The sequence below is a fragment of the Salmo trutta genome, chromosome 37 (assembly GCF_901001165.1).
Source record: "Salmo trutta chromosome 37, fSalTru1.1, whole genome shotgun sequence".
Classification (NCBI taxonomy): domain Eukaryota; kingdom Metazoa; phylum Chordata; class Actinopteri; order Salmoniformes; family Salmonidae; genus Salmo; species Salmo trutta.
In genome coordinates this window covers 4,225,439-4,275,944 of record NC_042993.1, presented here as the reverse complement: position 1 = coordinate 4,275,944, position 50,506 = coordinate 4,225,439, and the positions used below count along the sequence as shown (strand labels likewise).

The 50,506-nt window shown below is 44.0% G+C and overlaps 1 pseudogene; it reads right to left on the bottom strand.

The window, feature by feature from the left end:
• Positions 1 to 2,231: 2,231 nt before the first annotated feature.
• Positions 2,232 to 25,918, bottom strand: LOC115176739 (diacylglycerol O-acyltransferase 1-like; annotated as a pseudogene).
• Positions 25,919 to 50,506: the final 24,588 nt, after the last annotated feature.

The following is a 50,506-nucleotide window of genomic DNA, read 5'->3' as shown; positions in this document are numbered from 1 at the left end:
TCTCTCTATACGTACCCAAGTAAAACACATATACATATCTCTCTATACGTACCCAAGTAAAACACATATACATATCTCACTATACGTACCCAAGTAAAACACATATACATATCTCTCTATACGTACCCAAGTAAAACACATATACATATCTCTCTATACGTACCCAAGTAAAACACATATACATATCTCTCTATACGTACCCAAGTAAAACACATATACATATCTCTCTATACGTACCCAAGTAAAACACATATACATATCTCTCTATACGTACCCAAGTAAAACACATATACATATCTCTCTATACGTACCCAAGTAAAACACATATACATATCTCTCTATACGTACCCAAGTAAAACACATATACATATCTCTCTATACGTACCCAAGTAAAACACATATACATATCTCTCTATACGTACCCAAAAACACATATACATATCTCTCTATACGTACCCAAAAACACATATACATATCTCTCTATACGTACCCAAAAACACATATACATATCTCTCTATACGTACCCAAAAACACATATACATATCTCTCTATACGTACCCAAAAACACATATACATATCTCTCTATACGTACCCAAAAACACATATACATATCTCTCTATACGTACCCAAGCAAAACACATATACATATCTCTCTATACGTACCCAAGCAAAACACATATACATATCTCTCTATACGTACCCAAGTAAAACACATATACATATCTCTCTATACGTACCCAAAAACACATATACATATCTCTCTATACGTACCCAAGTAAAACACATACACATCTCTCTATACGTACCCAAGTAAAACACATACACATCTCTCTATACGTACCCAAGTAAAACACATATACATATCTCTCTATACGTACCCAAGTAAAACAAGATGACAAAATATTGAGGCTTGAGTGGCATAAAAACACATATACATATCTCTCTATACGTACCCAAGTAAAACAAGATGACAAAATATTGAGGCTTGAGTGGCATAAAAACACATATACATATCTCTCTATACGTACCCAAGTAAAACAAGATGACAAAATATTGAGGCTTGAGTGGCATAAAAACACATATACATATCTCTCTATACATACCCAAGTAAAACAAGATGACAAAATATAGAGGCTTGAGTGGCATAAAAACACATACATATCTCTCTATACGTACCCAAGTAAAACAAGATGACAAAATATTGAGGCTTGAGTGGCATAAAAACACATACATATCTCTATACGTACCCAAGTAAAACAAGATGACAAAATATTGAGGCTTGAGTGGCATAAAAACACATATACATATCTCTCTATACGTACCCAAGTAAAACAAGATGACAAAATATAGAGGCTTGAGTGGCATAAAAACACATATACATATCTCTCTATACGTACCCAAGTAAAACAAGATGACAAAATATAGAGGCTTGAGTGGCATAAAAACACATATACATATCTCTCTATACGTACCCCAGTAAAACACATATACATATCTCTCTATACGTACCCAAGTAAAACACATATACATATCTCTCTATACGTACCCAAGTAAAACACATATACATATCTCTCTATACGTACCCAAAAACACATATACATATCTCTCTATACGTACCCAAAAACACATATACATATCTCTCTATACGTACCCAAGTAAAACACATATACATATCTCTCTATACGTACCCAAAAACACATATACATATCTCTCTATACGTACCCAAGTAAAACACATACACATCTCTCTATACGTACCCAAGTAAAACAAGATGACAAAATATTGAGGCTTGAGTGGCATAAAAACACATATACATATCTCTCTATACGTACCCAAGTAAAACAAGATGACAAAATATTGAGGCTTGAGTGGCATAAAAATACATAAATCTTACAAACACACATGTACTGGTTGTGCACATTTTCTGAAAAACTGACACTTTTTGAAAATTGCACTTGTCAGACATGTTTCAATAAGGCATATTGTAATATTCACTAACTAAATTGATTGTTTCTATAAGAAGTGTGTTATCTTTAAAGTGGCAATCAGCAGTTGAAACAATAACAAAGTGGCCTCCCCACCCCTGGTCCAGTAAAAAGCTGAGGGATGGGGCTGGAGAAATGTCATCACTTTCAAATTCATGGACAGAGCTATGGATGCAACGACTGACCATCCATGATAAAAAAGTATAGTTTTAACCATGTTTTGAGGCTATATAGTGTTTGATTACATTTTCTTTGTTTACAAATATTGGAGTAAAACAGTCTTATATTTTGGTTTGTGATGGGGAACGACAGTTGAACTAAGCTGGTGAGGCATTTATAAGTTATGTTCTTCAAGAATCGATGGATACATATCATTAATGTATGAGTCCAAAAATGGATGTAGCAAATGCTGATTGCCCCTTTAAGGTGTTTTCATAAAGTACCATACAGTACATTTCTAGCTCTATTTGTCTTTCCTATAAAAGTCTGGTCTGGTATATATTCCTCTGAGGAGGTCATTCAGGTCCACCCCCCGCTGACCCCTCTCGGTAGTGAAGTACATAGTAGTCGTGGACGTACATGAGCACGGCGATTGGCTGGCCAATGATGAGAGAGATCCATACGGCTGCGTTGCCATAGTTACCTCGGAGAAAACGCGCCACAAACCAGGCCAGCGGAAGCTGTAAGCCAAGGACTCCATTTAGTGAGTAAACAAACACAACACTCATTGTAATGAGTCAAAAACACCCCCAGTAAATCATTTCAGACTATAAACTTGTGGATTATAATTTCTCAGTTCTAAGATCTCACCTGAGCCATCATGCCCATAAAAGCCCATGGCCTCAACATCTTCAGTGGAACACTGACCAGGTACTGTGAAGACAACATCAGCAAAATTAAGTTTTAATTTTCAAGAACAGTTTTCCACACAGCCATCTCCTTTATCCACAGCGAACAGGAAAATAATGTTTCCACTCCAGACAGCTAACCTATGGAATGACACCTAGTTCGTACAGCTAGGAAAGGACATACAGGGAACTGAGGTAACAGACAGGTAGCTAACCTATGGAATGACACCTAGTTCGTACAGCTAGGAAAGGACATACAGGGAACTGAGGTAACAGACAGGTAGCTAACCTATGGAATGACACCTAGTTCGTACAGCTAGGAAAGGACATACAGGGAACTGAGGTAACAGACAGGTAGCTAACCTATGGAATGACACCTAGTTCATACAGGAAATAAATGAAATAAAGGTATCTGAGGTAACAGACAGATAGCTAACCTATGGAATGACTGCTGGATGACTATCAAGCCTCACCTCATTGCTCTGAGTGATGGGGAGCTGACAGAACCCTGCTGTGTGACCCTCTGATCTACAGATCCCAGTCTCCTGATCCCTCCTGGCATTACTCAGGGGATTGTGAGTGTGTGTGTGTGTGACACTAGGATCCCTCCTGTCATTACTCAGGGGAGAGGGGGAGACTGGTGTCCCGCAGGGCGCTGTGGTGCTCCGCTCCCCTCTGCTCCACTCGCTGTCCTCTGAAGGTCAGCATTTAAAACAGCAGCAGCAGCCCCGTTTGTCTGTCTGTCCGGGATGAGGATGAGGAGAGAGAGGGAGGGAGCCGTATCTCTGTGAACCTGCTGACTGAACAGGCTCCTCACCGTACACTGCTCTTATCTCCTCCTCCAGAAGCACAGCAGCCTGATATGGCCTTGTGTTACACTCCTTTCCTCCTCCTCTCATCCCAGCTACACTAACGTCCCTCCAACGCTGACCTTCGTCAATGATGAAGAGTGCTGGATATAAGCCAAGCGCACCCGTGTGTGTGTGTGTGTCTGGACAACGGAGAAATATCCCCAGAAAGGGCCCTACTTTATAGCCACAGTGCAGTATAGCCACAGTGCAGTATAGCCACTGTGCAGTATAGCCACTGTGCAGTATAGCCACTGTGCAGTATAGCCACTGTGCAGTATAGTCACTGTGCAGTATAGTCACTGTGCAGTATAGCCACTGTGCAGTATAGCCACTGTGCAGTATAGCCACTGTGCAGTATAGCCACTGTGCAGTATAGCCACTGTGAAGTATAGCCACTGTGAAGTATAGCCACTGTGAAGTATAGCCACTGTGAAGTATAGCCACTGTGTAGTATTGTCACTGTGTAGTATAGCCACTGTGTAGTATAGCCACTGTGTAGTATAGCCACTGTATAGTATAGCCACTGAATAGTATAGCCACTGTATAGTATAGTATAGTCACTTTGCAGTATAGTCACTGTGCAGTATAGTCACTGTGCAGTATAGTCACTGTGCAGTATAGTCACTTTGCAGTATAGTCACTGTGCAGTATAGTCACTGTGCAGTATTGCCACTGTGCAGTATCGCCACTGTGCAGTATCGCCACTGTGTAGTATAGCCACTGTGTAGTATAGCCACTGTGCAGTATAGCCACTGTGCAGTATAGCCACTGTGCAGTATAGCCACTGTGCAGTATAGCCACTGTGCATTATAGTCACTGTGCATTATAGTCACTGTGCATTATAGTCACTGTGCAGTATAGTCACTGTGTAGTATAGTCACTGTGTAGTATAGCCACTGTGCAGTATAGCCACTGCGCAGTATAGCCACTGCGTAGTATAGCCACTGTGTAGTATAGCCATTGTGTAGTATAGCCACTGTGTAGTATAGCCATTGTGTAGTATAGCCATTGTGCAGTATAGCCACTGTGTAGTATAGCCACTGTGTAGTATAGTGTAGTATAGCCACTGTGTAGTATAGCCACTGTGTAGTATTGTCTCTGTGTAGTATTGTCACTGTGTAGTATAGCCACTGTGTAGTATAGCCACTGTGTAGTATAGCCACTGTGTAGTATAGCCACTGTATAGTATAGCCACTGTATAGTATAGCCACTGTATAGTATAGCCACTGTATAGTATAGCCACTGTATAGTATAGTATAGTCACTTTGCAGTATAGTCACTGTGCAGTATAGTCACTGTGCAGTATAGTCACTGTGCAGTATAGTCACTGTGCAGTATAGTCACTTTGCAGTATAGTCACTTTGCAGTATAGTCACTGTGCAGTATCGCCACTGTGCAGTATCGCCACTGTGCAGTATCGCCACTGTGCAGTATAGCCACTGTGTAGTATAGTCACTGTGCAGTATAGCCACTGTGCAGTATAGCCACTGTGCAGTATAGCCACTGTGCAGTATAGCCACTGTGCAGTATAGCCACTGTGCAGTATAGCCACTGCGTAGTATAGCCACTGCGTAGTATAGCCACTGCGTAGTATAGCCACTGTGCAGTATAGCCACTGTGTAGTATAGCCACTGTGTAGTATAGCCACTGTGTAGTATAGCCATTGTGTAGTATAGCCATTGTGCAGTATAGCCACTGTGTAGTATAGCCACTGTGTAGTATAGTGTAGTATAGCCACTGTGTAGTATAGCCACTGTGTAGTATAGCCACTGTACTGTCATGCAAGAACTATATATGTGGCCTTTAAAATCTGACTAGCAATCTGAGCAATTATGAAACTGTAGTCTGATAAAATGCAGGATTTATTCACAAATGGTATACATACTGTATATCGTCATTGTCTGATGAAAACCTTGTAACTACATTTTTGCCATTTTAAATTGTTTTACATTTATTGAAAGTGGTATCTAACCTCAATGAACCAAGAACATGTATTCAAAATAGCTTCTAAATTGTCATAATTCTATTTCTTTGATGGAAAACATGTTTTTTCTTCTTTTTTCTCTTTGAAAAGTTGATTGGATGTTTTGGTCAGACAGTGACGATATGAGCTGTAGTAGCAGCAGAGTATCCTCGTTAAACACCAGCCTGATGAAGCTAACATTCTGTTTCACTTCACAAGGAATACTAAAGCTGAGCGCAGCGGTTAGTCTGGTTTCACCCAGCTAGGAGCAGAGCACCTTACCTCATGAAAGAAGGCTGAAGCCAGGAACACTGCTGATTGGCCGAGCCACTTACTGACTCCACTCTTCAGCAGGGGCTTGTAGAAGTGGCTTTGGGAGAGAGAGGGAGCAACACAAGAGGATGCATATCATCAAACACCTCCCAAATCCCCAATACATCCTCAATACATTTCTGCTCAGTATCAACCTCCATTCCACTGACTCCGTACCATTGAATCATTTATAGGATCTCAGTGTTACATACAGTACACTATGTATAGAATACATTGCATCTACTCACCGAAGGCACCACTTGTGTACTGGAATATTCCAGTTTTGCCAGAAGTATGTGATGGTCTCAGAGTTCCTGAAAGAAAGGGAAAAGTCTCCTAGTCATGTGAAGTGATGTATTTTATAGTGGTACATGCTATTGATATTTTACTTGTGTACATCTCAAATGATCACTTGTCCCTCTTAGTTACATACAGGCAATAAACAATGGAACGCAACAAAATAGACCGTATTGATTTCACCTACCACCAGTCTCTGTAAAACTCTCGGTCTCCAAATTGCAGGAGCTCAGCAATAAAGTTCAAGGACGAGTGGAAGAACCAGTAGAAGAATATCAACCAGAGAAGATGATTGGGCACCTGATGGGAGAGAGAAGACAGGGGAATAATACTGTATCCAGGACAACATAAAACACCTACAGAACAACGGAACGGCCCATTACAATGTATATGTCATATCTCTCAAGGCCCAAGGGTACTATGAACCATGTTACCATGACCGCATTACCCCTGTGTTCTCTTGTGTACTTACGGCTAGTCTGAGTAGACGCTCCATCATCATAGGGAGGTCCATATCCTACAGGATCAGGATCAATGAAGAAAGAGAGATTGTATTGATAGAGAAAAATAGTAAAAAATGCTTTAAATGTAAATCCTAAATGTACCAGTAATCCTACTTTACCTCCAATGGCTTCATAGAACTCTGAATAATGGGTATCATCCACTGGAGGAGAATAAGAGACAGATGAGGTGAATAAACAGCACAAATCATAAATAAAATGAGGTGCTTATTCTCAATAAATACATGTAGTCACTATACATAAGTCAATGTCAGTAGAAATCATACCTGCTGTGTTAATGCCACCAATAACTGGGTGAAGAACAGCTGGGAAGAGAGATGATTTGTTTACTTAGCATTTCTCCTCTAATCAAACAAAAGAGCAATACTTGAGTGTGTGTGTGTGTGTGTGTGTGTGTGTGTGCAGGAAAAACGCTGTCTGCCTTTTAGCGTTGGATAAGTCTTGGGACCAGAGTGCACATCTCCACAGTAGACCAATAAACCAAGCTAATCTTCTAATGGAGGTTCAGAGAAATTCACAATGGAAGTTGACATTGTTAAATAAGATACTTCTATCTGTTCTATCCATGTTTGCTGTAGATGATTGTGTCAGATTGTATTGAAGAGAATAGATCTGATGTATCTGTATTTCTATAATGTGCTCCTTCACATGGGGCTAAACAGGAAGTTGTACATCCTCTTTTATACCCATAGCACAACATTGGTAAATAACCAGTAGGACAAAGCCGTGATAACATATCTACTGTTCAGTCTAGTTTACAGAGTTTAAAGCAACGTATTAACAAACCAATGCAGAAAGGGTGATTGGGGACAGAACTCACCATCTCAAAAAGCCTCCTTAGCAGGAAGCTCATTCGAATCCGTGGAGACCGGGGGAAGTTTAATTCATAGCAGAGGGTTGGTGCAAAAACAAAATAATACAAATCTAAAAACACAAGAGAGATTAGAAAGAAATAGGGACGAGAGAGAGAGAGAGAGAGAGAGAGAGAGAGAGAGAGAAAGATGAGAAAGTGAGAGAAAGAGAGAGAGAGAGAGCGAGCGAGAAAGAGCGAGAGGAGAGAAAGAGAGAGAGAGTATTATTATAGTCTAATATAGCTCCAGTAGCAGGCTACAGCAGGATAGGTTGAGGCAGCAGTGATAAGAGTGGGGTCTGCTACAGCAGGATAGGTTGAGGCAGCAGTGATAAGAGTGGGGTCTGCTACAGCAGGATAGGTTGTGGCAGCAGTGATAAGAGTGGGGTTTGCTACAGCAGGATAGGTTGTGGCAGCAGTGATAAGAGTGGGGTCTGCTACAGCAGGATAGGTTGAGGCAGCAGTGATAAGAGTGGGGTTTGCTACAGCAGGATAGGTTGAGGCAGCAGTGATAAGAGTGGGGTCTGCTACAGCAGGATGGGTTGAGGCAGCAATGATAAGAGTGGGGTTTGCTACAGCAGGATAGGTTGAGGCAGCAGTGATAAGAGTGGGGTCTGCTACAGCAGGATAGGTTGTGGCAGCAGTGATAAGAGTGGGGTCTGCTACAGCAGGATAGGTTGAGACAGCAGTGATAAGAGTGGGGTCTGCTACAGCAGGATAGGTTGAGGCAGCAGTGATAAGAGTGGGGTCTACAGCAGGATAGGTTGAGGCAGCAGTGATAAGAGTGGGGTCTGCTACAGCAGGATAGGTTGAGGCAGCAGTGATAAGAGTGGGGTCTACAGCAGGATAGGTTGAGACAGCAGTGATAAGAGTGGGGTCTGCTACAGCAGGATAGGTTGAGGCAGCAGTGATAAGAGTGGGGTCTGCTACAGCAGGATAGGTTGAGACAGCAGTGATAAGAGTGGGGTCTGCTACAGCAGGATAGGTTGAGGCAGCAGTGATAAGAGTGGGGTCTGCTACAGCAGGATAGGTTGAGACAGCAGTGATAAGAGTGGGGTCTGCTACAGCAGGATAGGTTGAGGCAGCAGTGATAAGAGTGGGGTCTGCTACAGCAGGATAGGTTGAGACAGCAGTGATAAGAGTGGGGTCTGCTACAGCAGGATAGGTTGAGGCAGCAGTGATAAGAGTGGGGTCTGCTACAGCAGGATAGGTTGAGACAGCAGTGATAAGAGTGGGGTCTGCTACAGCAGGATAGGTTGAGACAGCAGTGATAAGAGTGGGGTCTGCTACAGCAGGATAGGTTGTGGCAGCAGTGATAAGAGTGGGGTCTACTACAGCAGGATAGGTTTAGGCAGCAGTGATAAGAGTGGGGTCTGCTACAGCAGGATAGGTTTAGGCAGCAGTGATAAGAGTGGGGTCTGCTACAGCAAGATAGGTTGAGACAACAGTGATAAGAGTGGGGTCTACAGCAGGATAGGTTGAGGCAGCAGTGATAAGAGTGGGGTCTGCTACAGCAGGATAGGTTTAGGCAGCAGTGATAAGAGTGGGGTCTGCTACAGCAGGATAGGTTGAGACAGCAGTGATAAGAGTGGGGTCTACAGCAGGATAGGTTGAGGCAGCAGTGATAAGAGTGGGGTCTGCTACAGCAGGATAGGTTGAGGCAGCAGTGATAAGAGTGGGGTCTGCTACAGCAGGATAGGTTGAGGCAGCAGTGATAAGAGTGGGGTCTACAGCAGGACCTGGGTTCAAATACATGCATTTGACTATTTGTTATTTAAATAGCTTCTATGTATTTGAGTATTTTCAAACACAGCCGAAAACATGAACAAATATTTTAATGGTTATTTGTAAAACCAAATAGTTCACCAAACTGTATTTTAAAGTATTTTCTAATACTTATTTCAAATACTATTTTCAAATACACTCCCATGCATTTAACCCATGTATTTGAGTCAGTGTATTTGAGTATCTCCAAATATATTCAAATATTCAACTACTTGTTTTTTCAAATAAAAGTGATCTGAATACTTGTTTTGAAACGTTATTGAAATACCTGAAATTGTATTTGAACCCAGGTCTTGGTCTACCTGGGATGGAATGTCCAACTCTACTGACCTCTGAGGGTGAGATTTCCAGGATAGGAGACCTGATAGTCCACTCCACTTCCCTTAGACCGTGGTATAGAGGAACCTGTACAGGAGAGTACTAGCCATGTTAAGGATAGGATAGGAGGATAGGACAGGATAGGAGACCTGATAGTCCACTCCACTTCCCTTAGACCGTGGTATAGAGGAACCTGTACAGGAGAGTACTAGCCATGTTAAGGATAGGATAGGAGGATAGGACAGGATAGGAGACCTGATAGTCCACTCCACTTCCCTTAGACCGTGGTATAGAGGAACCTGTACAGGAGAGTACTAGCCATGTTAAGTCAGCAATAAACATGTATGATTCTCACAGTCACAATCCCTCTACTTAGAGAACAGCTTCTTGTGTACAGTCAAACAGCAGGTGGCAGTGCAGCAGTTAAGGAGCGATGTGGATTGTAGTATTATGTGTGTGTGTGTGTGTTTGTGTGTATGTTAATGTTTATGTGTAGAGGGTAACATTTTCACCAACAGGAAAACGGTTTCCATTAAGGGTACATATACAAACACGCAGCATCGCCGCCTAGGAAAAATGAGGTCACAGTTGCCATTTCCGTGGAGGCGAGTCAGAAATCTCATTAAGCCCTTTATTACTAGTCAACGGTCAGTGTAAAACCCAGGTGACACAAACTCTCTAGACAAAGCAACTCTGGGAGTCAAAGGTCAACGTAGAACCCAGGTGACACAAACTCTCTAGGCAAAGCAACTCTGGGAGTCAAAGGTCAACGTAGAACCCAGGTGACACAAACTCTCTAGAAAAAGCAACTCTGGGAGTCAAAGGTCAACGTAGAACCCAGGTGAAACAAACTCTCTAGACAAAGCAACTCTGGGAGTCAAAGGTCAACGTAGAACCCAGGTGACACTAACTCTCTAGACAAAGCAACTCTGGGAGTCGTCACAGAAGAGCTTAGAGGACAAGGGTTGAAATCAAACCTGTTATAACAATATTAGTTATTTTTCAAATACTTGATTGCCTGGCGCAATGGATAAAAAGATATTGTCCCAAAAGTACATACTCCGCCCATCTGGCACTCCAGGCAGACTCAATCAAATATAAAGTATTTGAAAAATCTCCCTCACACCGCACAAACTTCAAGAACAGATGTATCAGTAAAATCCGAAGCAGTGAAGCCCAGAAAGCGTGAGCAGTATCGATAGCAAAAGCTGTACATCTGAAGTAATTAAAGTAGTAGCAGTGTTGTTGTTGGCCAGTTGCTGGTAGGGGGCATAGAGGACTGTGGAGACTGAGGATTTACATGAGAGGGAGCGGGCCAGGCTTCGGGCTTTAGCATGGGGCATAGAGGACTGTGGAGACTGAGGACTTACATGAGAGGGAGCGGGCCAGGCTACGGGCTTTAGCATGGGGCATAGAGGACTGTGGAGTCTGAGAACTTATATGAGAGGGAGCGGGCCAGGCTTCGGGCTTTAGCATGGGGCATAGAGGACTGTGGAGACTGAGGACTTACATGAGAGGGAGCGGGCCAGGCTACGGGCTTTAGCATGGGGCATAGAGGACTGTGGAGTCTGAGAACTTATATGAGAGGGAGCGGGCCAGGCTTCGGGCTTTAGCATGGGGCATAGAGGACTGTGGAGACTGAGGACTTACATGAGAGGGAGCGGGCCAGGCTACGGGCTTTTGCATGGGGCATAGAGGACTGTGGAGACTGAGGACTTACATGAGAGGGAGGGGGCCAGGCTACGGGCTTTAGCATGGGGCATAGAGGACTGTGGAGACTGAGGACTTACATGAGAGGGAGCGGGCCAGGCTACGGGCTTTAGCATGGCTCATCTCTCTTGTTCACATCTTTGTAGGAGTAGAGCTTCAGGAAGAGGACGGTGTACACTCCCAGAGCAGACGCTCCACCCACTGAGAACAAGGACAATGTGCAATGTTAAATATGAGCAATATTTATACAATATTTGCCATTAGAATTCACAGTCAATCATATTAAGTGTTGTATGCACAACAGTACAATACACATGATCCATTAAATTGAGTTAATGACGTGGGTGTGGGTGGTTGTAAATGATCTTGATGTGTAGTAGCACAGTGCGTTATGTAGTATATTTAAGCAATAAGGCCCGAGGTGGTGTGGTATATGAACCAATAAACCACGGCTAAGGGCTGTTCTTAGGCACAACACAAGGCGGAGTGCCTGGATACAGCCTTTAGCCGTGGTATATTGGCCATATATCACAAACCCCAGAGGTGCCTTGCTATTATAAACTGTTTACCAACGTAATTAGAACAGTAAAAATAAATGTTGTGTCATACCTGTGGTATACGGTCTGATATACCACGGCTGTCAGCCAATCAGAATTCAGGGCTCGAACCACAGTTTATAATATGGTACAGTCAACTTGAGGTATTCAACATGCATATCACACTGTAGAACAGAAAATAATGAAACCCTTTTATTCCCAGTTAGCGAAGACGTTGGCTTTGATGTGTAGCTAACAAACAGGCCACAACAAGAAGCTGAGGAATGCTGCCCACCTGGCTCTTACTGTCCTTATCTAGGGCTATCCATATATGTCAAGACTTACAACACTCACCATCCTCTCCTTGTCTATCACACAAGATGAACGACTGGGAACACAAAGTCCACTCACGTTCAACCAACTACCAGCACTACCGCCCGAGGTCCAGGGAAACCTGGCAAGGCCCCCAGGTCATTCTAACAGACTAGTACTGCTTTATCAACAGCGGCCATATGCTGCATGGAAATGGGCCGTGCTGGTTACCTAGTAGATGGCATGTGCACAGAGAGAAAGACAGAGACTGTCTCCCTCGCCAAGAGGAGCATCCGTGGCCCTCTCCCCTGACCTTGATGTATAAACAGTAGCTCTGCATGAGGTACAAGAGACAGATGGTACATCTTTGTCCGCTCCCGACTTTTAGGTAAGGAAGGATACTGTAGCTACGCAGTCAACGTCCAGGGAAAGATTATCTGATTTGTGAGAGGTAAAATGAAGATCTTAAAGACACTAAGACACAAGACCTTCCTATTCTCCTCTAAGAGGAATGATTACTAAAAACTCATGACTGTAGCTTCACCTTTGTCTTTATGCGTGTACAGATGTAGGATCTTAATTTGAGCCAGATTGCTACAGTAGGAAAATAATCCTGCAGCAAAAGGAAATTATTATTATTATGTGGACATTTGTGTAGGGGTTGATCCATTTTTCATAAGGGAAAATCAAGTCTGAAATGCCAAAGTGGAAATGACAAACTTCAGAAATACACAAGTTATACATGTCCTTTATTGCAGGAGAATTCTCAAGCAAAAGGGTGAACAAACAAAGATCCTACATTTGTAAATATGAAACTGTGGGTAAAGAACAACATCACAGACAGTTAATATCATCTTGTGGTTGTGGTCAGTTTCCTAAGTTCTGAGACATGTGTAGCCATGAGAGGCTCAGTTAGCTGTTGTATGTCACCAGATGCCATGCTGGCTAGCAACCAGCTTGATGAAGACAGGCAGAGCTGACCTGACATTGACCTGTCTCTCAGCCACTCCTCTTTTGGCCTCATATCCACCTCACTCCTTACTTCCTCTCCCTGTGAGCCAACTGGGACTGATCAAACACTGCCCAACTGATTCCATTCAGATAAAATCACACACTTGGATAATATAATACTACATTAACTACACATTAATGACCAACTAGATAATAGAATACTACACTACTGTAACTGATTCCATTAATATAAACTCTAACAGGGGTAGATCATAGAATACCACACTAAAGTAATTTCATTCAGATACAATTACATACTGACTAATAGTGAAGACACACTAACTAAACTAATAGTGAAGACACACTAACTAAACTAATAGTGAAGACACACTAACTAAACTAATAGTGAAGACACACTAACTAAACTAATAGTGAAGACACACTAACTAAACTAATAGTGAAGACACACTAACTAAACTAATAGTGAAGACACACAGAGACACACAAACTAAACTAATAGTGAAGACACAGAGACACACAAACTAAACTAATAGTAAAGACACACAGAGACACACAAACTAAACTAATAGTGAAGACACACAGAGACACACAAACTAAACTAATAGTGAAGACACACACTAACTAAACTAATAGTGAAGACACACACTAACTAAACTAATAGTGAAGACACAGAGACACACAAACTAAACTAATAGTGAAGACACACAGAGACACACAAACTAAACTAATAGTGAAGACACACAGAGACACACAAACTAAACTAATAGTGAAGACACACAGAGACACACAAACTAAACTAATAGTGAAGACACACAGAGACACACAAACTAAACTAATAGTGAAGACACACAGCGACACACAAACTAAACTAATAGTGAAGACACACAGCGACACACTAACTAAACTAATAGTGAAGACACACACTAACTAAACTAATAGTGAAGACACACACTAACTAAACTAATAGTGAAGACACACACTAACTAAACTAATAGTGAAGACACACAGCGACACACTAACTAAACTAATAGTGAAGACACACAAACTAAACTAATAGTGAAGACACACACTAACTAAACTAATAGTGAAGACACACAGCGACACACTAACTAAACTAATAGTGAAGACACACAGAGACACACAAACTAAACTAATAGTGAAGACACACAGCGACACACTAACTAAACTAATAGTGAAGACACACACTAACTAAACTAATAGTGAAGACACACAGCGACACACTAACTAAACTAATAGTGAAGACACACACTAACTAAACTAATAGTGAAGACACACACTAACTAAACTAATAGTGAAGACACACACTAACTAAACTAATAGTGAAGACACACACTAACTAAACTAATAGTGAAGACACACAGCGACACACTAACTAAACTAATAGTGAAGACACACACTAACTAAACTAATAGTGAAGACACACACTAACTAAACTAATAGTGAAGACACACAGCGACACACTAACTAAACTAATAGTGAAGACACACAGAGACACACAAACTAAACTAATAGTGAAGACACACAGCGACACACTAACTAAACTAATAGTGAAGACACACACTAACTAAACTAATAGTGAAGACACACACTAACTAAACTAATAGTGAAGACACACACTAACTAAACTAATAGTGAAGACACACAGCGACACACTAACTAAACTAATAGTGAAGACACACACTAACTAAACTAATAGTGAAGACACACACTAACTAAACTAATAGTGAAGACACACACTAACTAAACTAATAGTGAAGACACAGAGATACACTAACTAAACTAATAGTGAAGACACACAGCGACACACTAACTAAACTAATAGTGAAGACACAGAGACACACTAGATTCAGACACAGTTTTGTTTTTTTCTGAAAAGCAGGATTTGTAGGATCTTAATTTGAGCCAGTTTGCTACTGCAGGGAAAAACATACTGCAGGAACAGGACATGTAAATGATTATGTGGAATACAATTAAAGAAAAACTCCCCTCAGAAACTCTCCTTTGTTATTTTTTTCATTCATCCACAGTTGATACAGTCCCAAAATGTTTTGCATGTCAGCAGTCAAGTTTTCAAGATATTGGACTTTCAAGAAGCAACGTGTCACCGGCCACATCATCATGATGATGCAAAACGGAAAGTTCTCCTGCAACAGGGCGATCAAATTAAGATCCTACATCTGTAGGCTGATGAGAACACATACAGCAGTACCTGGAGTCATGGACTTCACCATTAGTACGATAGCCACCGGGAAGCACAGTGTGACTGATAGGTTAATGGAATGAACCAGCAGCCCAACACATTCACTGAAGCAGCCCTGGAGGGACAGAAGAACTGCGCGTTAAGGCATAGCCGCGGGAAGCAGGGGTGTGAGGGGGCTGCAGCACCCCCTGAAAAATCACAATATATTTATATACACTGCTCAAAAAAATAAAGGGAACACTTAAACAACACAATGTAACTCCAAGTCAATCACACTTCTGTGAAATCAAACTGTCCACTTAGGAAGTAACACTGATTGACAATAAATGTCACATGCTGTTGTGCAAATGGAATAGACAACAGGTGGAAATTATAGGCAATTAGCAAGACACCCCCAATAAAGGAGTGGTTCTGCAGGTGGGGACCACAGACCACTTCTCAGTTCCTATGCTTCCTGGCTGATGTTTTGGTCACTATTGAATGCTGGCGGTGCTTTCACTCTAGTGGTAGCATGAGACGGAGTCTACAACCCACACAAGTGGCTCAGGTAGTGCAGCTCATCCAGGATGGCACATCAATGCGAGCTGTGGCAAGAAGGTTTGCTGTGTCTGTCAGCGTAGTGTCCAGAGCATGGAGGCGCTACCAGGAGACAGGCCAGTACATCAGGAGACGTGGAGGAGGCCGTAGGAGGGCAACAACCCAGCAGCAGGACCGCTACCTCCGCCTTTGTGCAAGGAGGAGCAGGAGGAGCACTGCCAGAGCCCTGCAAAATGACCTCCAGCAGGCCACAAATGTGCATGTGTCTGCTCAAACGGTCAGAAACAGACTCCATGCGGGTGGTATGAGGGCCCGACGTCCACAGGTGTGCTTACAGCCCAACACCGTGCAGGACGTTTGGCATTTGCCAGAGAACACCAAGATTGGCAAATTCGCCACTGGCGCCCTGTGCTCTTCACAGATGAAAGCAGGTTCACACTGAGCACGTGACAGACGTGACAGAGTCTGGAGACGCCGTGGAGAATGTTCTGCTGCCTGCAACATCCTCCTGCATGACCGGTTTGGCGGTGGGTCAGTCATGGTGTGGGGTGGCATTTCTTTGGGGGGCCGCACAGACTTCCATGTGCTCGCCAGAGGTAGCCTGACTGCCATTAGGTACCGAGATGAGATCCTCAGACCCCTTGTGAGACCATATGCTGGTGCGGTTGGCCCTGGGTTCCTCCTAATGCAAGACAATGCTAGACCTCATGTGGCTGGAGTGTGTCAGCAGTTCCTGCAAGAGGAAGGCATTGATGCTATGGACTGCCCCGCCCGTTCCCCAGACCTGAATCCAATTGAGCACATCTGGGACATCATGTCTCGCTCCATCCACCAACGCCACGTTGCACCACAGACTGTCCAGGAGTTGGCGGATGCTTTAGTTCAGGTCTGGGAGGAGATCCCTCAGGAGATCCCTCCGCCACCTCATCAGGAGCATGCCCAGGCGTTGTAGGGAGGTCATACAGGCACGTGGAGGCCACACACACTACTGAGCCTCATTTTGACTTGTTTTAAGGACATTACATCAAAGTTGGATCAGCCTGTAGTGTGGTTTTCCACTTTAATTTTGAGTGTGACTCCAAATCCAGACCTCCATGGGTTGATAAATTGGATTTCTATTGATTATTTTTGTGCATTTTTGTTGTCAGCACATTCAACTATGTAAAGAGAAAAGTATTTAATAAGATTATTTATTTCATTCAGATCTAGGATGTGTTATTTTAGTGTTCCCTTTATTTTTTTGAGCAGTATATTTTAAATCATTAAATAAAAATCACAAAAGTAGTGCACTGGCCCTTTAATAGTTCTGTATTAGCCGTCTGATATAGCCGTCTGCAGCGCAGGAAAAACTTTTTTTATAACAATAATAGCAACAATGGTAAGTACATCAGAATGAAACTCACCACTGAGAGCCTTCGCTCTGTGTACAAAGCTGCCACAATAAACACGTTGGACACTGGAAGGAAAGACGAGACAAATGATGTCGGTGATCAAATAAATGTTACCAAACAAACACACGACAAGCATGGCGAGTTAACATATACAAGGGAGATGATACGATGATAAAATAAGACCTTATGTTGTTTCCTCCCTACAGTACTGAGGGGGTTGGGGGGGGTCCACCACTGGCCTGTTAAGATAAACCTGCTGTCACAGCATCAGCTTCTGGGACAAATGAGGCAGCACAAACACAGCATATGTGTTGCATAGACCACCTGCTACTACTGCACTGTTACTGTCCTACTGCAGGACTGGCAGGGGAGCTCTGCAGTGGAGAGGAAACACACACTTAAGCAAACACAAACACGCATGAGAACGGACACAAACACACATGCGTATGCATGAGCATGCACACACGAACATGCATGAAAGCACACACAGAAAGAAATGAAAGGCTGAACTATTTTGAATCATGGGATTATCTAACTAGCTGCAGGGCTGCCTCTCGCTCCATACCATATCATGTGACCTGGTCTTTGGAATAATGTTTTTCTGCTGCGTTTTTGAAGAATACATCATAGAATCAATTCTAAAGGCCTACAGTATTCAAAATGTCAAAGGCCTGATGGAATAGGTTGAGGTGGACTTTTATGGAAACCAAACCTCAATAAAACAGAATAAAATACAATAGTCTTCTGCCTCTAACGCCTTGGCAACTTCTGTGGAAACCAACCTTCAATAAAACAGAGAATAAAATACAGTAGGTGTCTGTCTCTAATGCCTTGGCACTATCTGTGCCTGGCTCACAATCAGAACAAGTGCTTGAGCTTAACTGATACTACAGCCAATAAAACAGACACTGGATCACGCGTCAATGACTACAAGTGTTAATAAAATAAATATGCTGCAATGCATATAAAACCAGTGCCTTCTGAGGGCGTCATTGTCTGCTATGCCCCAGTACTGTAATGTATAGGGTGTCCCATAGTCCTTCTCTCAGTACTGTACTGTATAGGGAGCCACTTGTCCCATAGTCCTTCTCTCAGTACTGTAATGTATAGGGAGTCACTTGTCCCATAGTCCTTCTCTCAGTACTGTACTGTATAGGGAGTCCCTTGTCCCATAGTCCTTCTCTCAGTACTGCACTGTATAGGGAGTCACTTGTCCCATAGTCCTTCTCTCAGTACTGTACTGTATAGGGAGTCCCTTGTCCCATAGTCCTTCTCTCAGTACTGTACTGTATAGGGAGTCCCTTGTCCCATAGTCCTTCTCTCAGTACTGTACTGTATAGGGAGTCCCATAGTCCTTCTCTCAGTACTGTACTGTATAGGGAGTCACTTGTCCCATAGTCCTTCTCTCAGTACTGCACTGTATAGGGAGTCACTTGTCCCATAGTCCTTCTCTCAGTACTGTACTGTATAGGGTGTCCCATAGTCCTTCTCTCAGTACTGTACTGTATAGGGAGTCACTTGTCCCATAGTCCTTCTCTCAGTACTGTACTGTATAGGGAGTCACTTGTCCCATAGTCCTTCTCTCAGTACTGTAATGTATAGGGAGTCACTTGTCCCATAGTCCTTCTCTCAGTACTGTACTGTATCGGGAGACACTTGTCCCATAGTCCTTCTCTCAGTACTGTACTGTATAGGGAGTCCCTTGTCCCATAGTCCTTCTCTCAGTACTGTAATGTATAGGGAGTCACTTGTCCCATAGTCCTTCTCTCAGTACTGTAGGTCCATAAAGTAGGCCAGGGGGATGGTCCTCAGGAGACGGCTGAGGCAGAACAGCCTGTAATGACCTGCATACAGATCTAGTGTGTAGGGGGAGTGATAGTGATAGTGATAGTGTGTGAGGGGGAGTGATCAAGTGTGTAGGGTCTGGGGGAATGATAGTGATAGTGTGTTGGGAGAGTGATGTAGTGTGTAGGGTCTGGGGGAATGATAGTGATAGTGTGTTGGGAGAGTGATGTAGGGTCTGGGGGAATGATAGTGATAGTGTGTTGGGAGAGTGATCTAGTGTGTAGGGTCTGGGGGAATGATAGTGATAGTGTGTTGGGAGAGTGATGTAGTGTGTAGGGGGAGTGAGGGGGAATATCCAGAAGGACCCTAAATGACATGCTAGAGCTGAGTAAAGTCCACGTACTGATAACAAGGCACGCTGCAGGCATGTTGTAGGGGTCCTTTATGAATAGAGAAACCACTTGTATTGGGTCCACTAGAATACCATACCTAGAACAACAGAACACTGTGGTTAGACACTCAGAGCTCAGCTGAATCAAACCACATTCTTATTTTATATCTCGTGTGTTTTTGTTCTACCTTGTTATTTTTAGTATTACATTGTTATTGATTACTGCATTGTTGGGATTAGAGCTTTCAAGAAAGACATTTCACTGTACTTGTTCGTGTGACATTAAAACTTAACTTGAAACATTTCAGCCTTTCAGTTTTCACAATGCTGCGAGTGTGAGTGATGCAGCATGTTTGAGTGAATCAGGCACAGAACCTCCTATCTTACTTTACAGTAATACATGACAATGTACCCTCCTTGCACGTCTTTACCACAGTATGCCTTTAGTAAGCAATGCCTGGCTGCTCCCTATAGGCTGCTACTGTGCTGGGCATCTGTGGACAGTCAGGAGGCATCGCACTTGCATTAGCGTACAGGACAGCATACGGTCTTAGCAGGGGCTGACGTTACATTCCATTCTCTGAAAACGAGGCCTTTACTTCCAACCGTCAAATGACAGCCATAAGACTACACTCTCCTTTCCCCCCTCTTCTCTTATGGCAAGCTTCTCATAACGTACTGTACTTACTTTAAAAGGTTTTCCAAGAACAGACGGGCATTGCTTAAGACCTACAACAAAAGAGGGCTTGTAAATCCATTGCATCCTTGAAAATACAGTTTGTTTCACTTGGTACAAGCATACATTCATCATATGATTCAATTACAGTGTCTCTTTTCCACTGTAGTTTCAAGTTTTATTAGTCGTTTATACGTGATACACATGGTATATATCGTCAAATGAAATGCTTACTTGCAGGTTCCTTTTCGACAATGCAACAATAAGAAATAATAACAGTTAAGAATACAAACAAAGTAAATGTCTCAGTAGAATAAACATTTTAGCATAATAATACAGGAAGGCACAATTTATAGTTCAATATTTACACATGTTTTGGGGAAGGGGGTTTTGGGGAGAGTGTAGGGGACAAGTGTTTAAATTGTGAGGTATTTAGCAATCATAATGAGAGTGTTACGCAGGGTAGAGCAGGTGAACCCAAGTGCAGACTCAGACGAGGAGACAGGAATAAGGTAACCAAGGTATTTATTGAAAAGCGGGGAGAGCGGAGAGAAAAGCAGCGTCCGGCTGAGGAAAACAGGCAACACAGGATAACAAGATCTATGCTGGAACAAATGGCTTGAAATGCAGACTGACTGAGCAGAGGCTAGGATCTGGCAGCGTGAAAGTGGCAGGGCTGAGTATTTGTAGAGGTCTGATTTTGGAACTGGTGGGAATCTGCTCTGACTCCAGCACACCTGTCTCCACTCCAACAATCAGATAAACCCACACAGAGAGAGGGAGAGGGAGAGGGCACTGGGGGAGTGGCGGCAGGTTAGGGAGACACAGGATGAGAAGTAGGCAGGGGCAGATGTAACAAAGAGTCTGGTAGCAGCAGTTGTGATGTGTGTGTAGCATGAATGTATGAGGGTGTGTGTGGATGAGTGTACATGTATATCTGTGTAGGTGTGAGTGACCTCAGGAAAACCTTTACGGGCAGTAGACTGTAACACGTTACACTATACCTCAGGAAACCCTTTACGGGCAGTAGACTGTAACACGTTACACTATACCTCAGGAAACCCTTTACGGGCAGTAGACTGTAACACGTTACACTATACCTCAGGAAACCCTTTACGGGCAGTAGACTGTAACACGTTACACTATACCTCAGGAAACCCTTTACGGGCAGTAGACTGTAACACGTTACACTATACCTCAGGAAACCCTTTACGGGCAGTAGACTGTAACACGTTACACTATACCTCAGTAAACCCTTTACGGGCAGTAGACTAACACGTTACACTATACCTCAGGAAACCCTTTACGGGCAGTAGACTGTAACACGTTACACTATACCTCAGTAAACCCTTTACGGGTAGTAGACTGTAACACGTTACACTATACCTCAGGAAACCCTTTACGGGCAGTAGACTGTAACACGTTACACTATACCTCAGGAAACCCTTTACGGGCAGTAGACTGTAACACGTTACACTATACCTCAGTAAACCCTTTACGGGCAGTAGACTGTAACACTATACCTCAGTAAACCCTTTACGGGCAGTAGACTGTAACACGTTACACTATACCTCAGTAAACCCTTTACGGGCAGTAGACTAACACGTTACACTATACCTCAGTAAGCCCTTTACGGGCAGTAGACTAACACATTACACTATACCTCAGTAAACCCTTTACGGGCAGTAGACTAACACATTACACTATACCTCAGTAAACCCTTTACGGGCAGTAGACTAACACGTTACACTATACCTCAGTAAGCCCTTTACGGGCAGTAGACTAACACATTACACTATACCTCAGTAAACCCTTTACGGGCAGTAGACTAACACGTTACACTATACCTCAGTAAGCCCTTTACGGGCAGTAGACTAACACATTACACTATACCTCAGTAAACCCTTTACGGGCAGTAGACTAACACGTTACACTATACCTCAGTAAGCCCTTTACGGGCAGTAGACTAACACATTACACTATACCTCAGTAAACCCTTTACGGGCAGTAGACTGTAACACGTTACACTATACCTCAGGAAACCCTTTACGGGCAGTTTGGTTTAGTTCATTTCTATGCACTAGACAGGGAGAAGGACGTCAGAGAAGCCCGTCTGATGATAATAATAACTCTGTTCAATTTATTGCACACTGTGCAGTGATGGGCATCTAAAAAGTCCACATAGGTAGCTAAAACAAAGGATTAAATTGAAACTTCAGCTGGAGAAATCTCCAACTCGGTTGCTGAGGTGAAGGATTAAATTGAAGCCTTAGTGTGGAGGAAACTCCATCTGTAGCTCATTGCTATGAGCTGAATGGCACAGTTGCTAGGGTGAAAACTGTGGTTGAAGCTGGAGGAATTGTTGCATTTTCATTGTAATTTTCGTTGCACTTGCCTATGAATCACATTATTATGAACAGTACTGACGTCAAACGGAAGAACCAAGGACACGGGTGGTTGCTAACGTTGTGAGATTCTCGCTAGTGTTTAGAGAACAACTGGTTCTGAGAGATTAGGATCAGGACCTGCAATTGTAACAGTAAGCAACTGTAACCAAATGGATGAGTGCAGTGTAGCCGTTATGAGTACATGTTGCAATGATTGCTAAGGCATACTAATATTAAAGTGTGTATACTTATTTAAAATGTATGTAGTTCTGTACCTGTCTATTATTTAAAAAACTGTTGTTTTAAACTGTCTATTAATGTTATGTATTGTGATTTTATGTAGTTCTGCCCTTCAGCTGTAATGGTCTATTAATGTCATGTTTTATGTGGACCACAGGAAGGGTAGCTGCAGCGTTGGCTCTAGCTAATGGAGATTCTAATAAAATACCAAATACAGTACTATTTGTGGATCTCATCTTGACAGCTAAAAGATGAAGTGTTTGCAAGTCAAGATAATAATACTCTTGATCTTTAGGTCTGTCTTGTGATTCTTTCCCTCCCTCATTGAAAATGTTTCATTTTGGATTGTAATATCTTATTATGGAATACAAAGACTTCTCCACATTCAATGGGAATTTGAGAAGAATTTCAAAGAATGAACAAAGTACTGTGATGACAAAATGATCTTGTTTCAGAGAGTGGATTATCAACAGTTTTAGAAATGTGAATTTATTCTCCACGGCTTTGATGAAGGGGACTAAGCTGGCGGTGCTCTAGATTTGACGTGAATTCAGATCAACGAACTAGCTGTTGCAGAATGATTACTTTAGATAGAATCTCAATACCATATTTCCCCGCAATAGTTACACATGGAAATGTCAGTGTGTTTCTAAGGGAATGGTACCCCCATGTTTCCCTTAGCATCATCAAACCATCCTTGAACTACAACATCTCTCTCTAAAGAGTAAAACAATGGTTAATGTGGTTGTACTGAGACTCACTGAGAGCTAGAGGAATGGGAATGTCCTGCTGTTTCCCATCCTCTCACACACTGACTTCAAAGCCAAACTGAATTAGCAAAACACAAGGTTATTAACAAAGTGATTAGCTAACTATATAGCTAAGCGTTACGTGTCCCACTTTAGGATTGGACAGAATAGTCTAGTCCAGCAACAGTAAGTGCTGCGGCACAAGTGCAATGTACCTCTACTATCCTGCGTCTAGTAAGTTAAGCCTAAAGGAATCTTACAGAATATCAGAGTATTACATGAAAGCAGGATGACCTTGGCCTCACCTCAATCCACATCACCTCCTTTAGCAGCAAAATCATTAAAAGACAAAAGAATATGATGAGAAATATGATGTTGTCTCACTTTCACTGTAATCTTGCTAAACTAAAAGAACAGGAACACAGAGTAGCCTCGGGCTAGATATATAATCCTGTTGAGGTGTTCTGAATAAGTGCCTGGTGTCTTTAAACACTGTGGTTTCAGGCCCAGCGTGGGACGAATATGCCTTCTGGTGAGACCTGGGGGCACACACCCACCACCGCACAGTGATGCTCTCTGATTGACTCCTCTTGTAGGAGGTAAGTCAGTTAAGAACTAATTCTTATTTACAATGACGGCCTACACCGGCCAAACCCGGACGACACTGGGCCAATTGTGCGCCTACCCTACAGGACTCCCAATCCCGGCCGGTTGTGATATAGCCTGGATTCGAACCAGGGTGTGTGTAGTGACGCCTCTAGCCTTAGACCGCTGCGCCACTCGGGGGCCCCTATGTGTTAAAGGCATCACTACAGACACCCTTGTCTAAGCCCTGTCTAAGATGGGTGGGTGGGGGGGTAGTGTTCTACTAAGCCATATGGAATTGTTTTAAGAAGGTCGTACCAAGGATCATTTTGCTATTTGATTTAGAATTTTAAGACCCATTGAAGTATATAAAAAAAAAAATAGTTGATGAAAAATGTTATTTTGCCTTACTGCAATTTGCCCATACAAACGCATTTAATAACAGATTCACTACATAGAACAACAGATAGTCCCCCCAAAGAATCTAAAGGAAGTTTGTTCTGAAGTGTCTGTCCTATATCTGAGAGATATACTGTAAACTATATTATTTTTATTTTTTTAAAATGTTTTTACATGTATAACCCCTTATTTTTGGCACTAAACAGTCTAAGCCCTGTCTAAACCGGGGTTCTACTAAGCTATATGGAATTGTTTTAAGAAGGTCATACCAAGGATCATTTTTCTATTTGATTTCGAATTTTAAGACCCATTGAAGTATCAAAATGTTAATTTTTTACAAAATTATTTGATGAATAATTTTAATTTAGTCTTACTGCTACTAGCCCATACAAACGAATTGTATAACATATTCACTACATGGAACAACATAGTCCCCCCCAAAAAATGATTAGGTATTAAGATGTAGCCTAAGAGGGAAACCTGGCCAGTGATTGTAGTGTTTACACTGACCTGAGTGTTGTTGAGCAGACTGGAGAATTAACTGAGACTCTCAGTATGACGTTGCAGAAGGAAACTTACCAGCATGACAACACACCAGTTAAGGACTCCTCTGTAGTTTCTGTAACCGCTGGCAGAGCTCAACAGGGACTCCTGCAACCTGTGGCAACTGAGGCATGAAGAGACACGGGATAGTTTGAATACGTGCACACTCATTTACTGTACTGTACTACAGCTATAGTTAACTGATCTGAAAAACACTTCCCAAATGACGTCCGCAACACACCACCGACTTCCCTTCGAGTTTTGTAAAAAAAAAAAAAATGTTTTAAATGTACCCCTTTTTATCCACAATTTGACATACAGCCTATTGGACCAGCATGGGTGACATATAGGCTATGCGAAATGATAAAAGTACAGAATTAATTCTACTCCATTTTCCCTGGCATAAATTCACCCCACTGTAACGACACGTCTGGGTTTTGTTAGTTTATGCCTCACCTCTGTCTATCACTAGGAACATTTATACGTTTCTTCCTTTCTTTTGACGTGGTAGAAGGCAAATCGGACACATTTCGCTTCGTTACAATGTTGCCGCTGTCACCGTGGCCGTTAATACTTTCATTAACCGCTGACCGCCCATTCACTTGTTTCAAAGTAACACCTTTTCCAGTGGATATAGTGGCTCTTCTTTTGCGGATAAGGGCCCCTGTTTCTTCCATGATATCGCCAATCTTCAGAGCTCTAGATTAATTTGACGTTTAGCCTATTTTGCAGGCAGCTATAACACATGCCCACTATTGCCAAACATCACACTGTCAGAGAGAGCAAAGGAAGTTGGGATTGCAAAACGCGATACTGTCAATAACTATATGGATACTGTAGTTGTAGTGGGCAGCAGGCAACAGTTCCGTATTGACTGTATACGTAAGAATGTGGCGTGGTGGAACAGAACCGTGGAGGAGTGGCAAGTCTGACGACACTGGTTGGACTGCTGCCAGTTATGAAGGTGAGGTCTATATTAAGTTAGGACAGATCGCAATTTAATGGAGGGAGGGGTGGTCCAAAATAGGAGAGGGTTGTTCAACTTTTTTGTGTTGCTTTGGGGATCGTTTTTATTGGGCACAGGGGAGGCTAGTATGTTTTCTTTCCTGGTTAATGTTCACACTTCTGTAGGTTTTACTATATAATGTCTTCCATATAGTCAAATGTCCTTATCTGCTTGCATGCGCCTGCCCTATAACAAGGTGCTTTGGTACTTCCCTTATGTGCTATAGGCTTTTCAGTTTTCCGTGTGCTTACTTTTGCTATACAGGTCAGTATAGTCTACACTCTAAACATTAGGGGTTCAACAAGGGTTCTTCTAAGATCCTCAAAGTTCTTTGAAGAACCTTAGGGTTCTTGACACTGAAAAGTGCCCCCAAAGGTTCTTCCAAGAACCCCATATGAGGTGGGGTTCATCAAGGAACCTCCTTAGTTGGTGTGGGTTCTTGCAGGAACCTAACTGCCCAACTGAAACATTTGAATTTGAAAGGACAGCAGGTGCAGACACTTAACTGAAAAATGTAAAGATTTAAGGTAAGCTTGTTCTTTGTATGATCTAAATTGGTATTGTTTTATGATGATACCATCTATCTTTTCATATTTGTGCAAATCATTCGAAAACAGAAAATGGACACAATTCAATGGATATCAATCAACACAGAGGTAAAAATATGTATGCTATAACAATATGTTGAAAGCTAGCTGTTTAGGGTGCAGATGACTGAACTGCTCATGTTTGTGTCTGTAGGTATACAGACAAGGAGGCATACAAAGTATGTCAATTGGTATTGGTATGTTATGCAGACCACATTTACCATCCTCCTCCCTTACGTCTTCAATGAATATCCCATATAAAGGTCTCTACATTATGGACAAGGTATGTGTATGAAAACCATTATCAAAACAGTTTTTTTCATTCCCATTTACCACAAAAAGGTATGAATACTGTCATGTGCATGTTTTGTTAATCATCTGTATCAGGTATTCCCAAACTGGGTATGCACAATGCCGTTGGGGGTACGCCAAATAAAAATGTGATTCACATTAAAAAAATGAATAATAATAATAATAATAATAATAAATGTCTTCTCATTTTAAAACAGTACATTTATATTTTCCAACGGGGCTATACATTTGGGTGAGGTTTTTTCTCGCCTGAGTTGCCTCGTTTCACTGCCAAAAATAAAATTAAACCTTCTAGTGTTCAGCGAAATAACAACACAATGTCAAATACAGGTAGCCTAGACAAATAATTAACATCCAATCACATGAACTGTTATTCTCTCGCGGGAATTCCACTAACGGTCCGTATGTAGCCAAACGTAGCTGCTGCTCATGTTGGTATCTGTACTGAATGCGCAAAAGCTATGACAGGGAAACATAGTGGAATGGTAACGCACATGCAAGCAGTTGTTCCCAACGCCACTTGGGTACACTGCAGCATCCACCGAGAGGCTCTTGTTGCCAAGGGAATGCCTGACAGCTTGAAAGACGTTTTGGACATTACAGTGAAAATGGTTAACTTTGTTAAAGCAAGGCCCCTGAACTCTCAGGTATTTTCTGTACTATGCAATGATATGGGCAGCGACCATGTAACGCTTTTACAACATACAGAAGTGCGCTTGTTATCAAGGGGCAAAGTATTGACAAGTTTTTTTTAATTGAGAGATGAGCTTAAAGTTTTCTTTACTGACATCATTTTTACTTGTCTGACCGCTTGCATGATGACGAGTTTCTCACACGACTGGCCTATCTAGGTGATGTTTTTCTCGCCTGAATGATCTGAATCTAGGATTATAGGGATTCTCGCAACTGTATTCAATGTGCGGGACAAAATTGAGGCTATGATTAAGAAGTTGGAGCTCTTCTCTGTCTGCTTTAACAAGTACAACACACAGGTCTCTCTATCATTGTATGATTTTTTTGTGTGCAAATGAACTCAAGCTTAAGGAGAATGTCAAATGTGGTATAGCGAAGCACCTGAGTGAGCCCTGCCTCCAGTCGACTTACCGATATTTTAACAAGAGAGCCTCATTGAAATTGCAACAAGCGGTTCTGTGAAAATTGAATTGAATCAGAAGCCACTGCCAGATTTCTGGATTGGGTTGCGCTCAGAGTATACTGCCTTGTCAAATAGCTCTGTTAAGACACTGATGCCCACGTTGCAACCACATACCTATGTGAGAGTGGATTCTCGGCCTTCATGCAAACTAAATACAGGCACAGACTGATACAGGCACAGATGATTTAAGACTGAGACTCTCTCCAATACAACCCAACATTGCAGAGTTATGTGCATCCTTTCAAGCACACCCTTCTCATTAACCTGTGGTGAGTTATTCACAATTTTCAATTAACAAATAAAGTTAAGTAAAATGGTTAAATAAAGAGCAAAATTATTCATTATTATTATAGGGGCGGTGCGCAGGGAGACTGGAGGGGGTTCCAGCTCGTGCACCATCTGTGGCCGCAGAGGTCACACTGCTGGTCGGTGCCGGGTTGGTTCCTCTGGGTATCGAGGCAGCAGGCAGGGCGCTCTGGCGTCACCCCAGGTGAGCCGGCACCATTCTCACCCAGAGCCCTCTGTTGCACATATGTTTGTGTCTGTTACTTTTCCTGAATTTCCCCCGCGTTCCCAGCATAAGGCGCTCGTAGATTCAGGCGCGGCTGGGAATTTCATTGATAGAGCATTAGCTCATAATTTAGGGACCCCCCATTGTTCCCGTGGATGTGCCCTTCCCCGTTCACGCCTTAGATAGTCGACCATTAGGGTCAGGGTTTATCAGGGGAGGCCACTGCTCCTTTGGGCATGGTGACGCAGGGGGGTCACAAGGAAAAAAATTGTATTTTCCTTATTGACTCTCCTGCGTTTCCTGTGGTGCTGGGCCTACCCTGGTTAGCTTGTCATAACCCCACTGTTTCTTGGCCACAGAGGGCTCTCATGGGGTAGTCGCGAGAGTGCTCAGGTAGGTGTTTAGGGGTTTCCGTTGGTGCTACTACGGTGGAGAGTCCAGACCAGGTCTCCACCGTGCGCATTCCCCCAGAATATGCCGATTTGGCTCTCGCCTTCTGTAAAAAGAAGGCGACTCAATTACCACCCCATCGACGGGGGGATTGTGCGATAAATCTCTTGGTAGACGCTGCACTTCCCAGGAGTCACGTGTATCCCCTGTCGCAGGAGACAGTGGCTATGGAGACATATGTCTCCGAATCCCTGCGTCAGGGGTACATTCGGTCCTCCACATCACCTGTCTCCTCGAGTTTCTTTTTTGTGAAGAAGGATGGAGGTCTGTGCCCGTGCATTGATTATCGAGGTCTCAATCAAATCACGGTGAGGTACAGTTACCCGCTACCTCTTATCGCCACGGCGATTGAGTGAATGCACGGGGCGTGCTTCTTCACTAAACTGGATCTCAGGAGTGCGTACAACCTGGTGCATATCCGGGAGGGAGATGAGTTCTTCCAACAGGCCGTCTCCTTCCTAAGGCATCACATTTCCACGTCAGGAGTGGAGATGGAGAGTGACTGCATTGCAGCCGTGCGTAATTGGCCGACTCCCACCACGGTGAAGGTGGTGCAGCGGAGGTTTATCCGGGGTTTTGGTCAGGTAGCTGCTCCCATTACCTCACTGCTGAAGGGGAGCCCGGTGCGCTTGCAGTGGTCAGCTGAGGCGGACAGGGCTTTTGGGCACCTGAATGCTCTGTTTACCTCTGCTCCTGTGTTGGCCCATCCGGATCCCTCTTTGGCGTTCATAGTGGAGGTGGACACGTCCGAGGCTGGGATAGGAGCCGTGCTCTCTCAGCGCTCGGGTACGCCACCGAAGCTCCGCCCCTATGATGTGGGGAACCGGGAGCTGTTGGCTGTCGTCAAAGCTTTGAAGGCGTGGAGACATTGACTTGAGGGTTCTAAACACCCTTTTTTCATCTGGACTGACCACCGCAATCTGGAGTACATTCGGGCGGCGAGGAGACTGAATCCTCGCCAGGCAAGGTGGACCATGTTTTTCACCCATTTAGTGTTTACCCTCTCTTACAGACCAGGCTCCCAGAACGTTAAGGCAGACGCAGTTTCCCAGCTGTATGACACAGAGGAGCGGCCCATGGATCCCACTCCCATACTCCCCGCCTCTTGTTTGGTGACGCCGGTAGTATGGGAGCTGGACGCGGACATTGAGCGGGCGTTACGTGCAGAGCCCGCTCCCCCTCAGTGTCCAGCTGGGCATCTGTACGTGCCGTCTGCGATCGGCTGATCTAATGGGTCCACACGTCACCCTCCTCTGGTCATCCTGGGATCGGTCGGATGGTGCGCTGTCTTAGTGGGAAGTACTGGTGGCCCACTTTAGCTAAGGACGTGAGGGTTTATGTTTCCTCCTGCTCAGTGTGCGCCCAGTGCAAGGCTCCTAGACACTTGCCCGTTCCACAACGGCCGTGGTCACACCTGTCGGTGGATTTCCTAATCAATCTTCCACCTTCTCAGGGTAACACTATGATCCTGGTTGTTGTGGATCGTTTCTCTAATTCCTGTCGTCTCTTCCCTTTGCCCGGTCTCCCTACGGCCTTATAAACTGCGGGGGCCCTGTTTACACACGTCTTCCGGCACTACGGGGTGCCTGAGGATATAGTGTCTGATCGGGGTCCCCCAGTTCACGTCAAGGGTCTGGAAGGCGTTCATGGAACGTCTGGGGGTCTCGGTCAGCCTTACCTCAGGTTTTCACCCCCAGGTGGAGAGAGTTAACCAGGATGTGGGTAGGTTTCTGAGGTCTTATTGCCAGGACCGGCCTGGGGAGAGGGCAGCATTCGTGCCCTGGGCAGAGATTGCCCAGAACTCGCTCCGCCACTCCTCCACTAACCTTTCTCCCTTTCAGTGTGTATTGGGGTATCAGCCGGTTCTGGCTCCTTGGCATCAGAGTCAGACCAAAGCTCCTGTGGTGGATGACTGGTTCTGGTGCGCGGAGGAAACATGGGACGCCGCCCACGTCCACCTTCAGCGTGCCGTACTGTGCCAGAAAGTTGGCGCAGACCATCACCGCAGTGAGGCCCCGGTGTTCGCACCGGGGGACAGGGTCTGGTTCTCAACCCGAAACCTGCCCCTCCGCCTGCCCTGCCGGAAGCTTGGTCCGTGGTTTGTGGGGCCGTTTAAAGTCCTGAGGAGAGTGAACGAGGTATGTTATAGGTTACAGCTCCCCCCCCGATTACTGCATTAACCCCTCGTTCCATGTGTCTCTCCTCAGGCCGGTTGTGGCTGGCCCGCTCCAGGAGGCTGAGGTGCGGGAGGTTCCTCCGCCCCCTCTGGACATCGAGGGGCCCCAGCGTACTCTGTTCGATCCATCCTGGATTCGAGACGTCTGGCGAGGGGCCTTCAGTACCTCGTGGACTGGGAGGGGTACGGTCCGGAGGAGAGATGCTGGGTTCCAGTGGAGGACGTGTTAGATCCTTCCCTGCTGCGAGAGTTCCACCGTCTCCATCCGGATCACCCTGCGCCTCGTCCTCTGGGTCGTCCCCGAGGCCGGTGCCGACTCGTGGCTGGAGCCTGCCCGTCAGGGGGGGCACTGTCACGACTTCTGCCGAAGTCGATGCCTCTCCTTGTTCGGCAGTGCTCGGCGGTCGACATCACCGGTCTTCTAGCCATCATTGATCCATTTTTCATTTTCCATAGGTTTTGTCTTGTCTTCCTACACACCTGGTTCCAATCCCATTCATTACATGTTGTGTATTTAACCCTCTGTTTCCCCTCATGTCCTTGTCAGAGATTGTTTTATTTGTATGCTTGTGTAGTATGGATAGGTGCGCGACAGGTTCTTGTACCCACGTTTATTTTATTATGTACTTTGGTTTTGGAGTTTTGTTAAACGTTATTAAACTACTCCATTTATACCAAGTTCGAATCTCCTGCGCCTGACTTCCCTGCCACCTACACACACGACATTACATCAAAAGTTATTTGAGTATCCATAAAAAAAAGAACTTATAGGGGTTCCCCGACAGTTTCAATTTGAAGAACCCCTAAAGGATACTCCAGGAACCTTTTATGTTTAGAGTTTACCAGTCTAATGTGTTTCCTGCTGTCTCTACACCATTCATAGTGGCAATAGTTGTAGGTTGATGTTTGTCCAGATCTGCAATAGGCTAACTAGCAATAATACCACATATAGAAGCATTCAACTGCAACAATGTTCAATATGACTCCACAAGAGCAAATAAGAATAGGTGATAGGCAGCGGACAGGCCATGTGCATCATTACACATGAAAGAACAGTGAAGACATAACATGCAGCTCAAAAACCTCCCCTATTGATCTTGTTTAGGGACAATACAGTTATCCTACCTAGATTATAGTACCGTACAACACCACAATGCAATGAAAAAGTGCATTATTATCAACTTAACACGTGCTCTGCCTCCTCCAGAAGGGTCATATTCCTTGGGCACCTAGAATATAATGCTTCAATATCGCCTAAATATTCATAGTTTAACTTTTAAAATATATGACCTTTTATACAGTATGTGGCATAAACACCAGTCACAATGTTTTAATCTGATACGGCTACTTCAACAGTCTCCTGTAGGTACGCGCACCTTCATCCAAAATATAATTCCAGCATCCTCAAAATGACTTGACATTAATGTTGAGGACAGGCGTTCCGCTAGCCTAGCCAACATCCAATGGAACAGCTCAGCGCGAAGTACAACACCTAAAGAATCTAATAATTTCAATTTCTCAAACATACGACTATTTTACACCATTTTAAAGATACACTTCTCCTTAATCCAACCACATTGTCCGATTTCAAAAAGGCTTTACAGCGAAAGCAAAACATTAAATTATGTTAGGAGAGTACATAGACAAAAATAACCACACAGCCACCAAAAACTTCCGGTGAATTTACTAAAATACTCATCATAATCGTTGACAAAATACATAACAATTATTTTAAGAATTATAGATACAGTACTCCTTTATGCAACCGCTGTGTCAGATTTTAAAATTGCTTTACGGAGAAAGCACATCTTTCAATATTCTGAGTACATAGCTCGCCATCACAGCAAGCTATACAGACACCCGCCAAGTTCGGGGTCACCTAAACTCAGAATTAGTATTATAAATATTCTCTTACCTTTGCTGATCTTCATCAGAATGCACTCCCAGGACTGCTACTTCCAGAAGAAATGTTGTTTTTGTTCGAAATAATCCATATTTATGTCCAAATACCTCCGTTTTGTTCGTGCGTACAGAGCACTATCCAAAGGCATAACGCGCGAGCGCGGAACCAGAGACAAAAAGTCAAAATGTTCCATTACCGTACTTAGAAGCATGTCAAACTGTGTTTAAAATAAATCTTTATGGTATTTTTTACGTAAAAATGCGATAATATTCCAACTGGACAATAGCATATTCATTCAAGAAGAAAAAGAAGGAATGGCGCGCTCGCGGGACCGCGCATATCCAATCCCTTTGTCCCCAGGCAGTCCACTCAGTGACTGAGCTACTATACTCTGCCCAGTGACAGGAGAATGCTGAAAGAACTTTCTGAAGGCTGTTGACAGCCAATGGAAGCCTTAGGAAGTGCAACGTGATCCCACAGACACTGTAGTTTCGATAGAAAAAAAAAAATTCTCAGACTTTCCACTTCCTGGTTGGATTTTTCTCAGGTGTTTGCCTGCCATATGAGTTCTGTTATACTCACAGACACCATTCAAACAGTTTTAGAAGGTTTTAAAGTGTTTTCTATCCAAATCTACTAATAATATGCATATTCTAGTTTCTGGGCAAGAGTAGTAACCAGTTTAATTTGGGAACGTTTTTCATCCGGCCGTGAAAATACTGCCCCCTATCCCAAACAGGATGTATTAACCAGGTTTCCATCCAACATTTGTAATGCGAGTAAAGAAGCCTACATGTTGGATGAAAAATTTAATGACATCATTGGCAGCATGCAGTTTATTAGGCTACAGATGAAATAAGTTATTATGAACTTCACAGGGTGGTGAAAGTGCACAGGTTGATGGAGGGTATTATTCTGGTGACATGATGATCGATGCTTGACATTTGACATATACAAATAATCTTGCGCTTTTGTCCATAATAATCTCATCATGTAGTAGACTATACCCGCACTGTATCTGCAAGCTGTTGGCTAGTGTGCACGTGACAATACCAGAGGGGGCACATTCACTATACTTACGCAACATTTTTACACATTCCTTAGTGACAAAACCATCAGTAGGCCTAGAGTTGAAAATGCATGGAAATCCATTGAATTTGTATTTTTTATAAGGTACATGGGAATTTAACCTGAAAAGTTATTTTTATGTGCAGTAGGTATTTACGCACATTTGCCACAAGTAAATTTAGTGGAAACCCAACTCTGATGGGAAAATGTGCAAGGGTTTCCATTAGCCGGAAATTGCTGCTTTTGTCTGATAATTTTTTTTAAAGCCAATCAATTAAATTGTAGAGGGCCAAATTGTCCAGGAGAGGCTGTCTATCATACCCTTCACCCCAAATTTGCGCTTCAGCACCATTCTCTCATGTGAGCCTGCTGGTTAGGAGAGAGAGAGAGAGAGAGAGAGAGAGAGAGAGCGAGAGAGAGAGAGGAGCCTTGTCCTAGGCCACTGTTGACTGTGAAGATGGAGGCCTTTTTCATTGAAGTAAAACTAAAGTTAGAGGAAAAAGAGTATGCCTATAGTGAAAAGCCTCCAAAGTGAATTTAATATACAATGTATTCTACAATGTAGAAAATAGTAAAAGTAAAGAAAAACTCTTGAATGAGTAGGTGTGTCCAAACTTTTGACTGGTACTGTAAGTTTTAATATTGTAGCGAAAGATGAGAAGAACGTTGCCACGCCAAATGCAGGCTACTGTGCAACGCCCTATTCAGGTAGGATGCAATTTTGGAACATTTGTTTTCAATCACTATTTGTTTTATCATCTGTTACGTGTTACGTTTTTCTTGTTCCCCATTTTCCCCTGTTAGTGTGTTTGTGTCCTGGGCATTACAGGTGTACCGAGTTGTGGCTAACGATGGTGGGCGTGGCTGTAGCTGATTACAGAGAGGATATCTGTTTGCCGTGTGAGAAGAGAAGAAGAGAGGGGGAGAGAGAGAGGACACTTGTTTTTTGTTTGATTATTTGTGTTAATTTCTTTGTTTGTTTCAGCCTGTCCTCCTGAGGCGCTCCACCCTACCTAGGTCCTGGAGAAGGGAAAAGGTAGATCTGCCCATGGGTGTACATTCTCACGTAGATAACCCATTGTTTTATACACTAGGTTAGCCGGGCGGGTGACACCCTTGTATTTTTTCTTGGAACCAGGTAGGACAGTGGGTTAGGGTTTAGAGTGTGTTAGGAAGGATTAGGTGTGTAGAAGAGGAGGGACCTTTTGTTTATTTTCATTACTTGGACCCCGATCCCAAACATTCCCTTCTCTTACCTTTTCTTGTTGTGGTTGTTTTGTTTCTTACTGATTATTTATGGGTGTGTTATATTGTTTATTTAACTAATTCACTAAACATCCCCTGAGGGTTAAAATTGAGTTCTGGTCTGATTTATTTATCGCTCATTGCACCCCACATTTCTTCCCCTTTCATCTATATTACCTGGTGTGTTTAGGCCCAGGCATTTACATCTCCTCCTCAGACGAACTACACCCGAGGGGAGAACGTAAGATCATCATTATTATTATTGTGTATCATTGTAAGCCTATTTATTAATCGAAACCCGTTTTTAAAAAACCAACAGTTTTGTTTAATTCTGTTGAGACATTTTCATTGGCTAAATTAAATTCCATCTGTCTTTTTAACTGTGCTCCATATTTAGATGAAGATGGGTTATAAGTAGGTCTGTTGTAAAATACCTAACATTAGCCTATTGTTGTCATTTGTTGGGTACTGTAGACACTTACTGTCACATTCGTCGTAAGGATGGAACCAAGGCGCAGCGGGAATGTGAATACTCATCTTCTTTATTATGAAAACCCAAATAAACACTTGAACAAAACAACGACGAGAAAACAGTCCTGTGAGGCTCACAGCTACACACGGAACAACTACCCACAAAAACCCATGAAAAAACACCCCTACTAAATAGGACCTTCAATTAGAGGCAACGAGGAACAGCTGCCTCCAATTGAAGGTCAACCCAATAAACTAAACATAGAAATATACTAACAGAACATTAACCAAAAAACCCCGAAACACATAAAACAAACAACCCCTTTTACTGGTCAGGACGTGACACTTACCTTTGTTGATAATTGCTGCAATAGAGCCTGTTCAAAACTTTTTTTTGTTTTATTTCATTCTGTTGAGCCAATTTTCTTTGGCCAAATTAAGCCAATGTTCTTGTTATAACAATTTCTCAAAATCACTCAACCTTCAAGAAAAATCTAATGAATATCAATATTCAGGTGGTTTATGCCTACTAGTTGAAGATCCTTGACATTATCTTACTTATGGACAGAATATGATGTGTTTATGAGTTGTGAGTCCCCCTTCCATCTCTGTCTAGCATGTGCACAATACTAACATGTCAAAAATTATATTTGATTCCTGGAGAACTTAATATCCAATGCTTATCTGTATGACCTATCAAAACGGTCCATGAATGGTTGCAAAAATATATAGCCTCATATAATTCATTTTCAAAGATAAAAGTAGGCATAAAGCCTTCAGGTAAAGCCTTCATGTGCATTCCTCTGCCCAAGAGTTGCTGACTCATGCCAGATCTTACAAATAGGTGTTTTATGTAGGCTATCAGCTAACCACCTCAAATGTTATAGCAATCTGTCAGTCGATGACACATTCGATGACGTGGTACTGTAACAGCTGTCTTCAGAAATGGACCAAAATGCGGCGGAGTTAGTGTTCAACATAATTTAATTCAACGGAACACTATGCAATAACAAAAACAAAACTGACAGCCAACACAGTCCTGTCATGTGCAACCACGTGCAGTGCAAAAACAACTACCCACAACCCCAAAGAAAAACACACACTACTATATAGGACTCCCAATCAAAGGCAACTCAACACACCTGCCTTCAATTGGGAGTCCAATCACCCACACAACATTTAACACACACAAACCCCCTGCCACATCCTGACCAAAACTAACCCAATTACGCCCTTTGCTGGTCAGGACGTGACAGTACCCCCCCCTCAAGGTGCAGACCCCGGAATGCACCTAAAAGAAAAAACAAACCCCCAAACAACAAAAAATTTCCCCCTAAACAATAAGGGAGGGAAGGGAGGGTGGCTGCCGTCAACGACGGCACTGTGCTACACCCTCCCTCCCCAACCCACCTATCCTGGAGGTGGCTCAGGTGCAGGACGTGGACCTCGCTCCACCTTCGGCGTCGCCCACTTCGGTGGCGCCGATAGCTGCGCCGGGCAGACGGGCCACTCGGGCTGACCCTGGCAGACGGACCACTCTGGCTGGGCCGGAAGACATGCGAGCCACTCGGGCTGGACCGGAGGACAGGCGGGCCACTCGGGCTGGGCCGGAGGACAGGCGGGCCACTCGGGCTGGGCCGGAGGACAGGCGGGCCACTCGGGCTGGGCCGGAGGACAGGCGGGCCACTCGGGCTGGGCCGGAGGACAGGCGGGCCACTCGGGCTGGGCCGGAGGACAGGAGGGCCACTCGGGCTGAGCCGGAGGACAGGAGGGCCACTCGGGCTGGGCCGGAGGACAGGCGGGGCACCCTGGCAGATCTGGGCAGACGGGCCACTCTAACTGATCCGGGAAGTCGGGCCACTCTGGCAGCTCCGGGCAGTCGGGCCACTCTGGCAGACCCGGGCAGTCGGGCCACTCTGGCAGACCCGGGCAGTCAGGCCACTCTGGCAGCTCCGGGCAGTCGGGCCACTCTGGCAGCTCCGGGCAGTCGGGCCACTGGCAGCGTCGGGCCACTCTGGCAATTATTGGGGCTGCCTCTCGGGTTCCCTTAGCTCCATTAACTTGTCCTCCCAGGTCCATCCTTCCTCCTCGTTTGTCCGCTTCTTGGTCCTTTGGTGGTGGGTAGTTCTGTAACAGCTGTCTTCAGAAATGGACCAAAATGCGGCGGAGTTAGTGTTCAACATAATTTAATTCAACGGAACACTATGCAATAACAAAAACAAGAAAACTGACAGCCAACACAGTCCTGTCATGTGCAACCACTGTGACAAGAACAGTTTTGCAGGCACACAACACGCAGTGCAAAAACAACTACCCACAACCCCAAAGAAAAACACACACTACTATATAGGACTCCCAATCAAAGGCAACTCAACACACCTGCCTTCAATTGGGAGTCCAATCACCCACACAACATTTAACACACACAAACCCCCTGCCACATCCTGACCAAAACTAACACAATTACGCCCTCTGCTGGTCAGGACGTGACAGGTACGCACCCATTGGTTGATGCATGTATTGTCTGAGCAGGGGAGCGCGACCAGAATGAAGGGAGGGTTTGGTTACCGATTGTAAAATGAAGGAGGCTTATATATTTCAAAATTATCTACGGATTCAAAGACCAATCACAAAGGGAATAAAAAACTAAACACATCATTCGTTAATAAGTAGACTACATTTTTTCAACTCAATTTACAGATCACATTAAGTTGTGTTTAGTTTTCAAACTGTGATTGGTCCCTGAAACCTAAGAGGACATTTTGAAAGATATACAATCCTCCTTCATGGTTTTCTTTCTGTAGAGATTATTAACTAAAGGGCTGAAACGAGTTGGCTTTACCTTTAGCAGTAAAGAAGAAGCACTTTTGTTAACTTCTACTGTTCTCCAAGAGTTGCTGATTTTTCTCTTCAGGAGTTTATGTCAGGTAACAGTTCATTGCAGTGGGCTAAATCAACAGTTCCAGATGTAATTGTCAATCAACTGAATCGATTTTCTATAATCAGCCCTTTCTACTGGCAAGAGTAATGAGTTAGGAATGAATTACCTTGAATATACTAGGCCTACTTTTAATATGTAGCCTACATGGAACCATTGTACCCTCTCACAGTAGGCCTGGCTAAACCATCTGATTAGTAGACTACTGCACCTGCTGCTCATGGTGACAGTTTGGGCTTCCATAGCTCTGGTCCACGGCATTAGTGTAGGAACGTAAACGCGCACAAACGCCCTGGACAAGAGCTAGATCTGCCTCCTCATCAGAGCAGACTCTACAAGACCTAATGCTATTCTTATTGTGTATGCCTCATCAACTGCCAATGTGTTGTAATAGCTATTAGATATGCCCATGCATGTCCAACCTACATCACAATGGAGGCTGCTGAGGGCAGGACGGCTCACAATAATGGCTGGAACGGAGCGAATAGGGTGGCATCAAACACATGGAAACCATATGTTTGATGTATTTGATACCATTCCACTGATTCCACTCCAGCCATTACAATGAGGCCGTCCTCCCCGATTAAGGTGCCACCAACCTCCTGTGCTACATCAGTGTGTTAGTGGAAAAGACAGACAGAGAATAAAATGCAGTTTCCTCACTTGACATGATCATGTATTCAATCCATTGATTTGATTGATATTGACACTGTAACCTTTTAGAAGAGGTGAGTCAGACAGGTTAGCACCATTGCATGCAGCTCTTTCAACCTCCCTGTATGAAGAAGTTATTTTTGATATAGCGGGGCGTTTACATTTAGAGAATAAGAGATTTTTCAATCAATTATTCATTTTCTTTCAGTATTCAACAGCAGAGACGGATTTACACACCTCTGTCTGGTCTTAGTGTTATGAACAACAGTTGATGTGACCACAACATTTTGTGTTGCTCCATTCTGTCTGGTCTTAGTGTCATGAACAACAGTTGATGTGACCACAACATTTTGTGTTGCTCCCTTCTGTCTGGTCTTAGTGTTATGAACAACAGTTGATGTGACCACAACATTTTGTGTTGCTCCCTTCTGTCTGGTCTTAGTGTCATGAACAACAGTTGATGTGACCACAACATTTTGTGTTGCTCCCTTCTATCTGGTCTTAGTGTCATGAACAACAGTTGATGTGACCACAACATTTTGTGTTGCTCCCTTCTGTCTGGTCTTAGTGTCATGAACAACAGTTGATGTGACCACAACATTTTGTGTTGCTCCCTTCTGTCTGGTCTTAGTGTCATGAACAACAGTTGATGTGACCACAACATTTCGTGTTGCTCCCTTCTGTCTGGTCTTAGTGTCATGAACAACAGTTGATGTGACCACAACATTTTGTGTTGCTCCCTTCTGTCTGGTCTTAGTGTCATGAACAACAGTTGATGTGACCACAACATTTTGTGTTGCTCCCTTCTGTCTGGTCTTAGTGTCATGAACAACAGTTGATGTGACCACAACATTTTGTGTTGCTCCCTTCTGTCTGGTCTTAGTGTCATGAACAACAGTTGATGTGACCACAACATTTTGTGTTGCTCCCTTCTGTCTGGTCTTAGTGTCATGAACAACAGTTGATGTGACCACAACATTTTGTGTTGCTCCCTTCTGTCTGGTCTTAGTGTCATGAACAACAGTTGATGTGACCACAACATTTCGTGTTGCTCCCTTCTGTCTGGTCTTAGTGTCATGAACAACAGTTGATGTGACCACAACATTTTGTGTTGTTCCCTTCTGTCTGGTCTTAGTGTTATGAACAACAGTTCCTCCCTTTCCCCATCTGTCAGTAGAATTCCACGTGTCGTCTTGGCCTGCTGACGTTTTCTTCAAGAACAGGCAAAAGAGATTCATTCAGTATTTTACAATTGAAAGGGGGTTGTTTTTTTATGCTTTGCTTGGACTGCTTAAGCTGCACCTCATCTTGCATCGAAGGCGGTGTGTCTGTCAAACAGTGTAGGCACTAGGCACTGTGCCTGGGGTTGTGTTTACAAGGTGGCAAGGACAGTGTTGAAGTATGGGGTGCGGTGAGAGTTTGTCCTTGCGGTTGTAATGAAGTTGTTGGGGGGAAATTACTCATTCTAACATAGGAGAAAGACACAGGGTCCTTAATCAAGAAGATGCCACATTTATTCAGAATCATTAGTGACCAAAAGCTAGTTTATCTCAGTAGAGATCCCGGCAGACTGATATAGGCATCACAAGTGGCATGGTGTCAGCACTTCCACAGTTCAGTCAAGGACTCCTCTGCTCTGCTACACTCTTTCTTCTCAGACAGGCAGGCAGGGCAGACAGAGAGAGGTGCAACCTGGGAAACCTGCTTTGTGTAGTAAGTTTAAATAGAGCTGTCTCTTATCCAATGCAGCCCAGCAAGACCCTTCAGAAAAAAGGACGAGTGGTGCTCTCTCTCGCCCTCCCACCTGATTACATAATCTGTTTACAATAGATTTCTTACTTCATCAAAATATTGCTTCATCTTAGTGTTTTGTTGATCTAATTAGTAGTTGTTGACAGTGTTTGAAAATACATGCACTGATTTAGCTGTTCCACTATTATAGATGGCTGTCTGGTTGACTGTCTGAGTTGACCTATAGCTGGCTGGTTGACTGTCTTAGTATTATAGATGGCTGTCTGGTTGACTGTCTGAGTTTACCTATAGCTGGCTGGTTGACTGTCTTAGTATTATATGGCTGTCTGGTTGACTGTCTGAGTTGACCTATAGCTGTCTGGTTGACTGTCTGAGTTGACCTATAGCTGGCTGTTTGACTGTCTTAGTATTATAGATGGCTGTCTGGTTGACTGTCTGAGTTTACCTATAGCTGGCTGTTTGACTGTCTTAATATTATAGATGGCTGTCTGGTTGACTGTCTGAGTTGACCTATAGCTGGCTGTTTGACTGTTTTAGTATTATAGATAGCTGGCTAGTGGACTGCCTTAGTTGCCAGCGTCTTTCATTCTGTGTGGTGAATAACAGTTGTGTTTCATCATGGTCATGTGCTATGGTACAGTACACCTGTGACTGCCTGGGCAAATTATTTTTCTCTTCAGGGCAGTTTATTACGTCTGAGGAGGTTCCACTCAGCAAAGTGGTCAGACAAATGAGAATGCAACAGCCAATTTTCTGCCTCCTAAAATAGGGCAAGTTCCAAAACATTTCAAAGGGCACACTCACTGGCAATGGTCTTTGTATCTCAAGCAGACCGTATTTGATGTTCTGCCCTGAGGAAATGTCTTCTATTCCTTTATGTGCTGTCTCCTCTAATGATGTTGTTGACCGGACTATCCACGCTATAGTAAAGCTGACTGTTTGGCCAGACAGAATGAGATGGGGACTGGGAACCATCTACGCTATAGTAAAGCTGACTGTTTGGCCAGACAGAATGAGATGGGGACTGGGGAACCATCCACACTATAGTAAAGCTGACTGTGTGGCCAGACAGAATGAGATGGGGACTGGGGAACGATCCACACTATAGTAAAGCTGACCCTTTGGCCAGACAGAAAGAGATGGGGACTGGGGAACCATCCACGCTATAGTAAAGCTGACTGTTTGGCCAGACAGAAAGAGATGGGGACTGGGGAACCATCCACACTATAGTAAAGCTGACTGTTTGGCCAGACAGAATGAGATGGGGACTGGGAACCATCCACACTATAGTAAAGCTGACTGTTTGGCCAGACAGAATGAGATGGGGACTGGGAACCATCCACACTATAGTAAAGCTGACTGTTTGGCCAGACAGAAAGAGATGGGGACTGGGGAACCAACCACACTATAATAAAGCTGACTGTTTGGCCAGACAGAAAGAGATGGGGACTGGGAACCATCCACACTATAGTAAAGCTGACTGTTTGGCCAGACAGAATGAGATGGGGAGGGGGGACCCTTCCACAGTACAATTCGATCTTAGTCCGGTATTGACACTTTTTGTCACGGCCGTCGTAGTGGTTGGACCAAAATGCAACGGGTATGTGAATGCTCATATTTACTTTATTTGAACACTACACAAAACAAGAAAAAATGAACGACAGCTAAACAGTTTTGCAGGCTAACCACAGCAGTGCAAAAACAACTTCCCACAAAAGACAGGTGGAAAAAGGGCTACCTAAGTATGGCTCCCAATCAGCAACAACGATGTACAGCTGTCCCTGATTGAGAGCCATACCAGGCCAACACAAAGAAATACACAACATAGAAATAGAAATACAAAACATAGAACAATACCCAAAACCCTGACAACACAAAACAAACACACCCTGCCACGCCCTGACCAAACTACAATAACAAATAACCCCTTATACTGGTCAGGACGTGACAGTACTCCCCCCCAAAGGTGCTGACCCCGGATGCACCTGAAACAAAACTAACAAAACAATAACCCACAACAACAAAAATCCCAAAACTACAGGGGAGGGAAGGGAGGGTGGCCACCGTCACCGACGGTTCTTGTGCAACACCCCCCCTTCCCCAATCCTCCTACCATGGAGGTGGCTCAGGCTCCGGCCTTAGTCCCCAACCTAACCACTGGAGACCTCGGGCTGAGGCGCGTTGCTGGAGACCTCGGGCTGATGTGCGTCTCTGGACGCTCCGGACTGGAGGGCAACTCTGGAAGCTCCGGACTGGAGGGCGACTCAGGCTGCGCCAGTTCCGGACTGTAGGGTGACTCTGGCTGCGTCGGTTCCGGACTGTAGGGTGACTCTGGCTGCGTCGGTTCCGGACTGTAGGGTGACTCTGGCTGCGCCGGTTCCGGACTGTAGGGCGACTCTGGCTGCGCCGGTTCCGGACTGTAGGGCAACTCTGGCTGCGCCGGTTCCGGACTGTAGGCCGTCTCTGCAAGCTCCGGACTGTGGGCCGTCTCTGCAGGCTCCGGACTGTGGGCCGTCTCTGCAGGCTCCGGACTGTGGGCCGTCTCTGTCGGTTCCGGACTGTAGGACGTCGCCGGAAGCACTGGACGGGGAACTGTTGCCGGAAGCTCTAGACGGGGCACTGTCGCCGGAAGCTCTGGACGGGGAACTGTCGTCGGAAGCTCTGGACGGGGACTGCGCACTGAAGGCCTGATGCGTGGGGCTGGCTTTGGAGGCGCCATACTTTTTTCACGCACCAGAGGGCTAGTGCGAGGAGCAGGAACAGGACGTACTGGACTGGGCTGCACTGGAGGCCTGGTGCGTGATGCTGGCTTTGGAGGCACCAGACTAGGGACACGCACCTCAGGGCTAGTGCGAGTAGCAGGAACTGGATACACCGGGTCTTGAACACACACTGGAGGTCTGGAGCGCACAGCCTGCACAACCCGTCCTGGCTCGATTGTCAGCGTAGCCCTGCACGGGCAGAGTGCTGGCACAGGGCGAACTGGGCTGTGCTGAGAGCCGATGGCTGCCGTGCGTAGAGCAGGCACAGGGTAGCCTGGACCCAGGAGACGCACTGGTGGCCAGATGTATTGTGCCGGCGCACTTCTCCCAGGCTGGATGCCCACTCTAGCACGGCACTTACGGGGGGCTGGTATCGCTCGACCCGGACTGTGCGTGCGTATGGGTGAGATTGTGCGCACTTCCGCATAGACCGGTGCTCTTCTCCCCACCAAACGCTCCCCATAATAAGCACGGGGAGTTGGCTCAGGTCTATTGCCTGACCTAGCCACACTCCCCGTGTGCCCCCCCAAAACATTTTTTGGGGGGCTGCCTCTCACACTTTCCAATCGGCATGTATAATGCCTCGTAACGGCGCCACTCCGCCTTGGCTGCCTCCAGCTCCTCCTTAGAGCGTCGGTATTCCCCAGCCTGGTGCCATGGTCCTGCTCCGTCCAAAATGTCTTCCCATGTCCATGACTCTAGATAGCTCTGCTGCTCCTTCCTCCGCTGCTTGGTCCGTTGTTGGTAGGAAGTTCTGTCACGTTCGGGACCAAGGCGCAGCGGGAATGTGTAAACTCATATTTACTTAATTTGAACACTACACAAAACAAGAAAAAATGAACGACAGCTAAACAGTTTTGCAGGCTAACCACATCAGTGCAAAAACAACTTCCCACAAAAGACAGGTGGAAAAAGGGCTACCTAAGTATGGCTCCCAATCAGCAACAACGATGTACAGCTGTCCCTGATTGAGAGCCATACCTGGCCAACACAAAGAAATACACAACATAGAAAGAACATAGAAATACAAAACATAGAACAATACCCCAAAACCCCGACAACACAAAACAAACACACCCCTGCCACACCCTGACCAAACTACAATAACAAATAACCCCTTATACTGGTCAGGACGTGACACTTTTGCTCCGTGAAAGCGGCAGCTCTACCCTTTAGCTCAGTACGGATGTTGCCTGTAATCCATGGCTTCTGGTTGGGGTATGTACGTATGGTCACTGTGGGGACGACGTCATCGATGCACTTATTGATGAAGCCAGTGACTGATGTGGTGTACTCCTCAATGCCATTGGAAGAATCCCGGAACATATTCCAGTCTGTGCTACCAAAACAGTCCTGTAGCTTAGCATCTGCCTCATCTGACCACTTTTTATTGACTTGAGTCACTGCTGCTTCCTGCTTTAATTTAGCTTGTAAGCAGGAATCAGGAGGTTATAATTATAGTCAGATTTGCCAAATGGAGGGCAAGGGAGAGCTTTTTACGCGTCTCTGTGTGTGTAGTAAAGGTGGTCTAGAGTTTCTTTCTGTTTTTTTTTTCTTTCTGTTTTTTCCCACTTTAGTAAAGCTGACTGTTTGGCCAGACAGAAAGAGATGAGGACTGGGGAACTATCCACACTACAGTAAAGCTGACTGTTTGGCCAGACAGAAAGAGATGGGGACTGGGAACCATCCACACTATAGTAAAGCTGACTGTTTGGCCAGACATAATGACTGGGGAACCATCCACACTATAGTAAAGCTGACTGTTTGGCCAAACAGAAAGAGATGGGGACTGGGGAACCATCCACACTATAATAAAGCTGACTGTTTGGCCAGACAGAATGAGATGAGGACTGGGAACCATCCACACTATAGTAAAGCTGACTGTTTGGCCAGACAGAATGAGATGAGGACTGGGGAACCATCCACACTATAGTAAAGCTGACTGTTTGGCCAGACAGAATGAGATGAGGACTGGGGAACTATCCACACTATAGTAAAGCTGACTGTTTGGCCAGACAGAATGAGATGGCGACTGGGGAACTATCCATGCTATAGTAAAGCTGACTGTTTGGCCAGACAGAATGAGATGGGGAGGGGGAACTATCCACACTATAGTAAAGCTGACTGTTTGGCCAGACAGAATGAGATGGCGACTGGGGAACTATCCACGCTATAGTAAAGCTGACTGTTTGGCCAGACAGAATGAGATGGGGACTGGGTAACTATCCACGCTATAGTAAAGCTGACTGTTTGGCCAGACAGAAAGAGATGAGGACTGGGTAACTATCCACGCTATAGTAAAGCTGACTGTTTGGCCAGACAGAATGAGATGGGGACTGGGAACCATACACACTATATTAAAGCTGACTGTTTGGCCAGACAGAATGGCGTGGGGACTGGGGAAACATCAACACTACAGTAAAGCTGACTGTAGGCCTACTGTCACGCTTGTCGTTGGAAATGGAGGACCAAAACGCAGCAGGGACATGTATACTCATCTTCTTTATTTATGGGAAAAGAAGGGAAAAACCAAACAAACACGTATACAAAAATAACAAAACGATGAACGACAAAATAACAGCCTTGAAGGCAACACAGCAATCCAAGGACAATCTCCCACAAATGCACAGACAAACACACCCAACTAATATAGGACTTCCAATCAAAGGCAACACCAAACAGCTGCCTTCAATTGGAAGTCCACCCCAATTAACCCAACATAGAAACACACTCACTAGACTACACATAGAAATACATAAACATAGACCACACTTAAAAACCCTGAAATAATAAATCAAACGCCCTCCTAACTAACACACCACCCTGAACCACATAAAACAAATACCCTCTGCCACGTCCTGACCAAACTACAATAACAATTAACCCTTATACTGGCCAGGACGTGACACCTACAGTATATGCTGGGTTTATAACATAGTGTGGTTCGAGCCTTATACTAGGAATTAGGTTTGAGGAGTTGATGAAGTAACTCAGTTCAACTCAGCAAAGCAAGTACAATGAAAGTGGCTCACAGAACAAATCTTTCAGATCTAACCTTATCTGGGGCAGGCTAACTCAGTGCTAACTCCATTATCCTGACTGGAGTGGCTGCAGTTCCGGATTGTCTGGAACCCGACTTGCCATATTTATTGATTCGGAGATTTCTGCGCATGAGCAGTATTTAGTATTTTTTTTGTAGCTGCTGCCCAGTTGGCTTCTGCTCAGTGCTCCCACTGCTCTGCTGACGCTTCCCCCTCGTTGACATGGAGGAGGAAACTTCATGTTGTACACTAAAGACATGTTCAAACTATGCATTCCATGTCTCAATCGCGATTTCATGTTCTTTTTTCAGGAGGGGTGGTAGGCTACATGTGGCTATGTTGTACACAAAAGACATGATAACATATTCGTAAAAAAACGTGTCTATTGTAACAGTATATTTAGGAAAGCATATCAAACACAAGCAAGACACATCCAGGCAGTTTTTCCCCCAGCAACTCTCACTACGATATGGCAGCATAATAACTATGAAGGTTATTGTCACAAATAGTAGGCAGCCTAAAGCAGTAGTTCACAAACGACATAAGTAATAATAGCACGCCGGGCAATGCAAAACGAACTCGCCCACTGGCAGACTGGTTACTGGTCCGGATACACATTCTCGGGCTGTATTATAATACAATAAGGACAGCACTGCTAAACGCCTATTTCAAGCCATAGCCTACTGAACTTGCAAGATAACTATTATTTTATTTTGATTTCTGCACAAATGAAACTGTGGCACTGACATGCCCATGGATTGTTGTTTCAGCATTGTCTGAATGAAGAGTTCGACCAGCCATGTGTGACTTGCACGCGCAGATATAAGCCTGCTAGAGTTAGCGGCAGGTGGACCAGAAATATCTACTGTCATAGTACAGAGGAAGCCTGAGCTGGAATGTGAAGCTAAATGAAGCTGAGTAGATCTAGCTTGATTCTCAGTATACCCCTCAGGTCACAGTCTTTGACCAAATGTATTTACATTTTTCATCTCCAGCAGACCAGCAGTGTCTGAATAAACCTCCCTTAACAATTGCTCACCCATGGCACTTCGATATTTGCAACCCAACACACACTTTAATGTACAGTGCACTCGAACCAAGTTTTCAAACTGGATCCATTCTAAGCTCTTCAACAACAAATTCAAGTTTGTCCCTAACGAAAATAACATTGTTGTAAGATGCAGCTGTAACCACTGTATGTCCATTGAGAATTCATTCAGTTTTCACAAATAAACACTGCAAGTTCTCTTCCCACCATTTCTTTATGTTTATATGGGTGAAGAGTAAGGCAAGCATTCTCATAATCAAGGCATTTCCCTTCCATTTTCCAGCACCAGAATAAGTCAGTGAGAAATGAATTAACAGAATAAATAAGTTTCTGCAATTATATTGCACTCTTTATCCAATTAACAGTATGTAAACAATTATAATGATCAGTTATTCTTGTTCAAAAGCTACTTTTAAGTATTTTCCCAGTAAATTCCATGTAATTCCTCCTAATAATAATTGTTCATATTTAGCTGTTCTGTTCATACTCCTTTCACTTATGGATAAAAATTAACTCCCCTTGTTAAGTGTTTAAATCTGGAGCTAAATCACAATGGAAACTATTACTTGGAATGATCACCTTAAACTTAACTGTTGCAGAGATGGTACATTGGACACACTAATAATCAATGTAGGTTAAAACAGGTGTCTTCTAGGCCAATAAGATCAGTACAATGCATTAATTACATGTATTTACATAATTAACATCAATGAGAAACTGGCCAGGATTAGAATGCTATTTATTTCTTGTTGCTGTTCATTAAGAAATTCAAGGCTTTATTGCATACCTGTTAATTAAGCAACTAGAATGAATTCACTGGAGGGATTTGTTCCACTCTTTTTTTCCCCCTCTGTTTTTTGAGTGGAGGACTTGTGCTATTTGTGCAAGATTAGTTTAAGTGTCTCCTTTCTTCTGTCTCTCCTCCCTTAGATCGTGTCTGGAGACCAAACGGAAGGAGGGGAGGGCTGCTGTGGAGTTAATAAAGTCATACCCCAAAAACACTGGGTGCGTTCCATTGGTTCCAAAAGTAGGGGAGGGCTTTATTTTGTCATAAACACAGAGGCTACGTTTATTTAAAGTTAGAACATTCTACTCTGAGTGTATAAAACATAAGGAACACCTGCTCTTTCCATGACATAGACTGACCAGGTGAATCCAGGTGAAAGCTATGATCCCTTATTGATGTCACCTGTTAAATCCACTTCAATCAGTGTAGATGAAGGGGAGGAGACAGGTTAAAGAAGGATTTTTAAGCCTTGAGACAACTGAGAGATGGATTGTGTCTGTGTTACATTCAGAGGGTGAATGGGCAAGACAAAATATTGGTAGTAGGTGCCAGGTGCACCGGTTTGAGTGTGTCAAGAACTGCAACGCTACTGTTTTTTTCATGCTCAACAGTTTCCTGAGTGTATCAAGAATCATCCACCACTCAAAGGACATCCAGCCAACTTGACACAACTGTGCGAAGCATTGGAGTCAACATGGGCCAGCATCCCTGTGGAACGCTTTCGACACCTAATAGAGTCCATGCCCCGACGAATTGAGGCTGTTCTGAGGGAGGGGGGTACAACTCAATATTAGGAAGGTGTTCCTAATGTTTTGTACACTCAGTGTATAGTGTGGGGGGGGGGGCTGCAACTCAATATTAGGAAGGTGTTCCTAATGTTTTGTACACTCAGTGTATAGTGGGGGGGTGCAACTCAATATGAGGAAGGTGTTCCTAATGTTTTGTACACTCAGTGTATAGTGGGGGGTGCAACTCAATATTAGGAAAGTGTTCCTAATGTTTTGTACACTCAGTGTATAGAGTTCTATAGAGTGTCTCTTTCTCATATAAGAGTCTATGAATAAAGTTAGACCTATTCTCTTGTGACAGTGTGCAAGTGAGATTTGGTTGAAATATACATTTTTTCTGTGTGTCCTTTCCCTTTGCTGGGTAGTGATCTATAATGCATATGGCCCTTCCTGAGAATGTGTATTATCTTACAGAGAAAGTGCCAAATTCAGCGTAAAAAAGCAGGGAGTGCTGACAGTGATGCTGCAGAAACTGCAGGGAGGCAGCACACAGAGACACTGCAGGAACTCTCTCTCTCTCTCTCTCTCTCTCTCTCTCTCTCTCTCTCTCTCTGTCTCGCTCTCCTCCTCCTCACTGTGATGAAGATGCATGGCCCATCTCAGGACGGGGCTACGCTGCCACAGCACAATAGATTGAGGCAGAATCGTTCAAAGCCTTAAGAATCCACTTCCCAAGACCCCTGATTC